Below are 72,089 nucleotides of genomic sequence, written 5' to 3' on the forward strand. Positions count from 1 at the left end.
TTTGTTTGTGTGTCAGTTTATTGGTCACCAATTTTGTGGCCTAATTGATGTATCTCATCTTTGCAACTTTAATTTTATCACAAGTGTAAGTAGGTTAGTTATTGTAAGGTCACACGTTTTGTATTATGCTTGCGTGTCATCAATTAGTGGCCTGTTTGATGTATTTTACAGTTACAGTTTCTCATTAAATGGTCACCCATTTGGTGGCCCATTTCTCCCACAAAGACATGAGTTGGGTATTCCTTAATTTTGCTGGTGTTGTAGCTGGCCGGGGCACGGCATCACTACCAGTGATGTGGGGCCTTGTCCAGCATTGACAGCGTTTGCAGGGGATAAATAGGGTATTAAAATTGTCAATGACTTCAATAAAGTATATAATAATATCAGTGCCAATCATTTTTTTTATTTCGGCACAGTCCCCCATAGATCTATCATCAGACTACAATTTCTGGTTTATGTTCTTTCCCCTCCATACTGTTGCTGCACAACGGTGTGGTATCGTGTGCCATATGATCATTTATTTTATTTTTGAGAGTTCAAATCAGCAATTGTAATTGCTACACCGACAATCAACCATCCCGCTTGCTGAAATTCGAGACAGAGGTAGCTGTCACATTTAGTCGGCATCTTTCCACTACAAAACCGACTAAAGATTTTAGTTAAATTGGGTAAATTAAAATATGTCTTGATCGTTTGAAATCGGCTGTTACGTATATCTAAGCGTTTCACACACAAAATGCAGAAATGTGTCAGGTAGTACCTGGCGAACATATCAGAGTTGTCTTTGCGTGCGCAGTGGACCTAAAGGCGATATGTCTACTTTATCTAAAATTCATATATCTTGTTTTCGTCACTCTTTAATATTCACTCAAATGATCAGAAATACACCTGAAAGTACATGACTACTTACCTGAACCAAGTCTATGCAAGCAACCGCATAGTTTTGTAAGTCCATTTCAATATGTACTTCAAAATATATCACTGTTATATTGTTTTATTACTTAATCAAACTTAATGTAAATACTGAATGCCATAAATCAGTCTCGCGCTGAATAACTACCAGTATACTGCATAGACCCTAAAATTGATGTTTATCGGCGCCAGTCTGGCGGTACTTCTTTTTTCTTGCATGCTTCTAGCTGATTGCAGGTGTTTAAATTCCTCTGTATATCAGTATCCGTACTGATAAGGGTTGAACAGACCCGTGACCCTAAGAAGGTCAATAGGGAAACTACGATTTCTGGCTTTTGTTTTTTCCCTCCATACTGTTGCTGCACAACGGTGTGAAACAGTGGGAAACTGTCTGTTTTTGGGGGTGACTCACAGTCCCTCGGGGTACAGACGTATGCTGTTGCCCTCATGGCCAGTCAATATGTGTGTAATGTTTACTTGCAGGAAATTAAGGAGAACACATTCGTTCTTGAGAAAAATATTGTCGAGGAGACACGTGTGAGTCAAGTTCTATATTTTCCTCTTTGCATTTGCGGCCGACTGTCATGTTTGTATATTATTGATTTTAGAAAATAGAGGCTCACTCGGGTAATTGTTGCCCTAGCGGATGATAAACACATACGTTGCTTTGTTTCGAATTAAATTCTAGGAGTGGGGATCTATTATACGAATAACGTATATTATTAGGTTAAATTCCACACAAACATTTTAAGAAATACACAGACTACCACAAATTGTTCTTAAAAATAGACATGCTCGTGAGGGCGCTATTTCCTATTAATCATGTTGCTTGAAATTTAGTAGCTGTGGAAACGCAGCTATCTGTCGGCGGAGTAGCGGGGATCGCTATGCGGGTCAAAGGTCAACCCCGCCACGGATAGCTGCGGGCCAACTGCCATCGAAAGTGGGTCAATTACGACGACACAACATGTATCGGAACTTTGAACGGCAAAATAAACCAAGGTCAGCGTAATTCAATAAAATGACCTATACCTGCCTGAACTCTGATTATTGCTCATTCCCTAACTCCTTTTGTGAACACAATTTCTGCTTCGTTTACGTAATTTGGCCGATTTTCCAAAGAGTACTCAAGATTTTCACTCCAGCACTCTATTGATATGCTAAAAGCGCTGTTAACGGTTACAGGTTTGTTACTGAATATAGCTGTACAAGCGACATCGGACACGCAGCTTGAAATGCGGACAAATTTTATCAATAATGACCTTTGACCCGCATAGCGATCCCCGCTACTCCGCCAACAGATAGCTGCGTTTCCACAGCTAGAAATTTAGTCGCTCGGCCAATAACGCTTGCAAGACCGCAATGCAATAAAATTAGCCCGAAGTATGAATTGTCGGTAAGCGTCTCTGCGTATGAATTGCCTTCTTTAAATGCTGTATGGGGAAACTGCGCTGTTGACGTTGATGCGAATAGTCAGAGAAGCACATATACATTTTTGTACCAGTATTAACAATCCATGTAGGCACAGAACTTGTTCGTGATATAGGGAACATCATAGTTTTTTACTCCATGGATCCACTATGTAGATATGTGGGACACCATGGAATGAATTTTCTTATTTCGGCCATACCACGTGTGCTGCAAATTTGAATATATTTTTTATAATTACTAAACTGATATGATCGTCAACAATTTGATGGTGATTTGTTGCAGTTCTAGCCCCTCCCAACATCTCCGGCGGCTTCTCTCTATTCTCGTCGCTGAACATCCGGGTTTTAGTATGTCGATTGAGTAATTTGTTGCGTCACATCATGGTGAAAACTTATGACAGAAGTTCGGATTTATCGACTGCTATACTGTACAATATATTCAACGTTTCAATGTAGATGAATGTTCAGTTCTAATGTATGTCACACAATTTCTGTATCGTTTGCTGTCTTGTAGCGTCTGATCTAAATCCACCTCTACGTTAGAACCCACTGAGAAGGAACTCGGCATGGCGTCTCAAACGAAACTTTGTAGTAGTGTAACAGCTTTTGTACTTTAGAACTACTATAGGCAACAGGATGTCTGACCAGTACATAAGCCTAGGGGTAATTACAAATGCTCAGAACAGCCATTTTATCCAATCACATACGCGCTTCGTGAAAGGTGTCAAAACATTGGGCTGATCTAACATTTGTAGATAAACATCGAGAACAGTAGTATTATGCATGTGTTATAATCCCAAGCAGACCAGTTTCTGTGTTGGGAAAAGTTAGAATTGAGGTTGAGGCAGACATCGGCAAGACCCACTTAAAAGTTGTCGTCCCATATGTTGACCTACATTTTCTTCAATTGAACATATTTCACATTGTAGTATTAAGGGTTCACAGCGTCAAAGAAATAATCTTTCGATTGAGAATTCTTATGGATTTTGCAAATGTTGTGCCTATCTGACATTAGTGTACGTTAGATAACATATTTTGAAATTATCATTTCTTTCAATCATTGACAGTAGTGGGGGAATATCTTCCCCAACTACTGTCTGTGTTCAGATAGTAGATATTTCATTGGACATTCAGTCTTTGGTAATGCGCGGCTTTTAATATATAATTTATTAGAACATCGTTTTACAAGATTCAAAATATATCTATTATCTTTCACTTTTCTATACTCATTCGAATTCGTCAGCAATTACTGGGATCGTTTTTGGCCTGCTTATCGTTATCGGCGTTGCTGCTGCTCTCGGATATTACTCGTACAGACGGAGACAAATTTTACCGGTAAGGCTCTACTGCCAAGTCGGCCGCCATTACTATCTGGGCGTTTAACATGTCCACTCTCTTTGCTGTCGGAAGTATCCGGTCCTTGGTCAGAGCTCGCCATGTCTGCTCTGGGTGTGAGAAAATCAAAGTCAAGACAACTGAGGCCTTCTCATATGACGTAACTCTGGTTAATGATAATCTAGGAAGGTCGGTGAGAAACACCCGAACAAAACACACGAAGAAAATCGAACTGCCTCAGAGCTGCAGAGGTCCTGACAGAAGCCTTGGTCAATGATTAACTTCTTTCTTCCAGTATAAAAATAGCGACATGTGTTGTCATGTTTTTATGATAAATTATATCAACAATATGAACGATGAGACGAGCCGAGACGAGGCAGGTGCAACCAGACCCTGTAAGTCAACATGTGTGAGTCTAACCCATCGTCCCCCTCGGCCAATACAAGTTGTAGCGAAGGATGTTCATGTTCACAGCAACATGTCAAATAATTTTTTGCAAAATTGAGGAAAATGTTAATGTTTTTATTGATTGTATTTACAATTGCTATAGTAATTTGCATAATTTGAAAACAATCAAGCTCACCTTGATGTGTTGGTGTACATTGGGTAGGGGTATTCGTCGCTCGTGCTGAAACCGCACCTTCTGCCAGACAAAACTTGCTGAATTTCAATTCCGTGTATACACTAACTAGTATTCTGTGTCGCTTTCCATTTTTATGTTAACAAATGGAAAAACACCCTGTATGAACTACCATTGCCAGCAGGGAAAATTGCCACCAGCCTAAACACTCGTCTGACGTAACACAACTCACTCTCACTTTTCTTTATGGCTTCATATTACAGTTTCTTTCACTTAGTCCTAGGGCTTACCTTGAAATATATGTAATCGTGGTAGCCGAAGGGGCTATAGGGAGTCTATTTTGCCCTGTAATTTAAGTAGTGCTACTTTGAAACAGAAGATCTAAATCAGTTTCTAAGAAACTTTCTTCGAATTCCTCCTACTCAGTGGTACAAATTCACACTACATCGAGATCATTACAGCAATAAAAGAAATGAAAATAAATTGCGATTTCTCCCTACTGTGTGATATTGTTCTCAATACTTTTATCTTGTGCTCCACACATTTCTTCTTCATCTTGACCTAATCCGAATCACAATCATAACCACCGCAGAGGAAGCACCACTATCATCTCATCATCATCATCATCATCATCATCATCATCGTCATCATCATCATCATCATCACCATCATCATCAACAATCATCATCATCATCATCATAATGTTCACAATCTCGGAATAAGTGATCATATGACGTGTAAAGACATTTCCTGTCAATAATCCATCAAGACTCAAGTATTGATATCATATGAGACAAGGTGAGCATGCGCGTTTCAGTATCAAAACATCTGTCCATGGTCCTTCAGCCGTAATCCTTGTGACTCAGTAAGTGAGCAGAAATATGATTAAGTTGGATATCAATTAGACTATATCATTCAGCCTTGAAATGCTGATAGCAGAACAACTCGAAAGCTGTCAAAGATACGTGGATTTATTACAGAGATATAGGTAACCTGAATTAGTGGTTAGATGATAGTTATCACGGGGGGGGGGGGGGCAGGTTGTGCTGAAATCAAAAATGGAGATGGGAGCATAGTGAGTAGGAATGTATTAAACACTTCATAAATATCGACATCAATAAAGTATTTATCGGCGCCCTTTTTTTGATTTCAGCACACTCGCCCTGATAGATCTATCACCAGACTACAATTTCTTGCTTTTGTTCCCCCCCCCCCCACTCCATATTGTTGCTGCACAACGGTCTTTCTGTGGAATGCAGGGAAGAGGATGGAGATTTTGATGTTCGGTTAATATCTGCTAAATATGCTAGTCTCTCTTCAAATTTTCTTCAACTTTAAAACAAATGAGCATCGTGAATGTTACGCATAAAACATGCAATATCACCACAAAACAGAGTTGTCTCGTGCCAGTGTAATAAAACCATACATATGAGCATTTTACTTTTCAGAGTTCAAATAATCTATTGTCAATGTTACACCAACAATCAAATAGCGCACATGCTAAAATTCGAGACTAAGGTATCTGTCACATTCGTCGGCAACTTTCGACTATAATACCGGCGAAAGATTTTACTTAAATTGGGTAAGTTAAAATATATCTTGATCATTGGAAACAGGCTGTTACGTATATCTAAGCGTTTAACACACACACAATACAGAAATACGTAAGGTAGTTTCTCGCGAATATATCAGAGCTGTGTTTGCGTGCGCAGTGGACCTAAATGCAATGTGTCCATTTAATCAAAAATTCATATATCTTGCTTTCGTCACTCATAAATTTTGATGCAAATGATCAGATATACACCAGAAAATCACTCAACTGCATACCTGAACTAAGTCTATCCACCAACCGTATTGTTTTGTATGTCCATTTCATTATGTGCTTTGAAATATATCACTATTATGTTGTTTCATTTTTTTATCAAACTCAATGTAAATATTGAATGCCATTAATCAATCTGGCGCTGAATAACGACCAGTATCCTGCGTAGACCCTAAAATTGATGTTTATCGGCTCCAGTCTGGCGGTACTTTTTTTTTCTTGCATGCTTCCAACTGAATGCAGGTGTTCAAATTTCTCTGTATATCAGTATCCGTGCTGATAAGGGTTGAACAGACCTGTGACCCGAACAAGGTCATTCGGGTCAAACACTACGTGGCCATTCTAGCCATCGCAACAAGAGCATTATCAATTTTAAGTACTAGAAATGCAACGTTAGAAAATAACCTAGAATCTTCAATCAAAGTGAAAGAAGAGAACCAGTAAATTTGTAAATTGTAATTTTCGATTTCTTTTAGTGCAATGTTGCCACTCGGATGATCTATGTCAACAGAAAGGCTTTGCAATGACGATAAATAACTAATTCATGACGCATAACACTGTTGTTAGGTATGGACTAAGTGAGGGGAAACCTAAGTCTCAAACGTAAACTTCGTCATTAGGGCAATGGATGGTTTATGTGATTTTTATTGTTCAAATGGCTCTGTATTTTCGTTACTTGGGTTACCAAGAAAATCTTAACTTAGATGCCTGTGAAATATGCCCTTTAGACACGTGCATGCTACCTATCTATTGAACAGAAGAAACCATGTCGTAAATTCAAAACTATAGTTTGACTGAAAATCGTGAACACGGCTTGCCATACCGAATACGGCTGCGCAAAGTGTGATAAGCAGATTTTTAACGTGCATGCACGCACGTCTTCTCAAAACTCGATGATTCGCTTATGAAGCATTGAGAATGGCAATTCTGGGATAAAGTATTGAAATTCATGCGGTAACAATACAAAATACATACAATGTGAGTCACATTAATTCTGTGGGGCCGTCAAAAAGGAAACATTGGCCATATTTGTCCCATCTGTTTGACATTTCATCAAATCTGCCGTCCAATCGTTACTGTGGGTCTTGGCATCATGTCGCCACAACAAAGACCGACATCTAAGTACTAAAACCATTGGATGACATAATCATGTTATTATTATTGTTTATTGAATTAATTGAATCTGAATCTGACAATGAAACAAAAAAGGACCCATATTTGATTGTAGACTCTGTCAATGCATCTCGTGCAATCGTTGAAATCACCTTCCATTAACCCAGAGCTATTCATATCCCGCTGAATTTTCTGGTCCCTCCTGTATTTTCGCATGCAGCCTAAGTGCTCTTCATGGGAAATGCCAACAATTTGACGTTCTGTAATTGGACAATCTTTCAACAAAGGACAGAACATATTGTTTGTATTTGTTGTTGCTTTGACAGTTTTTAATTTTAGTGTTTGTATTTTCCTAAGATGCCTGTAAAAGGGTTTATTCCTTGATTTACATAAATAAACAAATAAATAAATAAATAAATAAATAAATAGATAGATAGATAAATGAATAAATAAATAGATTTATTAATTCATTCATTCATTAATAAATTAATATAAACGAAACAAATAAGCAGACAGAAAGACAGACAGACAGGCAAATAAGCGCATGACAAAATTGAACTGTCATCTGTAAAATCTTGGTTTCTAACAAATTACCTACAGCGACATGCATATCTATTCTCTCTTCATACAGATGATACCCGTGTTTCTCACCATCAGAGCAGGATTTTTCTCTAAATCCTAAAGGACATTCACATTCGCATGATGGATTTTGTGTAAACCTATCGTTATCTTGTTTACAAGGTCGTGTATGGGACATCTAAACGTCGTCTCCCGCTCTGGCAAAGTTACACAGGGTGAGCATGAATGATAACAGTATTTAATGAACTAATATTCATATATCGATACAAAGATTATATTTTTTGATAAATTCATGCTTGTTGTCAAGTAAATTGACGAGAAAACTTCAAAGGTTCAAGAGAAGTTTAGTGTGTCGAATTCGCTAGGAGATCACCAACTTGTTCTCGGAAAAAATGGCGTGGAGGTGAAGGGGATTGCGCTTTGCAGACGGACAAGCGGGAACTTTTCCATACTTATGCGCCAAACTTGGCAATCGTAAGCTTGTTCACTCGGTGACCTGTTGAGGTTTAAGATGTTCAGTTTTGCGGATCCTTCGGCCGTGGTACGCGAAGGATCGAGGAAGGGATACAATCGCATGCATTGTTCTGCCGCATGCCTTCATGCAAAATAAAAGCGGCACTTCACTTCGCCAGTCGGCCTTCATGTGGCTTGATAAGTCCACAGAAACAATGTTTTTTTCATACCTGTAACTACTTTTTTCATATATTTTATTTTATTTCATGCCTGTAATTGTTTTGCAAGCCTAAAATTTATATTTCATGCCTGTTTTATTTTTATTTTTGTAACCTTTGAATCTACAAGACCGATCGCTGTCAGACAGGATCAAGAGCCTACTTTTCGTCCCAAATTTGGCATTCTTAAACCTAACAAATATCATCAGGCTACACATATTACTCATCTGTCTTCGGGATCGACAGTATTTTATTAACTTAATGCCAAAATTCTTCTTTTCGGCACTTTGCTACATAAATGGATTATTGTTGCCACAGGTCCTATACGGGCTGTCTTCGACACCTTTTTCAGCAAATGTCCGATTTCAGAATAATTTTGACAACTTAATCTCATTTTAATCAAGGTCATTTATAAACGATATTCTTTTGTCTGTTTTTTACCCAACATGTGCAAGGCGACGTCAATATAGCAGGCTCTGAAGTAAACTGACCAAAGAAAACGTGGGCAAATTAAAAGCCCCAGGCTGGTAAAAACAAAACAACACAAAAACAAAACAACTAAAAAAAAAACAAATTAAAGAACGCAAAAAATTCATTATAGGGCAACAAATCATTTATACTGTTGGAGAATTCAGTCGTTCATAAACTTCTCATCCATGGAATACGAACACAACAGCCGATACCGACGATAAGAAGAACAGCCAAGACGATTAACACTATACCATATACTGGCAGTCCTGCATTAATGGTGTTGAAATTTAGCATGAATGCATGCATGCATGCAGCCTAACGTCAATAATCTATTGACGTCAGATACACACATTGATTTAATGAAAAAGACTTCTTTAGAAATATTACAAAATATATCGTTTCTATGCTGATCAGACTACAATTTGCTTATTAATTCATTATTCATGTACAGTGTCTGCCAACGATGTGCACCGAACTCGGTAGACTGCCCAACGATAAATAATCTAGACTTGAGTTACAACATTACAATATGAATAAAATTGCTGTTAAATTCACTATTTTCTTGTCGGTTTGCATGTGACAATCTTTGCAACAATATGACCACTCCTTATGTTGCATGATGCGCTCAAATTGACAAGACCGAGAACTAGAATAATTATCTCCAGTTTCGGCGTGCATATCACTGCAGTTGTAACCTGGCACACTGGCGACGTTTGTTCAACACTCACAAGCAGAGTACAGAAGCAGGCGTCGAAAGCGCACTAGAAAGAAGTCGACAGAGACAGTCTTGACAGATCAGCAGCTCTGATGTAGACCTTTACAAAATCAACTAAGTAGCAACTGAAATCCCTTTTGGATAGTCGTTGGTTTACAGTGTTCATACAGCATCGTTAACAATAACGTCGCTGTTCTTTGAACTCATTTGAAATAAAGTTTAGGTATGCCTATCTGAAAATGGTGCCTTTCACATTGGGCGACTATACTTGTGATATACTATATGCTGTGACCACGTTGTCGACACAGAAGCTTGGACACAGCCGATTTTGTTCGATTTACTAATGCATAACACATGAAAAAGTAAAAACAACTTTTGACGCACAATTTTGAAAAATAAATAACATTTTACCGCTTACGTTGTACCTTGTTTTATTAAGTTTAATAAATAAATATCAGTTGCCTTCTCATCAATCCCTTCCTTGAGTTTATTCATCAAGTATTAACCTTGTTGAAAATTAATTTGAGTTCAACTGTGCTGTATTGTACATATAGTACGGGGGATTTATTTTGGCGTCTCGACCTCTTAGGTCGCGCTTTTTTGTTAGAAAATTACTGGCATCATACAATACATAAATTCGCCAATATTTGAAAATCAGAATAGCCGCCGTATCTGCCTCAACTCAACCGGAAAAAATAATTTTATATTTCATAAATATAAGACGGTAAACACTACATTTCCTTGGTGGGCTCTAAGATGAACCCACTTTTAGAATCTGAAAATTCTACAACGATATGGGTCCCTCACCAGACTAACACACTCAAGACACACGAAGGATTTGTTTCCGTTGTGTGGGTATTCCCTATGTGGGTGAATGGTATCGGAACGGGTTTCAATGTTGTTGACAATTCAAAATCACAAAATTGTAAAACCTCAGCCTACCACAGCTTTTATTGAACATGCGGTCCGGTGGAAGAATCTTGTACCTTTTCCTCCTGTCGTAGGCCTTACAGTCTTCTTTGAGAGGCTTGAGCAATGACATACTGATGAGACGTCGATTTATATATTTTCATATAAATTGTTTGCCTCTGTGTATTGCCAATAAATAATGAAGCATATTTGTTTTTACCTATCCTCAATAGCAACCTCATCATGTCATGTGTCATGAACAAACTTTAATAAAAAAATGAAAGAATGTGTGTATTGTACTTCAGTTATTAGATTGAGACGACTTGATCAAAAAAGTTACTTGCATCTCGTACTGAATGATATCAGTGAGCTTTTATTGTGAGTTTTCATCGCATATAAAACAGATAAACTAATCCATCGCAAACCGTGACGAGAAGTTTTGAAAAAAATGTCATATTCTGTAATGCAGATATTATATAATTACACATCATTATATGTCTTTGAAGCAATTTGACTTTCCAAGATGAGTCATATTAGAAATTGTAGTAAACTTTCCTTTAATACATTAAAATTGATATGAACCCTTGAAATTCATTTAAAAAACAGTGGTAAGAAAGGCTGTCTTTACGATAAACACCTATAAATTATGATTACCAACTTCTAAGAACATCGTCGCCAAGAATGAACCTGTACCTAAACTATTCGATGCCCTTTGCATCGTTCACTAAAATGTGTGAAATGGAAGCAATTGCATTAATATTTCAGATTTTTTATTTTGTTGACAGTTGAATAACAAATGTAAACAGTTAGTTGAAAAGACTGAACTTAAACTAAAAACTTCAAGTACATTATACCGATTAAAAACAAAGGAATAACATCCGCTCTCTGATTATGTCTCAATATTTGTGATGATATAATATGAACAAAACTCGCTTATCTACGACTGTTGTGAAAACGAAATACAAATAAACAAACAACTTTTAAAATTAATAAAAATAGCATCACTCAAAATATCCGTTTGACGTGATTTGATTAAAAGATCAAATTGTAGTAGGTCTTATCTATGATCGTAATATCGTAAGATAGTAATTATACATTTACACAACAGTCACATGAAATATACTTTGAACAGATGATAGCTCAAAAAGCGCTAGATTAGTGTAACAAGTAAACTGTTCTTAACGTGCATTTGAATAGTAATAGTGGTAAAACAAATGCAAATCTTGGATATATAATATGATCTTTTGAAGGAAATCAATTATGGTTGGAATACTTGGTTATAAGAAAGACACCGCCGTTATGTCCCACACAACTAAAACCTGTCTACAAACAGTTATATTATCTGCGTTCATAGATTTTTCAGTATTAAAATTGTCATTGCGTTTGAAGGTAAGCTGTTTTCACCAATGCTAAATTATACACTGCGAAACATCCAAGAGAGTAGTTTTATCCCTACAATGACATATTAGAGAAAATTTGCTATTTTGATTATCTGAAAAGATGAAATACCAAAACTCTCTATTAATTACTAGTAATTCTAGGAAGTTCCATTCGTCGACTTGTGAGATAGACAGACTACAAAGAGACCGTTAGTAATGATGTACAATGCTCCAAAATCTTAAACTACAATACATATTATCGATGCTAGAGCATAGAGTACGTTACATTTCGATGTATCGTAATTTAAGTATTATTTCGTACAAATCGCATTGAATGTATTGCTACATATACGTCACCCTTAAAATATACAAATGGTTGATTTTATTTCTCAGGTTAGGGCTTAACTGTCATTCAGACTTTCTCGTAGCTTGCTAATAAAGTTTTCATGGCTGGTTTGAATCACTGATGAGGATTTCAATTCTTCTTTCAAAGCCTTTGCTTTCTGGAACCTTTCACGTATGTTCCTCTGATCAATCATATGTATGATACGTTTCCGCCATTCCTCAATGTCGCTTTTTCGGTCGGTGTCGTCCACCCCTACCTTAACAACCATCTCCTGTCCAATTAAACCGAAGTGCATTTTCATCAACTCAGCGAGACCAGAGTGTTGAGTAATAAGGACTGGAACTCCTGCTGCGATTGCTTCCATACCAACCATACCAAAGGGTTCACTCCTCGAAGGCATGATGACGAGATGGCTTTCCTGCAATTTGTCCATTATTTTCTGTTGTGTACAATACGGGTGTAGTATGGTTTCAAGGAATTTAGACTTGTTGTATGCCCCAAAGAAAGCCTTGCTGTCCCAATGCTTGTTATCAGGGATTCCTATGATATCCCACAGTGGGGGATTTATTTCCACTTTGTTAAACAATTCGCTGACTTCACTCAGAGCCTCAGTTATGATGTCATATCCTTTAAGGCGATGAACTCCATCAACACGACCCATCGTCAAGATTCGAACAGGATGGTGTGGTTCAGGTGGTGTGATTTCCAAGTCAAAGAATCCGTCATCGGGTAAAGGAATGTACTCAATGTGATCCACTTTCTTTTTAAACCTGCGATCGTAGCGATCGAATATACGGGGGCCGATGGAGAAAAAGACATCTGATTGATTTGCTATTTCGGTAATATTGTTTTCTCTGTCTTCAGTCTTCGTGAGATTTGCTCCCTCTTTGTGAACGTCCGTGAATTCTGGTGTAATGTGGACAAACTGAAATACCCTCTTTCCATGGAGTCTGATTTTTCCTATTTCTTTTGCGCCCTTCGCCGTGACTGGTATGTGACCGATTATGACATTTGGGTTTATTTTATGCAGAATGTTGTCTGGAAAATGGATAGCATGGTGTGTGTTGATACTCTCTAAATTAAGAGGAAGTGTGTCGTTCTCGACAGCAGGAACTATTATATGCCTTTGTTCTCTGCATCCAGTTTTTCTCGTCTGATGGTTTGTATAAAGTTGTCACGTAAACATTGAAACCAGCATCTTTGGCGAGTCTGGCGATTTGTCGATGAACAGTCGAAATGCCACCCTTTGACGTTCCCCATTCATCGTTCAAAATTAGGACACTGCCACTGTTGAAGAAAATTGAAAACATAGATGCATTGAAAAAAGCACTTGTCATATGAGAATGTCTGGATGTTCCAAACATCCACGTCCTCCTTAATTTATAATATCATCTATTTCTATAGTTTTTAAAACTTCCCATTTTCCTTTCTTCCTCTTCTCATTTGAATATTTATAGTCTACAAATAGAACGTGGTCGTTAACATTTTATTCGAATGTTGCAATTTAATATTCACACAAAATATTGAGCCTCACAATCACATATCAATCGAGAAAGACTCAATCGTAGTTTTTAGAATATTATACAACTTTTCGAAGGCAAATATCAGTAATTATATTCTTTATCATTATCTGTTCTGTCTATGATTACACATGAGTCTCCTGACTTCCTCTCTCCACTTTGCAACATGTCTTAAAATAAAAGGACTGCATAAATAATACATTAACAACAACGGCCATCTCTTATCAATGTCACAAAACGCCATATAATAGCAATGACAGTTCAAGTAATGCATTGCCATGGTTTTCATCCTCCCAGGATAGTGACTTTGTCAATGTGAGGTTTCCTTTGCAAAAAAAAAAAATAAAATAAAATAAAATAAAAAGTTTCTACCTGATAATACTGAATTTCCGACTACTGTATTGGTTCACGTTTTCTTGACCTGGTGACAAAGATAAATTCATTTATATCTCCATCCGATGCCTTTGACCTGCCAGAAACTTGTAATTTGGTGTAGCGCTATGACGCTATCCTACCCATTAACATTGCGGCTAGTAGAAACCGTCTTGTCGTAATTGTTGTTTGGCCTTCAGATATCATGTTGACTACAAATTATAAGTCGAATGAGTCGAATCTTTTTACCTGAACGAATTTGTTTTAATTGGAGCAAAATATATTTGTAAATTTCGCGTGGTTTTCGTAGGCTTTTATTATTAGTGTTGGAATTCAATTATTTAAATTTTCCTTACCGAAGTTTAAACAAAACATTCAGTCATTCAATTTCGATTCGTGTACTACACATGTTGTCAAATGATGTGTATATTCAAATAATTCAGCGGTGAGAGGATCTGTTCCAAATTTGTGCATTGAACATTTAAACAGACGGATTCTGTAAATAATGTGGATATCATGGTCATGTTGAAAAAAAAATATTTAAACCGACTGTGTAACTATTGGATAGCCATCAAAGTATTAAGTAGAGCGATTTTTACTAGGCTAACGAAATATACAGTTCACGATATAGTATTTATGTTCATTTTTTGTTCGGGGAATAGCTAATGAAACAAAATGAGTTAACCAATAATCGCAACAAACATCAAAATATTATAATCAATATGATATTCTATACCTTGCCCGACCGGCATAGTTTTCAGATTATTTGTATCTTCTTTCTCGGAATCTTTAGAGCCTTTTTTAGTCTGTTGGGTGTAAAATAATACTCTGCTGATTTACAATAAAAAATGAACTAGTGTCGTCATGCTGTTGTTCGCTAGTAACAACAGCAACATATCTCGGTTCACATTTTCTTGCAATGTTAATCAGACTTTAAAGAGAAAAGGCGACCAGACAGAGATACTCGAATGAATCAATGAGACAAGTCTATATCGAAAGATAGCTTATTTGCTGTGTAGGAATTGCAAGATGTATTTGTACAATTTCCTCAAAAAAGACTCACCAATTTTCCCACAAAGCGAAGGGTAACATTTTTGCTTCCATTGTAACTAAATGTTACTGATCCCGTATGTAAATCTTTTTCCAGTTTGCCAGGAAGAAGTTTTACTTGTAGTTGGCAGTGGTTCTTCTGTTTATGATTGCATGTGATTTTGCCACATTTATACATTCGTGAAACTCAAAGTCATCATTGATATCAACATTGATTGTCTCTTTGTTTTCTATGTCGATATCATGTGTAAACTCCAGTGTATCGTGATCAGACTTCGTGTAATTTTGCGTCTTCCAATATTTTATCCTCTCAGTAGCATTCTCGCTTTCAACACAGTCTATAAGTAAGTTGTCTTCATTCATGACGCTCTGTAATAGTATCAAGTTGGCAAAGTATCTTTCAGTCCATAATCTTTCGACATAGTCGCAAAGGGCGTCAACAGCTATCGATGTGCCTTTGATATTGTTATAAAGATTTATGCTGGCAATTCCAAGGGCAACATAAGTGTATCTATACATGCGAGAGAGAGAGAGAGAGAGAGAGAGGAGAGAGAGGAGAGAGAGAGAGGAGAGAGAGAGAGAGAGAGAGAGAGAGAGAGAGGGAGGGAGGAGAGAGAGAGATTTGTCATTGTCATCTTTTGAAATATGATTTACCTCTCTTTAAGATCTTCCATTCTTATGTTACCAAAAAAGTAAATGGCGACAACAAATGTTGTCCTCGAAAAGAGTAAACGCAACGCTATACGACTTAACACGATGGCTTGAAGAATTCAGATATAAACACCTCGAAATCAACAAGTGATAGTATCAATGATAGTGAAAAGGAAAACAGATTGAAAATATATAAAATAAAAATCACTAACTGCAAATAATACTGACCCTGAGAAGTGATCAGTTTTGAAAGTAACCGACTCTCTGTGAACATATAGTGAACATAATTGGTGATGTCACGCCATTTATTGTCGATTAGATAATCTTCAAAAAGGAGCGTTATGAGTTGTTTGTCATCCTTGTCGAGTTGATTTATCACGGGTAACGTTATTGTTATCTCTTTTCGGAACTGCACTTTTCTTCCATGCTTTTCTCTTAAATATATAGTCGGACTGAGTGCTTGTTCGACATCTTGGCCAAGATGGCGGAACGCTGCTCGGACTACAATGGGGTTAGGGTACACAATCTAAAAATAACGAGACAGATATCCCTGATATTAATAGCAATTTATGTATTGGTATACATCTTTCCAAAAATATCGACAGTCATGTGGCTGTCTTGAATAACTTAAGACAACCAATAATAAACATAATATATGCCTCTAACAAAATATAAAGCCTTAATAAATGAATTCGGAAGATAGTAGCAAAGGAGAAGGATGGACTTTCGGTATGCAAAGACAAACATTTGACTTACCGTTATGTAATACACTAATGGTTCGAGTGTTGCCTTTGGTGGAACACTTATTCTTAAAAGTCTGTTCAGGCGACACGTATATTCACAACCTCTAACATCAACTCTAAATTGATCTTGATATGGCTTTGACTTCACAATGTAGTAACCAGAATTCGAGATACTGGCGATGACAACATCATCTACCTGCGGGCAGAGTGTAGAAACGTCATTGTTGTCGTGAGTTATCTTTTTTAAACCCCATTAAAAATAATTCCTGCTCTGTTGATTTTATGGATGGCATATCTCATCTTATGAGCCTGAAATCATATCTTATCACAACTGACAGTAATCTTAGGCAAACTGTAGTAGATAATGTATTATGACTGTTTTTGAATATAATTCAGCGTACACTGTTAAATGTTTTGTTGCAATTCACGCAATTCATGCTTGTGCAGGACCCGGCCTGATGAAACTTAAACTGAATTAACTGATACATAGTCCGCGTTTTTTTAAACTTACCTCCGCGATTAATTAAAGATAAGACATGCAACCTTCATTATTTCCTGCTTTTTATGACGCATTCAAGTTGAACAGTACATAAATTTTATTGCCGTATGTCTTTATCAACGCAGTCAAGGTGTCTGAGCTTATTTTGGTCACTGGTTATTTTATTCTGCTTTGGTAATGAAGTTGCTCAACCACACCTTAAAGACGTCAAGCATGATTCAACATAAACGTACCTGAGTTGACGGTAGCTCGTTCCATGTAGCTCCATTATCACTTGTCATAATCGAATGCGGTCTTGTTGTCTGGTTGGTGTCCATCTCAAATCCAAGTGCAAGATCCGCTCTGAAGACATCGTTGTTCCAGTAGAATACCTGGATAACATCTGATTCGATGTACTCGAATTTTCCCATTTTTGTGGTGTTTGTATTTCGTCCGTGGAGCGCGTAGCATAGATAACACCAGGGACTTCACGGACTTCCCCATGACAACCAAGCAAAAGCGCGCCGGTAATACGTGAGCCTGCAAAAATAAGTGTATTACATGAATTGTTTCCCTGTGTTAAATCATCGTATACAAGGATTTTAATGCGGAGCCGTTTAACTTCCAGCTGAAGGCGAGAAGTTGTGCGCCTCAGCGAAGACTAGGGTATGCGGACAGTATTCTTAAGGCCTTTCCTTTGATTTTGATGGATATACAATATTGCATCAAATTGCAAAATATTGCCTCGATTTTTGTTTTATTTCCTAGTATTACATTCATTTAATGACTAAAACCGCCCATCAATCAGGAGATTGTAAATGATATACTTTATACTTTCATTCAGGTTGACATTTTGATACACTCAATGGCATATTTACAAATCAGACAAGCGGATTTTGTCACATGAATATGTTAAATAATAGACAGGTTTGGCTACACCTTTTGCGTTGGCGTGATCGCACAATGTCACGACTTTCTGCGATAACGTCATCGAATTGTGCGTGCGTTCTTGGAGTACACGGAGCCGGCGTCGCGTATTTACGAGGAGACAACTGATTTCATGTAAGTTGTAAACCTGTAAATTGTTTCGCATCTTTAAAGAGCAAAACATTATGTAGACCGTGAATTATGCATGCAAATTATTAGTTGGTCATGTGATTGTGAAATGCTCAAAAGGTATTCATCTATTAGCATAGTCGTCCTGATGCGACAGCGTACCGGGTAACCATTGAATCATCCCTTTTGATGCAGAAACAGATACGGGGACCTGAGACGAAGCATCTTTTCCATATCAATTTTTGACAGTATTGTGCTGCATTTATGCTCGTTATACTACTACAGTACTACCAATGATAAAATCTGTAGTGAATATTAACTAAAAAAATATTTCTTTAATTTGGTTACAATTTATAGACAGCTGTGACACTGTCGACTGTGGTACATAATGCGTGGTCAAATTGATATTTGCACGCGAGTGTGTACGCCACTGCCAGCATGGATTTTACTCGTTCACGTTCATGTAAAACGTGAAGCCAAACCTGACTATTGTTTAGCGCTGTCCGCCACAACACTGCCGCCACCGGTCTCCGCTGGTGTCATCGCGTCAATCTCGATCCCGGTCGACAATGTTTATGTCGTAAGATTGATGTTTGCTCTGTCCTTTTACACTTGCCGGAAACTATAGTATGGTTTGTTGTCAACTTTCGACAATACATCCGAAGCTCAAGACAACTGATCTGTAGGTTTTCGCTAGTTCTACTTCGCCCGTTCGATTCCGATCGAGACTTCGCGGATTTTTATGTAATGAAGCAAATATATCATTGTTTCGAATGACTTGATGGCTTATGCTATGTAATGTCTCTTTCTGAATATCATAAAGTACTTATATATTCTGTTGAAATTACCGTAAGTTTAGTTTTCACTGTTCTCGCCAAGTGCATGTAAGAACGAAGTCAATATAGATTACGACCCAGTTGCGACGTACTAAGCTTATCGATGGACATATCACATTGCTTGCGTTGGGTCTGTCGAGCTCTGGCATCCCGATTGGTTATTGGGAATAGCTAAAGCTTCAGCGACTCGTTATTTCGTAGGGCATGCCTTCCATGTCTGTATTTATCGCATCACCCTCTCGTATTTGTTGTGAGAATACGGTATCGATCGCTACAGATCGGTCAGTGCTCGCTCGCGTACATGAAAAAAAATATCCTGTAGAACATGAGTTAATGATGGTTTTTGTTTACCTTACGTTAGTCTACGTCACAAAGGGGGATATCCGGGCCAGGTCATGTGATGTTAAGAGACATATCTTTATACTTTTTTAAAGAAGAAAATTAGATTGACAACAAAGTAAAGATAAAAATGACAAAGTTAATAATAGTCAATTGTTATAAAATTTTGCTGTCCGCTTATTTGAAAGGGCAGCTAAAGGGAGCTCGGTCTTGATAGTTTGTGTTAGAATCTTACCGTATCTCGTACTCCTGGTACAATATTAATGAGGTATGATTTATCCTCTGGTCACTGGTCAACAAACAGGCAGGAATAAAGTAACTGAAGGGCAATTCTTCAGACCAACGACTCCCAACTGATAAAAGAACAGAAATGAAAAGTTTTTTACTCTCATTATTCAGCAAAATCTAAAGTCACACACTTATATACTGGAAAAATGTCAGACTAAAAATTAACTATATTTTAATATTCGTAACCACATGCATTATTCACTGGAAAAATGGCAAGACTAGAAGTGATCAATATTTCAATATTCGTAGCCACATGACCCAAGTTTGAAACAATAAGGCTTTCTGTATGTTGTTGTAGTTAAGTAATATTCACTATCAGGTGTGCAAATGCGATATGTATTTCGAATAAATTCTAACGTCAAAGCTAAAAAATAATTGCATTAGATTTTAGTGACTACAGTCAATAATGAAATGACAATGCAATGTTATTGTTTACATTTGAATTCTAGTGGGAACCATAATTCACTTGTCAACAATAATAACGCAGTATACACATGTACTAGCCCTGCGTACGATGATGTGTGTTCCCAGCGTTATACGGCCTCTAACCAGAGCTCTGCTGACGGCGAATGTGCTATTCGGGTAGGCATAGATCGGATTCAAGTTGATTTCGGTCTAAGGGAGCCGTCATTATTTATGGCCTGGGGGGGGGGTCGGAGGAATCTGAGGGGGGGTCACTCAAAAAATCGAAAGCTACAGGGGGGGGGTTGCTCAAAAATGGAGAACAAGAAAGGGGGGGCTACTCAATTTTGTTGACATGTATTGAAGCATTTAGTGGAGTTACGAATTAATAATAGTAAAGATATGTATATTCATACCCGGTATTTGTGTACACACACACACATACACACATAATATATATATATATATATATATATATATATATATATATATATATATATATATATATAAATCATAATACAGGTGGTTTCAAGTAGAAACTAAAATCTCATTACACTATGTGTTTCACGTTATTGTGATCTTCAGACGAGAATGATCAGCGATTCGACGTGGCAAGCCGTATGTTAGAGGCTAGTACTGAGTACATTTTTCAGTATTTCCTGATTAAAGATTGATATACTTGCCTGATCATTAATGAGAAACGTCTGCTTTCTATATTCTACATTGTATAGGTTACCGATAGGGGAAAATGTGTAAAGCAAGCTTATTCTGATGCTATAAAGTTTAAAACCAGTTGAATGCCTTGACAACAAACCCATCTTTTATTGCAGGAAAATAATAATAAATAATAAATGTGAATAAATGTATATCTGTCGCTATTTTTTCGGTTTCAAAAAATATAGTTGAAATCAGTGAACTGAAATATAAGTTTTGGAATACTGTCTCAGATTTATTTTCCTTTGAGTTTTTTATACGAAAAAAATACTCGCCAAGTGCCACCAAATAACACCATTTTAATCTCTATTTTTCAAAGCTCCAATGGCAGGAGGGGGGACACCCCCTTTTTACCTCCCCCCGCGACCGCTTATGCGGTCTCTTGTGGTGCTTTTGCACCACATCTTCCCCCTCTTGAAAAAAAATCCTACAGAATAACTGCATGTCACCAGAGCACTGGATACAGACCTGTACATCAGCCCCTGCCACAGCAATTGGAACCTCCTTCCGACAAAGACCTATACCACAGGGTTTAATAAGGGTCTGTACAGGGCCTGTCGCAGCAGCAATCCATTTTACTGTATAGATATTTAACTTTCCCAATTTTTTTTTTTTTTTTTTTTGGGGGGGGGGTCGGGGGGTCACTCAAATTTTCTGTGGCAGAGAGGGGGGGTTACTCAAACACGTCATGGTTGGCAGGGGGGTTACTCGAAATTTTGGAGTTTCGAAAGCAATTCCTCCGACCCCCCCCCCCAGGCTGTAAATAATGACGGCTCCCTAAAGTAGTTACAAAAGTATTTCGTGCTCCGTCCAAAGTGGGACTGTATGTTACCGGTTTAATCTATGTCCCGGCGTCAGCAGGGCTGTGGTGGGAGGCCGTATAACGCCGGGAACACACAACGTCGTACGGAGGGCTGAATGTTGTGCACAGTAACATGCTTTGGGGAGTAGAAAATATTATGTTTGATTTCAGAAACAAAATAGTGAATAAATAATCAAAAGTTAGCAGTACTTGCCCTTTAATATAACCTCACCTTTAGGTCTTGTACATTGATTATTTTCCCGGAAAACATTATCAGCCATTGTATGATCGAAAGATCTGACACCATATCCAAGTAGAATGCCTGTGTAATGCGACAATACAGCTACAAACACCATGAAGAATAGCGCCACTCCTTTTCGTTTCCATACCAAGTCTGCAGTAAAGAATTGACATACTCAATCAATTTTTAGAACGTCAATCCACTAATCCACTGTCCGACTATCTGTTCCATTTCAAATGAACATGTACAAATACGGCATGTTGTCACTTGCACACATTTGAGCAGTCAATTGAGAACAAACCATGGAAAATATTATCGTTTGCCCTAATTTAAAAAAAAAAATCGTATTCCGTCTGTAATTATTGGATTGACTGTCCTCTGAATTTCAGTCACTGAATGTTAAGGTAATAAAATAATGTTAGACCTTTAAAGAATCATCACATTCTGTCAAAGATTTTTAGGCTTTTTCTATCGTCCCGGCATAAAATAACATAACGACACTGTAACCTTGTGCGTTGGGAGGTATCTGTCCGTGATTCTTTGTGTAATAACTTAGGGGGCTATTTCTGCAGTACTTCATAACTTGAAAGTTTCCCCCCGGGAAACATCTTTCTGCGAGAACTCCTACTTACCTGTCACTATTACTTTTGGGTTATCTCATTTGCTGCCTTCCAGAACGAGGCAAAATTTAAATACACGTGATCTCATCCCAGGCGGAAACCGCCATGAGATTCCATATTCAAACAGTTCTCAACCTCCAAAATAGACTATCAAAATAGTGGGGAGGAGGGAGGGAGGAGTGACAGGTAAGTAGGAGTTCTCGCAGAAAGATGTTTCCTGGGGGGAAACTTTCATTCTGCTTCATCCTCCTACTTACCTGTCACTATTACTTTTGGGTTACACAGAATCCAAAGCTTAATTGGAGGAGGGTATGTCAAACAAATACTCCCAACCTAGGTAGAACCACACCTCAAAGAACCTAAAGCAAAACTAGCTTCCATAGGCACATCCTTGAGGTAAAAGTTAATAAAGGTATTTGGAGAAGCCCAAAAACCAGCTTTACAAATGTCATCCACTGACACTCCTTTAAACAAAGCCCACGAGGCAGCCATAGCTCGCGTATCATGTGCTCTGATGGGATGCACAAGTCTACAATGGCCATCGGAAGAATCATAGGCAAGTTGGATTGTATCCCTTAACCATCTAGAAATAGTGTCCTTGGAAGCTGGACCATGTTGACCTGGAGACACCTTAATGAACAACTGTTCTGTATTACCACGAAGGTGTGCAGTCATCTTAATGTAGTAACGAAGAGCCCTACAAGGACAAATAAGTTTATCCTGAGGATCACTTGAAATATTTTCAAGACTCGGAATGAATATCTCTGTACCAACACGAGATACAGATTCATTCTTTGCCAGAAAACCTGCCCTAGGCAACAATCTAACACCTGTAGGCTCCCATCTGAGATAAGCACTGTTGATAGACAAAGCATGAATCTCACTACGTCTACGCCCAGACGCCACAGCTATGAGAAAAACAGTCTTCATAGTTAAATACTTCAATTTAACCAGATTCACTAATAGGCTCGTAAGGAGCTGGCCTTAATGAGTCTAACACCAAAGGAAGACTCCAAGAAGGCAAAAGTCTCCTTTGAGGAGGACGCTTAACAAAAAACCTTTAATCAGACTATCCAAAAGAGGATGCTGACCTACACTATGTTCACCATAACTCGGAAGGAAAGAACTCAGCGCTAAACGATATGTTGAAATAGTTTGGGGCTTTAGACCTCTAGCCTCAAAAAGAAAAACCAGAAAATCACCCACAGAACTTAGAGGTGGATGCATGGGATCGACATCATGTTCTTTGCACCAATCACTGAATACTCTGAACCTGTAATTGTATGATTTAATGGTTGATGATCTACGAGAGTTCGCTGCATATTCTGCAGCTCTCGCTGAAAATCCCTCTGAGCAAAAACGTTTCTTGACAGTTTCCAAGCAGTCAACTGGAGGACTGATGGATCTGGGTGAAGAAAACCCGACAACGGTTGGCTCAAAATGTCTGGGGTCTCTGGTAGCTTTATGGAATCTCTATTAGCAACTCCAGCAATCGAGGAAACCACGGTTGTCTTGGCCAATTTGGCGCTATCAGAATGACAACACATCCTCGTGTCTCATCTTGCTTAGTACTCTGGGAATCAGAGACACTGGAGGAAACGCGTATGCGAACATGTTTGTCCAAGGAACTGAAAAGGCATCCACTGCCTCTGCTCTTTGGTCTGGAACTGGAGAACAATACACCTGCAGGTGGGCATTGTGTGCGGTTGCAAACAGATCTATGTGAGGCCTGTCTAACACCTTGAAAAGGGACTCTACCACCTGATGTTTTAACATCCACTCTGTTGGGTAGGTCGTCTCCTGGACAGAGCATCTGCTATTAGATTGCACCTGCCTGGTATGTGAGCTGCCCTGATCCTGATATTTCTGATAATGCACCAATTCATAAGATGCCAAGTGAGGATGCAGAGAGATGGAGACCGTGTTCCCCCTTGCCTGTTCAAATATGATACTACGGTTGAATTGTCTGACCTTACAAGAACCAATCTCCCTAAGATATGACGGACGAAGGCCTTTAAACTTTCCCATACTGCCTGAAGCTCGAGAAAGTTTATGTGCTCTTGTCTCTGGGCTACTGACCAGACTCCTGAAATGGTAAATCTCCCATATGAGCCCCCCAACCTTGCATTGAAGCATCCGTGGTATTGTAACATCTGGGGCTCCAGGGACAGTGAAACTCCCTTGAAAAAATTGACTCTGTTGGTCCACCAATGAAGATGCTGTATTACAGGGCGTCTACCTTTATGGGATGACTCAGAGGATTCTGATGTGGTCTCCATTGAGACAGAAGGAATATTTGCACTGGCCTCATGTTCAACCTTGCCAAAGGTATGAGCTGAACGCAAGATGCCATTAGACCTAGGAGGCGAAGAAAATGCCGCGCCGTCTGAAAACTGCCGGGCAAGAGATGACTTACCATTTCGCAAATAGCTTGAAAGCGCTCTGGCATAGGAGTAGCAATCCCTTCCTCCAAATCTATTTTCGCCCCTATATAATGAATATTCTGACTGGGGCAAAGTTCTGACTTCTTTTCGTTTGGTAGCCAGCCTAGACTGACAGCTGTCCTTAAAATACGTGCTGTATCCCGCTGCAATAACCTGATCTGCGTCTGCCTGGCTAGCCAATCGTCCAGATACATGTGAACATAAATTTGTTGCTTTCGAAGAAAGGCACCCAAAACTGCTGTGACCTTGGTAAACACACGGGGTGCTGACGACAGACCGAAAGGCAGTGTCCGAAACTGAAACACCTTGCCCTGCACTGCAAACCTGAGAAAATGTCTGCAGTCTGGGTGAATAAGGATATGTTGATAAGCGTCTGTTAGATCGATTGAAACTGCATAATCCCCTTTTGACAGATCCGATAATACGGAACGTAGAGTTTCCATCTTGAAGTGTTTCTTTTTGAGAAAATGTTTAACGGCGGAGATTTAAAATTGGTCTCCAACCCCCTGATCTCTTTGGAATTAGAAACATTGAGCTGTAAAAACCTTTTGATCTGTCTGTGACAGGCTCGATAGCCCTCTTTGAGATTAATGAATCTATTTCCTGAAGGATAGCATTTCTCTTTCCTAAACCCGACGGAAGAGGAAAATTTATAACCTTGCTTGTAAGAGGGGGAACTTGAAGAAATTCCAATCGATAACCTTCTGAAACTACCCCTAACACCCACGGGTCGTTGGTTATCTTGGCCCAGTGCTGACTGAAAAGAGATAATCTTCCCCTTACTGGCACCTCTGGAAATGGAATTTGAATATTTAACTGTGCTAGATTTACACACTGAGCCACTGGCAAACCGTCATTGCTTAAAAGAATGGTCTCTGGGCTTATCCGGAAAGGGCGGCACTGGTGGTCTAAAGCCCTTATTATCCCTTTTACCCTTAAAGTAATTACTAGGTGTAGCAGAAAAAGACTTCTTTGCAGAAAGTCTGTTTAGTTTAGCGGAAGGCTGCGACTTTGGCTGAAAAGAAGCAGGTCGCTTAACTCCCTGACGTGGTCTAGAAAGGGAGACTATTTCCCTAACATCTCTAGCTGCTTCAGCTTCCTGGTGAAAAATATCTGAGACTTCTCCATGGAAGAGTTTATCACCCCGAATAGGAAGCTTAGTCAAACGATTTCGAGTTGATCTAGTAGAAAATCCATCTGATCAAGGAATAATTCTCTTCTGGCAGAAACTGACAAAGCAATGGCACGCAAGAGTTGAATCATCTGAAGAAGTTAGAGAAAACTGCAAAAATTCCAAACCCTTAGACAATTGGTCATCAGGAATATTAGAGCCTGGCGAAACTGCCGTATGTACAAAAGCAGTTGCCAACAATGAATGTGAAATGCATCTCAGTAAAACTCTCAGGGCTTTATCTACCATAAGATGTCCAAGATCAGCCTTATTGGTAAAACTTCTCAAATCCTTAGCTGAAAAATGTTTCTTATCAGCCGCCAATTTAGTGTGGACAAAACTTTCTACACTAGGCGCTCTGGCAAACTCCTCAAAGTCTTTCTCAAGGAACCTGAAATTCTTGTCTACAGACTTTGTGTACTTAGACACTCTGGGCAAACTCTTCTCAATAGCTGTCCTCTTTGTGCAATCAGTCCCTCAATGGGCAAACGAGGAGCACCTGTAACTGTACTATCTCCACCAAGTAAAAAGGACTGACGTTGACTATGACTGCTATCATCTTTTGTACAGCCAAGCACATTGCCAATAATGTTAATAATGTCATGCCATTTCCCAGACAAAGCTTCTGACATGTCAGCATCAGTAGTAGAAATTTCTGAATGAGTATCAGAATGAGCAATGTCACTTCGCACAATATCCTGTGACTTAGACATAGAATGACTGTCTCCATCTGCGCTCTCATCAAGATCACTCGGAGCAAACAAAGAAACAGAATCAGGATCTCTATACTTGTAGGACGGCTGTGGAACAACTCCCGACACAGTTGCCGTCTCCTGATACTTATCACCTCTGTAGGGTCCACATGTAAATCCCTATTCAGACTGTGCTTTTGGTGTTGGGGCTCCACATGATTGCCCTCTGCTACACCAGCACTCTGAGATTGAGCAAGAAAACCAGCCAACAAAGAAGAAACCTTCTCCGAAAATTGCTCAAATCTAGTGTCCAGAATACCCTCAATCTCGTCCTTAGAAACATACGACTCATCAGAGGGCAAACTAGCAGCTGCACTACTAGCCGACTTCCTGGACTTGTCCTTCTGAGACTTACCTTGCAGCAATTCAGGATTAGTAAAAATGCGCCATAGTTCATCCGACCAATCCTTGCAAATATCACAAGGCTTAGCCTTTGAACACTTGCGACATGCAAGACACTTGTCATGGCTGTCATCAGCAGGAATAATCTTCCTACATCTAGCTGCAGCGCAAACCTTAGAACCGTCACTCGCAGGAACATCACATAGGTCCATGATACAAGCAGAACCGGTAAACCTACAGTACACAAAAACCAGCGCGATAAATTACCATAAGTACAATACACAATGCACGAGAAATGGCTCGCACAGCTGCAGACTGACCAAACACGTCACTGCATTCAAAAGCGTGGAAAGCAAACAATAGCAACACACACTTGCTACAGAAACTCAAAGCAGAACTTCAAACGGCCTGAAAAACTACCGTCAAGCCAAACTGACTGCTAAAAAAGAGCAAATAAACAGGAAATAATAGACGATACCGTAACTCACGCTCCCAGGAAGGAACAGTAGAGCAAAAACGGACGTCAAAAAACCATATACTGGAAGGCTGAAACACGGTGTGTTTACACACACCGAGGCAAATGAGAACTGTTTGAATATGGAATCTCATGGCGGTTTCCGCCTGGGATGAGATCACGTGTATTTAAATTTTTGCCTCGTTCTGGAAGGCAGCAAATGAGATAACCCAAAAGTAACAGTGACAGGTAAGTAGGAGGATGAAGCAGAATGTATGTTTATCGGCATCTTCATCTAATGTTCAGTAAAACCAATTTGTCGTTTTGCTTATGTTGCTTCTTTGTGAACTTACCTTGTCATTGTTATCTTTAAGGGCCATCAAGGAAACGGCACGCATTCAAAATAAGACTGCATTTAAATTCCACATTCAATGGTTGAATGAGACACACACCTTTTTCCATAAAATAGTATATAAATTCCAAAAGGGGCTATATCGTAATACATACACACTCAGATCAGCTTCGAATGCAATTCAGGAAAAGGGCTACCTGTACATCTGTTTATCAGTTGATAAGACTTCATTAAAAGCAAGGCAATCATACGCAAAATTTATAACATACTTTCTTTAAAATGCTAATTAATACAGAAATAGAGTCTGACAAAATACATCAACTAGGCAAATCTTGAGCCCTCTTGTTTTAGTGTTGTCGCCAATATGCATGGGGGTTCGTATTCGTATAGACCCCGCCGACGCCTGAACTGTCGACGCACTGTGTACGGTTTCCACTACATACAACACAGGGGTCAAGTGCGGTGTCCAGCCTCCAAAAATCATGTAATGAAATCAATATTTTCACAGACTACGACAATAATAATCCGAACAATATAAACACAAGAGTGTACCGCCTGTATATTCCGAAAGAATTACGTGAATATTTTTGCGGAAACAACGAACTCGAAGCTGATCGCGTTACCGAGAGTTCCGTAAGCATTGCAACCAGGGTCACGTGCGGCGTTTACAGTGTTCGCGCTGTCAAGATTCATTCGATGTTTGTTCCAGAAAAATAGCGTCTCTTCGTCTGAGGCAAATTTCTAGGCCTATACTGTCTTTGAAATATTGTATAACTTTGCGGAAGGTACGTGTAGACAGAGAGGTCGTCTGGCATTTGCTCTATACACGGAATGAACGTGAAGGCCACGTTCTTCACTCAAACAACTTGCGCACGGCGTATTGATATTTTTCCTAAAGTAGTTCAAAAATTTAAACGCAGAATCGTCATGAGAAACCTTCTTTTACTTTGCCAAAAATAACGAATTCTTGGCTTGTGCATGTGATAAGTATATTATTCCCTAATATTTTCTTCGTTCAGCTCGGAAAATACTGGTGACGTAATGACCGTGTCACAATTCGTCTTCGACTCGTGGTGACAGGGTCATTACGTCACTCGTATTTTCCGAGCTGAACGAACAAAAATATTAGGGAATAATATCTTATTATACTGTAACTCAATATCGTTAAATATTATACCTTTTGTTAAATCTGTCTGTGACCCCTTATCACAATTAGGACGACGTTGTTTGGCGGCATCTTCCGTAGTTTCTCTCAGTAACTCCTTACTTATCATGTTGGCTATTTGCTGTTCTAAGTCTATACATCTTGCCTGTAACAATTCAATTTGGCGAGACTCTCCTTCAAGTTGACCTGCATATATTGACCAGAAAACAACGTACATGATCGTCAGTAACGACTTTTCATTTTTTTAAATGTTAACGATGTTAAAAGTATAAGATGAAAGTTGTCTGACATGAAGATGCAATTACGATCAATCGAATGTACACAGTAGGTGCAAACGACACGGCACTGGCACACATGTATATGGGTGAGAAAAATCAATCACATGATCTTTTGTAGAGCTGTACTTTATCATATCGATATAATTGTAATTCTGAAACATTGTGATGCTACCAAAGTTTAGGCAAACGCAAAATTTACAATGAATTATCATTATATACGTCAAGTTCTGTCATCGTGTCAACATCGCCCTTCCAACGTGCACTCTATTGAGATGTCATCACTCTTGGTGGTACTTGTCACGTGCACAGCAGAAAACGCCATTGTTTTTTTGTTTTGAAAGTTTATTTACAAAACAGCTTTTCTAGGCGGCCGCAACGTAATGAACGTATTTGTGTGCCGGGATTGGTAAGAGGTTAGCTAAGAAGAGTACTTCAACGTAGTATAGTTTTTTTGTCTTCATCATGATAATATGACTTGGAAAGACATTTCTTACTAATAAACTAACGAGGCGCCAAATGTATAAAAGTCAATTTACACAATCACACTTATTTTAGATATAGAACAGACAGAAAAAGTAAACAAAGAGGGATTTTCAATGAATACATACATACACATATACATCATACGTACGCATATACGCACATACATTCGCACATACATGCATAAACACATAAACACATACATACATACATACATACATACATACATACATACATACATACATACATGTTATATATATATATATATATATATATATATATATATATTATATATATATATATATATATATATATATATATATATATATATGTATATATATACGAAAATGGATGATTGCTTAGCACATGAAACAGACTGTAGAGTAACAACTACAAGTTCCTAGATTCTCAATATATATATATATATATATATATATATATATATATATATATATATATATATATATATATATATATATATATATATATATATATATATATATATATATATATATATATATATATATATATAATATATATATATGATAAGCCCGAGTACGTGGGCTCTTCTGGTATATAAAGTCAAACCCGACGATACAATGTCGAGGCCGCAGCCCGAGACATTTATCGTAGGGTTGGACTTTATATACCAGAAGCCCGAGTACGAGGGTTTTATCCGACTTAAAAACTATCGCCCCTAACTGATATATTTTCGTTTTCAATGTGTTTACGTCAACCGTCCCCTTTGTCAATGTAACATGTTTAGGATATGAATTAAAACTTTTATTTGTGAAATAGCCTTCCAATGTAATGGAACATCCTATAAATGCCCTAGGACATATTATGTTTGTACCACAGCAGATTTTGTGTTGCAGCTGGTTTCCGCTGTGTTACCAAATTTGAATATTAAAACGTACCAGATGTCTACAGAATATGACAAGTTCACTTTTGATTGGACAGTACTTTACTACGGCGCTGTCATTCGTTTCTGGAATTTGGTGACCAAGGCTTTACGAGTAAATAAAACACCCTGAATTGAGCACTCTGATTGGTCAATCAACAGTAGATAGTTTTTAAATATAATTATTGCATATATGTATATTGTTCTTTAAGATCAGCTGAACTTGAAAAAAATGTTAACATTGGATATTTTGGGATTCTCTTCCTCTCTTGGGCATGAAATAAAACAAAGCTTACATTTTTTGAAAGCTCAGATACGGCTTTTTATAAGTAACACCAACTTTAGCAAAATAAATTTGTGTAAATAGAATAGAACGACTTGACAATAATTTTTTTGACAGTTTTGAATTGTTATGAAGCAAAATTTTGACAGCTTTTTTGATTTAAAGTGTTTATTGCTACATATGAAACAAGAAAAAATGTTCACATTAGATATTTAACTATGCAGTACTTTTCTGGTGTCAATTTTGAATTGCGCGTATCAGTATGGAGTGCGCAAAAGCTGGGGATAAGGGATACAACATTCTTTCCTAGATGGAGTTAACTGGCTTTAAATGCCATATACCTTATAGTTTTAGAAAGCTTAGGTACTGGGTTTTCTGAAATGCATTAGTTTTTTGGTAAAAAAATTGGACATCATAGAATTGGATTACTTGAAATCGACTTTTTCTGGCAATTCACTATTTTAACCGGGAGAAAACATGATAACTATGGTTTCCTTCCGATGAAGCAAGTGAGACAGATTTATGGATGTTGTTTAGTAATTGCAATTTGCTGAAGAAGAAAAAAAATATCAAAATTGGGTATTTATCATGCAGTATTGTCTCTAGTTTCTGTTTTCTTATACTGCTATATCGTGAATGAGCATTTTAATGGTATGCAATGAACTAATGCACAGCATTAAAAAGAAGACTTTAAACGTGTCAATATAGTCTTATCGTCATTTTTTGCTCCTTAAAGTAACATAACTGTTGGTGACTGTCTATTTTATAATTTACTTTTTGTATGTTTTTCTATGAAATAATAAATGGACTCAATAGCTGTTACGGTCATGATTTGAAGGGTACCGCAAATCACGAGCCTAAGAATTACTTTGATTTTGTGACTGGCGTCATAATCGGCAACGTAACAGAACTGAATCTAGATAACTATAACTGCCGATCTAATCCCGGCGAAGCATGGACGGGGACTCATATGATCGACCGGTGATACAAACTGCACTCCATCGGCCATGACTCTACTGGAAGCACATTTCTGAATTAAAATCTTTTGGCTGAGATTGAAATATAGGAAACAGGTATGTATACTGTATATGTATAGGTATGTATACTGAGAATGGCACTTGTGACCATTCAAATTTCCCTCTGACATACTCTATTTCCAACAATGCACATTTCCGTTTTTTTTCGATTTCCAATATACCAAATGTCCAATTTTACCATTTCATTTTGGACGGGGCCCAGTATCTTTTCATTACTATGGTGGAAATAACTGTATCGAATTGGAATTAAGGTGTGGCATTTATCTCAATGTGACCAAATATGCTGGGGGAGGGCTTGGTTATGATAATTCGCCCAAGATACTTTTTAAAAATTAGCAGGAATGAGGGACTGGTCAGTTTCTTCGGCCTAGCAGGCCGGTGGTTTCATGGGGTCACCCTGTTTTTTACTTTCATGATGGGGTCACCTATTTTGAAATGCCAATTGGGGGTCAGTGTGTTTTAAATTTCGACGCGGGCTTATACTTGCCTAGAATGCATCAAATGCATCGTGCTATCCATGAATTTCATCATTCAGTTTCATTTTTCAGCGTATCATTAAAGTTACAACGCCCTTCGGGCGCGTAACATTTATGATAATAAGACATATTTTTCAGAGCCCCATCCTGGTGCAAAATTTTAATATATCAGACATACATATATCTGAGATATCTGGATGTTTAAAATTTTCCGTCACGGAACATCCGGCTTTAGCGCGACGATTAAGTCATTTGTGGCCTAACATTACGGTGAAAACATACGACCGAAGTTCGGATTTTTCGACTGCTATACTGTACAATATATTCAACGTTCAATGTAGATGAATATTCAGTTCTAATGTATTTCATACAATTTTTGAGGAATTGACGCATGAACGTTCAAAAAATGCACTGAATGCATTTGATTTGATCATGTTACAGTCACATTTACTACTATGGTTCTCAGGAAGCGATACGTTATCTTAAATTCACTTTACAAGTCCCTTTTCTGTTAACGGTGAACATATTCTTCAGATTCAGGGATTGGGGTCGCGTATAGCGAACAGTTTAAGCGTCCTTATATTTAACATTATTAGGCGACATCAAGTTTCACGAACGAGCACACATTCACCTCTGCAAATACGCACACACTTCCCAATTCTTTCAAAAGACAACAGACCGTGTATTGATACCTTTGTTTCCAACAGTGGGGTCTATTTTTGTATCCTGGTCATTTCTGTATGCAGAGGTTTCTTGCAGATCGGCAGTTATAGATTGAACAAAGCATCCATTGCTATCCTGTGGATCCCCGGCTACCTTTTCCTTATGTGATCTCTTATTATCTTTGCACGCTGAAATGCTCTCGGGTTTTTCGCCATGACTGATAGTATTCGGCTTTTCAAATCCTGTGGGTCTTCATCCATGTCTACTGCACATTCTGTCGCTTCGAGCATATATATGTGCTTCCTGACAATCTCGTCACTATGAGACGCATAAGGGTAGACTACGGGTATCGCTGCGCACATAGCTGCCAGAGTCAGGTTACCATAACTTGTCGTAGATGGCGGAATTAATACAAGATTGGATGACATCAGTTCACTGTTAAGTTTTTCAGTAGTTGTCACGATTTTAGTCTTGATGGTCAACCTTGAGCTACGTGTTAGCTTCTTTTCTATCTCTTTTGCCTTACTTGGTGGTATTCCTATTATTTTCCATACCGAAGGAGTTTTGTTGAACTCATATATGAGTTCAGCAGCATCGTTTACCGCCCTTATAACAGCATCAAGTTTTTGGGGGTCTTCAAACTCGTATTCCTGGACAACGGATATAATTTTGAATTTTTCGCCTTTGCGTATCGGTGGTTTATCTGATCCGGAAGCCGCCAAGTATTCTTTGTTTATCATCGGCGAAAGAAGCTGTTGATTGGTTTTCTGATAACGTCGCTTGTATTCTGCGAAAACTCTCTCTCCGACAGAAAAGGAACCCTTTGCCTTCTTAAATTCATCTGACATAATTCGCTTGCGAATTCCAGTTCCTTTTTACTGCACCCGACAATTAAGGGGGTTAAGTCATCTTCATCAAAGAGATTGATCAGATAGCAAGACGCCTTTGGAAACACCTTACTCAGGATTTTGAAGGTTGGTATTGAGGTGAACGCACTGAAGCCAAACACGAATTTGACATTTGTCAATAATTTTAATTGTGGATAGTATTCATCAGGAAACAGCAACCAGTCACCATTTGGCTCTCTGAAATTTAACAAGCCCTCTGTTACCGGAAGTTCAAGGGTGACATCAAGTTCGTATGCTTCAAGCTCCTCTTCTTTTGTTGCTTTTAAAGCTGTACAATGGACAGATATTCCCATGTCCTGCAGTAGTCTGATCACTACATGAAGAGCATCGGTGATTCCTCCATGAATTGATGGTCCCCATCGGTCAGATACGATTACACCCTTGTTTACCATTTCTCTTCGAAACAAAAAAGTACATGACCATTGATTAATTTTCAAAAACAGTGTTATGTGAAATGTTACTTTACCTCTTCGTGTGTCTTTATCAGAACATATTTGCCTTGCGGTTTAAAAGTATCAGACCTGCTAAAACTATTAATGATAGAGATATTATCAGAATAACGAAAATTCGCATATTTGAATGCGATTTGTCACCCTGAAACAGTTTGATTTTAAGGGCCTTGAACTTCAATATTTTACAGCTACACAATAAAAGGAGTCCTATCACTTTTTCTGTCCTAGTACAGCGAACGATCCTAGAAGCGTGCATGTTCAAATTTTTTTATTCTTAAACGGTACATGTAAAGGTCGACATTTTTCTGGAGTTGGTAGGATATTAAGTATCAAAGCAGAAATAAGTTTATACACATTTTAGAGTCAAGTTGTAGCCTCTGTCATATTTTTTCTGTGTTCAATGCATCGATAAATTTATGAGTCTGTGGATTTATGGTAATATTGGAAACTATTTATGAAATCATATACATAGACGAATTAATCTACATATCTGATCACCCATGCCAAATGAAAAATGGTGTCTTTTCTAAACTTTCAAGTTTACCCTATCATTACAATGATCTTAAGAGTAGTATTTAATTTGACGATTGCACACCGACTGCAATTCGTTCGTCGCCTTTGGGCGTTTGATCATACTGATATTAAGATCATTGGTACTGAAATAATTGAGGAAGTGGATCACATCTCACGCAGCCTCTGCTCTCTGTATATCGAACTGCAGAGGGCGCGAGTTTCACCCCATATGTAGCATTGAGAGTGCTAGGCAAACTTGGTGTAGGGCTGGTTTTACTATATACTTTACAAAGTCATAGTATTGTATGCATTTGTTTGCAAAATCCATACGTCTCTTTTGGGAATTTTCTCCTGCACTTATTAGTAGAGGTTATTTGTCGATCTATAAACGATGTTTTGCCTTGCTAGCTTATTAACGGATGTCTGTAGAGCTTACCGTTTGGTCTTTGTTGCCGTTGTAATCCCACGACGGCCGCCATGACCATCTGGGCGTTCAGCAGGTACACTTCCTCTGCCGTGTGAAGTACTCAGTCTTACGTCCGAGCTAGCCATGTCAACCTTGGGATCTCAGCAAATTAATTTCACGGTCAAAGTAGCTGACGCGCTCCAAAATAATGAAATTCTAATCAACGTTTTCCCTAAAAGGTCGAAGAGAAAAACATCAAAGCAACGCCTAACTGTTCAGAGCTGCAGATCATGTGACAAAGGTTATATGGAAATTATGAACTTTGGTCTATCGACACGACAAAGCTGTCATGCCTGCACGTAAGTGCACAATTCGATACGGTGGACAGGGTCTTTGTTGAACGTAGTTCACTGATCACCGGACTGCAGAATGGACTATACAGATACGTCACTCAGTCGACCTCCTAGCTCATGCACTTTAAATATGTATCATTTAGTTCATGTAAGTTGGAACAATTTCGTGCGTTCTGCAGTCCTGATAACCGAAAGACCCGGGCAGTCCATATTAGTTTGTGACATTTTCGAATCAGAAGGGCTCGACGTAATTGGTTTTGGTTCTTGGACATTAAATTTTGACGATTAAAACTATTAAGGCAATTGTCAATGATTTCTGACTTCATTTTAATGATTCGCTGACGATTTGAAGTCCCAAAATAAAATGAAAATAAAAACGAAGGGTTGTATAACAGCAGAAATAATGTGCTTAATTGTGTCCGACAGTTAATTGTCTGCACATCGTATGATACAGCATGAGTTTACTCTTAAAATGGATTATTTACGTTGACAAGTTTAGAGCAGATAAACACTTAGGATAGAACACAGTCATTGAGACTTTAGTCGTACACGTAGTTAGCAATATTTGGCGTAGGCACATGATATAGGGATAAAATAAGATTATATATTTCAGTCTACCAATATTAAATTGAAGGGAATTTGAGTATTAGTCAAGAAAGACAGTCTTCTCTCTTAGCTCCCAGGATTTTAACAAAGTCTAGGAACTCTGCGTACTAGATGTACACGTTGTAATTCAATTTTCTTTGTTATAACTCTCAAATACAGATATTCGCTTTCGCAAAGTTTTTTTTTTTCACATGCTCACTCTACGCCCGTCTCTATTAAAAGTACTTACTTTTAAGCTGTGATATGTGTATGCTCTCCTTCTCCTAAGTGTCTCCGCTCTACCGTCGTGCGTCCGATGATGAACAGTTTCATTTCCAGTGAAAGTCAGTAGAATTGACGCTAAATGTGACAACACAGCGAAAGTGTTGTAATGCACATCACAAACAATGTAATCATGTACATGTCAGTTAAAGCAAACTTTTGCAAATGAGCATTACATTTGTTGTTGTTGTTGTTGTTGTTTGACAAAATTTTATTTTAACTCATAAAACCGAACAAAACAAAAATAAAAGTAATACAAATCAAAAACACACAGAAAAATGCTGCCTAATTAGGCTTTACAAAATTTTCTATTTTACTCCACTTAACTTCAAATTTACTTTGCTTATCTACACCATCGACTGCTTTATTCACATTACATACTTGTGTTTCATAATGGATAGAAACGCCTCAAAAGTTGGTATTTTGTTATTCTGTTTACATGGATTCAAAAGAACATTCCAACTTTTCCCCACACAGAAACTGGGCAGTTTGGATTATTCATACCTATCTTAATCCTACTGTTCGTAATGTTTATGTTGTAAACACATCTATCGCACACTTTAAACACCTTTCCCGGGTTCTTGAACCCGGTTGGTCAAAATTGGCTGTTCTGGCCTTTTTGATCACCCCTCTTAAAATGCTTGGATAGTTGACTTGGAAAACAATTAACATTAAAAGTTTCATTAGCAATTAAGCCAAACACCGGAGACATCATGAGACACGAACAATCGCAACAACACCAATTCAAAGAAAAGTCAAATTGGACTCCACGAACAGCAAAAAATACAAAAACCTGAAAGCTATCTGAAGCTGCTAAACTCGCACTTCTAGAGATACCCTTTCACGACAAAACATGTCGCGTGCCCAAAGAATCGCGATAAACCAGCTTGCAAACAGTAGACAAATTACCGTAAAAAACCTTTGACAAGGGTCGGGTTTGTCTTTGTCAACACAAAAGATTACGTACACGAATGCGAAAGGCAATTACGCAACACTAAGTATTATACACAACTAGCCAGTGACGACACAGAACAAATAGTAAACAAAGTACACGAACTATTAAACAAAATGTACGAGAACAAACACATCGATCATGATACTTGTAAGTATCTTGATCAAGAAAACATAAAATCCGTACCTCCGCAGTGGTAATTATTGCCTAAAAATTCACAAACCTCGGCAAAATTCTAAAAGACACACTATTCAAAACAAAATTTACTGAAGTAAAGAAACATAGAACAAACAAACTGAACCACCAAACGGACTCACAACGAGACCCAAACATTAATATACTTGCCTCGCTACTCGAAGAGCAAGACCACTAAATTGCATTAAAATAATTTTTCACAAAGGAAAGAATCTACACTGCGACTGATGAGAAACCACACTCGGGTTTCGAAACGCAAGCGTCAAAGGGCCACTCTATCAACTCTGTAACACAATAGGTCCGGTTGCGTCTCGCCATAAGCTTTCCCACACAAACACAAACATTACCGTACACACTGATCCAAACTTCCCTACAAATATCCGAGGCGAAACAAACATTTTTGTTAACACAAACAATCGGATAAGAATGTAGGAACACATTTTTGAAACGAATCAAACACAAACTCGACACAAAACATTTTGGATAGTTAGGTGGGAGCGTCTTTCACACTTTTTACATTCATTGCTCTCGTGTGGGGGGTTGTCAACCTGATGTAATCGCAAATCCTCAGATTTCCATCTGATATAGGTATGTACGTAAACAAGAAAAGTAAACTCATGAATTTTAATAGACGGGGTGGCTGAGACCAATTTCAATAGAGATTGGTCTCAGCCACCCCGTCTAAGTCTGTGTGGGGAAAAGTTGTCATGACTTAACTTGCAAAATAATGTAGTTTACAATAACAAATGTGTCATGGTTGAGGATACCCAGATAAATTACAGGTCTGGTTAAATTGATATTTACATTTCTGAAAAAATAATTTTTTACATGCAATCAGAAATCTTGTGAATATCTACAATCAATAAAGATATGGTCTTTTGTTTGAATTGATGCTTGGCAAAAATTACACAGATTACTTTCTACAACATTCATTTAAACACACTATCATTTGTAAAAATAAAATTATTTAACAGCTTTTGTTGAAAACATCTAACTGACGATTCAGATATCATGTGTTTTTTGATATGACAGTGTTTGACCCAATCATCATTGCTAAGAGTAAAAATGTCACAAAAGTATTTTCTTGCTTCAGTTTTCTTAAGATGTTTTAGTATATTATCTCATAATACTGTTTAGAAGTGATTTTTATACAATTATAACATATATCCCCATGATATATGTATGGTTTTAAAGTACATTTAAGGATTTATTTTCCGAAGATGTCACTCTGAGCTAAATAGGAGTAGCCTTCGCTAAACACCAAAGCTTAAAAATCAAATTTCTGTAAAATTTGCGTAACGTAAAATGTTAACATTTTCTTGTATAATGAGCAAGTTATCGACAGTAAAAATATCGTGAACATACATGAAACCATTTGTGAACAAGTCATTAAAATACTCTTTATCTCATCCAATACGTATATTCTTATTATTTTAAATTATTTTACCACTCTCAATCACATTCTGAAGATCCCATTTTTTTCACATCAACCCACATACGAAATATATATATATGTAAATGTTGGCGAATTTGATTGAATATGATATATATCATAATTACAACAAAACAAAAGTTTCCCTCCTGTCTTCCAAGGATAATACAATGGCATCAATCCACTGTCCCTTTGAAAGATAAAAGCGTTTGATACAAGTTAATTTGTTGGCCTGAGACCAGGACAGCAGGTGAGTGAGACCAAAGCCCCCATCTTTCCACAAGGAACACATTGTATTGTTGTTCCGCTTAGGCTTCTTGCCATTCCAGAGAAACTCATTTAAAATGCTGTGAAGTTTTGAGAGAAAATACTCTGGAAGATGCAGAAGGGAAACTTGATACAGAAACTTTTGAATGATAAGAGTATTTAAAATTGTAATTTTTCCAATAAGAGTAGGGTTTCTACTTCTCCACACGGTAAGTATCTGTTTGACGTTTCTGAATTTGTCGTAAAAATTTAGCTTATTAGCTTCAGAAATATTGTAGGAAAAAATATACACCATGTGCTTTGAAAACTTTGGTAACTTTTAAACCAATTGGACTATCTGTTCTATGCCTATCACTGCCCAACCAGAATACAAATGTCCTGTCTCTGTTCCCACAGAGACCGGAACATAGTGCAAATTTATCCATGACAGCCATACAAGTGGCATTTTGTAAAATAGCTGTTGAATTGTCTGCATATTGTACAATCTTAATTTCATCAGTAAAAAGATTAAAACCTCGTATGTTTTTGTCTCGTTTTACCATTAAACTCAATAGTTCCACTGTTATGATAAAAAGATATGATGAAAAAGGGTCACCTTGACGTAATCTTCCTTTTAAGTCAAAATATCCTGAAGTGAAACCATTGTTAATAACACAACTCTTAAAGGGAAACCTAAGTCCGCGACTTTGACCGTTTGTCCCTTCCAAAATCACCCTTGAATAAAATGCAGCTCAAATTTGCAACATAATTGCACGCGCTGACGACTACGGCGCGACGAAAAGAGAGGTTGAAGTAGACGACATTTATGGAAATGAGCCAGGAATTACATGGGCGCGAAAGGGCTCATGGGAGAAGCGTGCGTGACGTCATCGGCGATACCGACGATTGTAGCTTGCAGCTGGAGGAGTACTGTGTTCAGCGCGTTCGTAAGACGAATTCTGGAGAGTTCGGACAGCGATATTTCTGTCATCGTGTATTACTTTTCCCTGACTGAAATCAAACCATACTAATTTGAACCAAGATATGTAATAATTGGAAAGCATCTCAAAACATCGTTCATACTTGGTTGTGTGCGTTATTTGTATGATTCAGCGGAGGGAGTCACTGTGCTTGTACAGCCCCCGAACTGGATTGAAGAGACTGAGCGACCCTGCGACCCTTCAACGCTACATTTCTAAAAACAGAGTTTTCTGTATCAGTCGCTTAAAATTAATTTTTGGTTCGTGAATGATACGGAATGATTGACTGATTGTATATGTTACCGTGTAAAGCGACCTTAGCCAGATCTTTAAGGTTGCGAAATCTTCAATATGCATCGGAAAATATTTATTCGCGTTTTGAAAAATCTACTATAGTGTCGTCTATCTTTCGAAGCTGGTGTCGAACTTAGGAAGTCTGGCTTACTCAGATCTACAAAGTGATGAAATCTCCGATATAATAGATATTTGCCCGCTATTAAAATAAAATAAGTATTGTCTTAAAGCTTGTTGTAAGGAATGTAATGCATACAAGACCAGCCCAAACTCCCGATGATTTACGATATGTCCTCTCTTCAAGTCGCGATCGCCAAGTAAAAATGTTTACATGTAAAGAGTGTATTTGTGCAAGGGCCTCCCGAGTCCCGATGATATCCGATCGGCCCTCTCGACGAAGTCCTGTGTGGACATTTAATGAAAAAAATGCTTACATGTAAAAAATGTATTTTGTGCGGTAATAAATCTAATGATAAGAAAAACATACAGTATTCTTGACTATCGGCCATGGATGCTATTTTGAACTAAGAGTCGGACAGAGGTAGTCGGGTGGTCAGATCTGTTAGGTGGTGAAATCTCCGATATACTATTTGTAACCCACAATTTGACAAAGTATCGTCCAGTATCAGAGGTAAAGTCCTAAGTCGCCGATATTTATCGGATAAATATCCGTGATTTCGTAGACCGGCGTGTCGACACCACACAGTGCAAGTAAATCTAGAGTCGTCGGGTATCGATATTAGCCTAGGAGTCCCGGCGCAATTGGTATTTATCTGGTAAATATAATATCGACGATTTCAGACCCGGCGTGCCGAGACACAGTAGGCAAGAAAATCCGTGGCACAACTGGCAATTCGGCGAATTGTGCCACGGATTCAAGAAGTCATTCCAGTATCTTGTAATATCAATATTACAGGCATAGTCCCGAAATTGCCTATATTTAACGGAGATTTGGCAGACCCAGGATGTCAAGACAAGAGACGTTTTGTGTAGTTTCATCTTCAGATTTTAGAGTCCCGAAATCGCCAATATTAATATTTATCTGGTTAAAACCGACGATATAGTAGGCTGACTCAGAATGTCAAGATACGAACCGCATTGTGTAGTATCGTCTTGTATCGGTATCAGAATCCCAAACTCCCCTATAAAACAATCATCCTGAAAGAATTAGAACCTAACGTTGTGTCTTTTACAGATTTTAAAACTCGCCCGACCTTCCTTAGCCACTGACTGTCTTTGAAAAAGCTGTTCTGTGGGAAGACAGTAAAAGCTGACTCCGTTTGTTCTTCCTTGAGTGATTTTTGCACTCAACTGAACAACAGTTAATTATTTTTTATGCTACTGAGCATTAAAGAGTCGTAACGTGCAGAACTGCACTCCTGCAGTCATAGACTCCAATGCTTTGGTAGGCTGTCACACACGTTCGTGTATCGCCGATGACGTCACGCACGTTCCTCCCATGAGCCCTTTCGCGCTCATGGGATTCCGAACTCATTTCCATAAATGTCGTCTACGTCAACGTCTCTTTTCACTCGCCCAGATCGCCAAATATGGCAGATTTTCATTAGCATAAATTAATATTAATGATGGAACGTTTCTATGGACACACGAAAAATGAGCCAATCGTATCATCATCAAATTCGTGGATTCCATGTAAAACACGTGCTCTACACTTCTGCATTACCATAATTTTCTCTATCCTAATGATCGATCTGTGAAAATTACAGTTTTCTTCAGAAAATTCTGAAACTTTAGAAGTATTATGTACTTCACAGGAGCTATCACGGGTTTAACGATCAATGGTACATTTTGCCGATTGACGTCATAAATCACCCTTACAACTCACTGATGAGTGAGCAGAATATAGATTTTTAACTCCCGGGAGGCTTTGACTCAGACATGCAAACCAGGGAACTCCCTTCCATTGTTTTGGCGTTGGCGATCACTTTAGTTACAATCACAGTCGTTATTTTAGTTTTACACAATCGAATCATACAACTCGATCGTGTTGAGGTCAAGTTTACGACCCGAGATTGCAAAGTATATAGGAAAGAGTATCGCAACATTTTTGCGAGACGCGGCGTGCACCGTACAGCAACGATTTGCCAGAAATGTGTCGACTTACTGGACTTAGCACCATCAACGAGAGAATTTACCCGTCATGGGAATGCGGAAACTCTTGGACGAACCATAACTCTCGAGAGTCTATGGACGAACTTGCAGGTACGTAAAATAACAACAAAAGTGTATGATTTTTCCTGCCGTGAGGGCGATAAGTTGACCTTAGCTTACGAGCTAGCCTTTGACCGATGACCTACAAAAATGGCTTCCAGTGTATGTATGTAAACAAACCTTAGCGCATGCGAAACCGTGTGATTTCTCATTTAACGTCAGACAATTAGAAAACAGAATCATCCTTATCATAAGCGACTATTGCACGGTAATTACAGTTCTCAGATTGCTTTTTAAAATAATTATGTGTTGTTAGGCGCTGATAGGACGGGTCGATGTAGCTCTGCATGACAGGGCTGTGTGTTACCTAGCCCTGCGTACGATGCTGTGTGTTCCGCTACAGCTAATACCCCGCTCACCACAGCCCTGCAAAGACCCGTACGTAGAGTTGGTGACTTCAAATCCATTTTTGGACTTGACGTAAAAAGCCAAATTACTGCCGAAATTCAGCGTTCTTGGGCCCAAGTCGTATCCCTGCCTACCTCAGCTACTCGATCGCTTCCAAAAATGCCAGTCTTTTATTCTTTTTTCGTAAATAACCGTCGATGTCGGCAACTCTCTCGCTAGCCCTGCGTACGTACGCAGTGTACGCTGTGCATTCCCTGTGTGCGTTCCTAACACACAGCGTACACTGCGTACGTACGCAGGGCTAGCGAGAGAGTTGCCGACATCGACGGTTATTTACGAAAAAAGAATAAAAGACTGGCATTTTTGGAAGCGATCGAGTAGCTGAGGTAGGCAGGGATACGACTTGGGCCCAAGAACGCTGAATTTCGGCAGTAATTTGGCTTTTTACGTCAAGTCCAAAAATGGATTTGAAGTCACCAACTCTACGTACGGGTCTTTGCAGGGCTGTGGTGAGCGGGGCTATTAGCTGTAGCGGAACACACAGCATCGTACGCAGGGCTATGTGTTACCGGCGTGGCCTCCTACCACAGTGCCCTATACAAAACGAAGACCGAAGATCGAAGACCGAAGACCGAAGATCGAAGACCGAAGACCGAAGACCCCTGAATTTGGATTAAAGGCACGATGCACTCTAACCGGCAAGGACGGATCGAACGTTATAGTATTTAGTACGCAGTAATTACGCTGTTTCAGACATGATACACGCCAAATTACCATCACATCGGAGTCAAACTGAAACACTCGCCTGCGCGACTTGATAACGATGGCGGCTAACATTTCAAACACAATACACGAAGTTCAACCGAAATTAAGCCAATACGGCGAAATATGGCCCTTAAATACCGGAGATATCACAGTTCTTTGATTTGTACTTTTGACTTTGACAGATACGGCAAGCCGCTAGTATTGGTTTCGGATTGTAATTCTCAAATAGGCGCAACTATTTTAAGTTTTAATGTTTCATATAGCCATTTTTGATATAGTTGTGGATGAATAACTCTCACCTTGACCAATTGAAACAATCCCGACGAATATGGACGATTATTACGAAAGATATGCCAGGTCTTCGTTTTGTACATTTGCACTTGAAAACCGCCCAAAATTAGTAGGCTTTTCTTAAATTAGTCCAAAAATATACGTCCAAATGTTGTTTTTGGCACGGAATTGACTTCCTCCCACTATTCGTCACAAAATAAACCAATACCGACAATGAATGATCCTTAAATACCGGAGATATCAAGGGTCTTCGTTTTGTACTTTTGACCTTACAGATACGGTAAGCCGATGGCATTCGTTTCTGATTCCGATTCTCAAATAAACGTAACTATTTTAGGTTTTAATGTTTCATATGGCCATTTTTGATATAGTTGTGGATGAATAACTCTCTCCTTGACCAATTGAAATAATCCCGACGAAAAATGGACGATTTTTACGAGAGATATGCCAGGGTCTTCGTTTTGTACATTTGGACTTGAAAAACGCCCAAAATTAGTAGGTTTTTCTTAAATTACTCCAAAAATATACGTCCAAATTTTGTTTTTTGGACGGAATTGACTTCCTCCCACTATTCGTCACAAAATAAACCAATACCGACAATGAAGTGCCCTTAAATACCGGAGATATCAAGGGTCTTCGTTTTGTACTTTTGACTTTGACAGACTCGGATACGGTACTTGCCGCTGGCATTAGTTTCGGATTCCGATTTTCAAATAAATGCAACTATTTTAGGTTTTAATGTTTCATATGGCCATTTTTGCTATAGTTGTGGATGAATAACTCTCTCCTTGACCAAATGAAATAATCCCGACGAAAAATGGACGATTTTTACGAGAAATATGCTAGGGTCTTCGTTTTGTACATTTGGACTTGAAAACTGCCCAAAATTAGTAGGTTTTTTTTGACATTACTCCAAAAATATACGTCCAAATTTTGTTTTTGGTACGGAATTGACTTCCTCCCACTATTCTTCACAAAATAAACCAATACCGACAATGAATTGTCCTTAAATACCGGAGATATCTAAGGGTCTTCGTTTTGTACTTTTGACTTTGACAGATACGGCTAATCGCTAGTATTCGTTTTCGGATTCCGATTCTCAAATAACGCAATTTTTTTAGGATTTAATCTTCAATATTTCGATTTTTGATATAGTTGTGGATGAATAAATCTCACCTTGACCAATTGAAATAATCCCGACGAAATATGGACGATTTTTACGAGAGATATGCCAGGGTCTTCGTTTTGTACATTTGGACTTGAAAACCGCCCAAAATTAGTAGGTTTTTCTTAAATTACTCCAAAAATATACGTCCAAATTTTTGTTTTTGGCACGGAATTGACTTCCTCCCACTATTCGTCACAAAATAAACCAATACCGACAATGAAGGGTCCTTAAATACCGGAGATATCAAGGGTCTTCGTTTTGTACTTTTGACTTTGACAGATACGGTAAACCGCTGGCGTTCGTTCGGATTCCGATTCTTAAATAAACGCAACGATTTTAGGTTTTAATGTTTCATATGGCCATTTTTGATATAGTTGTGGATGAATAACTCTCTCTTTGACCAATTGAAATAATCCCGACGAAAAATGGACGATTTTTACGAGAGATATGCCAGGGTCTTCGTTTTGTACATTTGGACTTGAAAACCGCCCAAAATTAGTAGGTTTTTCTTAAATTACTCCAAAAATATACGTCCAAATTTTGTTTTTGGCATGGAATTTACTTCCTCCCACTATTCGTCACAAATTAAACCAATACCGACGAAATATGGCCCATAAATACCGGAGATATCAAGGGTCTTCGTTTTGTACTTTTGACTTTGACAGATACGGCAAGCCGCTAGTATTCGTTCGGATTCCGATTCTCAAATAAACGCCAATTTTTTTTAGGATTTAATCTTCAATATTTCGATTTTTGATATAGTTGTGGATGAATAAATCTCACCTTGACCAATTGAAACAATCCCGACGAAAGATGGACGATTATACGAAAGATATGCCAGGGTCTTCGTTTTGTACATTTGCACTTGATAACCGCCCAAAATTAGTAGGTTTTTCTTAAATAACTCCAAAAATATACGTCAAAATTTTGTTTTTGGCACGGATTGACTTCCTTCTACTATTCTTCACAAAATAAACCAATACCGACAATGAATGGTCCTTAAATACCGGAGATATCAAGGGTCTTCGTTTTGTACTTTTGACGTTGACAGGTACGAAAGCATGATCTAGCGTTGATTACAGATTACGAATCTAAAATTCACTGAATTATATTTGTTTTATTTGTTGTGAGGCATTTTTACTACATTTATAATAATAAATGCATAAATGAATATCGAAGAGTTAAATAAATTATTTATTTATATTAATTAACATACATACATACATACATACATACATACATACATACATACATACATACATACATACATACATACATACATACATACATACATACATACATACATACATACATACATACATACATACATACATACATACATACATACATACATACATACATACAGACATACAGACAGACATACAGACATGCAGACAGATAGGTAGATAGAGAGGTAGATAGATAGATAGATTTTATATATATATATATATATATATATATATATATATATATATATATATATATATATATATAAAACAAGCTTAATGCACTTTGAAAGGTTTTTTTTATTAAAACAAAATGAACTGTCAACTTTACGCTGACCTTACATAGTCCTTTGTAATGGTAAAACATCAATTTGTAGCAATTCGAACTTCAAGATCACTACTGTATTGTGATCGGTATTATCTAACGAAGGAAAACAATTGCTTAGAACAATTACAGCGAGGGTCATCGGTTTATGATACTGTTGAAACATTTTTACACAAGGTACATGTGAACATGTTGCTTAATAAGTAATAGCATGGGTAGTACGACAGACCCTAACTTGGTGATGTGCATTTTAATAGCCATCCTGACATCGCCGTATAAGTAACCGTGATTCTCCTTATCGCTTACAACAAATGCCAATTTGATGCGTGTTGAGACTGAGTAAAATAGTACGTTTTACATTGAAGTGCGAAACAATATACCTTATCTGTGAGATGATTATCTAGTTCAATATTGAAGCTTACAAACACTTGCTTAGTCACTGAACTTCTCATTTGTAGCACTACAACCGTTATGAACGATCGTCCGGGTCTTGCACAGCGCCTGAAACATTTAGCACCAAAACAAGTGTCTGGATATCAAATTTTGGGTAACCCAACTGTCCCAAAAAAATCGTCAGCCCAAAAATTTGTCACTTTCAAATTTCAGAGCAAATTTTACTAAATTTTATGTAATTTCAGCGTTGTATATCTTGTATGGGGTTTTACACACAAAATAAAATCAAACACGATTGGAACTAATTTGTAATAATTGGATGGTGAAGTAATGTCTATTTGATCTGTAAATGTAAGCTCATCTACTTTTTAGCTACGCTGTCACCGACGCGGAGTTTATCAAATTGGTTGATTTTCCGTCGTCGTCCGTCATCCGTCAACAATTGCCTTCTCCACGGAAACCGCAAGTCCGATTGCTTTGAAATTTTATATGCAACTCACTTGGGGTTACTTCACTTAAGTTTGTTCAAATCGTAGTGAAATTGCGTATTTGTATTTTAGGGCATTTTTTCCTGTTTTTGGTAAACAATCTTCTTCTCTGAAACCACTTGTCCGATTGCTTTGCAATTTGATATGCAGTTTACTTAGGGTGACTTCAGTCAGATTTGTTCAAATCGTGGTGAAATTTGCATATTTGTATTTTAAGGCAATTTTTGTCGTTTTTGGTAAAAAATATTTAAAAATCTTCTTCTCCAAAACTACCTGTCAGATAGCTTTGCTATTTCCCTACGGATGATCTACTTCAGATTTGTTCAAATTGTGCAAAAATATTCAAATTTGCATTTTAAGGCAATTTTGCCATTTTAGGTAAAAAATTGTGTTTCTCAAAAAGTACTGGTTTGATAGCTTTGAAATTTGGTATAGAGGTTCCTACAGATCAACTAATTTCTGATGAAATCTGTAATTTTGTATTTTTCATGCCAATTTTGCCATTTTTGGTCCAAAGATTTGTTTCTCAAAAACTGCAAAGATTTGTTTCTCAAAAACTGCAAGTCGATATCTTTGATATTTGGTATACAGTTTCCAAGGGGCTATTGTAATATATGATATATTGAAATTATGGTGAAATCTGCAATGTTTATTTTTGGGGCAATCTTTACCATTTTTGGTCAGAAAATTTTATTCTCAAAAAACTACTCGTCAGATAGCTTTGGTTGACATGTTCTTAGGGATGATCTGATGAGATATATTCAAATTATGATGAAATTGTGTATTTTTGCAGCTATTTTAGCCACTTTTTTCCGGCTCCTGAATTGAGCTATCAAAGATTTCCACCTTCTTCATCAACATGTGTCAAAAATAGTTATTCTCTACATAAACACAGCGTAGCTATATCTTCCGTTAGGTTGCTTGTCTTTTTAAGTGACAAATGCATTTGTTTTTATGAGTAATTTGTAATATTGCATCATTCCGCTATAGGGCACGTACAATTTTTGAGAAATTTGAAAAATATGAAAATCCATTATCTCAAATTAGTTCCAATCGTGTTATCAACAAAAACAATCGTCGTCCTACCTAACCAAATTTTCGGAGACATGTTACAAGAAACACATAGTTGTTTAGGTCACGTACTTGGCAATAACAATACAAAAAACGAATTTGTGTAACCACTCAAGCCATTTCAATATATCCACAATACCATGTGAAAGTAAACATTAGTCAATTTTGATGCATGAAACAAATTCCAGTACGACCATTCGATTTATCCACTATGTGCTACTTAAAGAGGCACTCCCACTTGGTAACATTTTTAAAACGTATTTTTAATGCCAACGGTCGATATTTGACGTGGCGCTGCGCGCGGATCGCAAGATATCGATTAAAACATGTCCTCAAAAAAGTAAAAGTTTGAATTCCGGTGGCCCACCTCAATTCAGCTTCCGAACATCGAACGTTCGGCACTGGGGCCATTGTCAACTAAGCTATGGAGTACGAGTCTACGCTGACGCTGCTGTATGCCACAGTACCACTCGCGTCGGTGATCGGTCATGCCCCATGGGGGAAAGCCGAGTCTTACTGACTCGGAGAAAAGACGGAAAACAAAAGTTTGCTGATTCCGCCAGAATTCGCATAGGTGACTAGCACATACGTGCGGTTGATACATAGCGGCCGCCGCGTGGTATGCACGCATACCGCGCGCGGCGGCCGCTATGTATCGAACCACGCGTAACTGTGTGGCAGACGACAAAATGTAGTCATCAGAGGCGGCTAACTAATATTTTACAGGTAAAAACTGATATCTATGTGGTATTGGGTAAAAATATAATAGAACTGACCGAGAATAATGAAAAAGACAAAAACTAAGGAGAAGTTTAAAAAAAAACTGGCGTATCTCTCGTAAAAATCGTCCATATTTCGTCGGGATTATTTCAATTGGTCAAGGAGAGAGTTATTCATCCACAACTATATCAAAAATGGCCATATGAAACATTAAAACCTAAAATAGTTACGTTTATTTGAGAATCGGAATCAGAAACGAATGCCATCGGCTTACCGTATCTGTAAGGTCAAAAGTACAAAACGAAGACCCTTGATATCTTCGGTATTTAAGGATCATTCATTGTCGGTATTGGTTTATTTTGTGACGAATAGTGGGAGGAAGTCAATTCCGTGAAAGAAACAAAATTTGGACGTATATTTTTGGAGTAATTTAAGAGAAACCTACTAATTTTGGGCGTTTTTCAAGTCCAAATGTACAAAACGAAGACCCTGGCATATCTTTCGTCATAATCGTCCATATTTCGTCGGGATTGTTTCAATTGGTCAAGGTGAGAGTTATTCATCTACAATTATATCAAAAATGGCTATATGAAACATTAAAACTTAAATAGTTGCCCCTATTTGAGAATTACAATCCGAAACCAATACTAGCGGCTTGCCCTACACTGCAAATTCTTCAGGCTTGAAATATAACCACTTGGTTGTATGTGGCTTGCGGGTGAACCAGTTTGAAATATTTCGGTTTGCCCGCAATCCACTAAGATTTTTTGGTTTGCAGTCACGCCACCACAAGAGTATGAATGGCATGTATTCATACCAATACATGGGTGGCTTATTATCAAGCCCGTCATGGCATAATTTAAGCCAAATGGCTTCTTTTTAAGCCTTTCATAGTCTATTCTCATTGGTTTAAATTTGAGCCACTGGCATCGTTGGTTTGCTTATATACCGACAAATTCATTGGCTCATCTTTAAACCAACCACAAGTGGCAACTTTGTGAGCATGGTTTAAGCTTAAACCATCCATGCACTTGAATTAATCAGCCTGTTTTCAAGCCATTGTCATGACAGTCACTGGTTAATATCTAAACCAGAATCGAACATCACGTCACTACATTGATAACAGCGAGGACGGTGCGCATCAATGCCTGCATTCAGTGCGACAGATTGATTAGCTTTAAATTTTGTCGTACTGTACAATTTTGGGATGTTTTCAATTGAACATAAGATATGAACTTGCTTCAAGTATGCGGGTACATAAATATCAAAACAATAATTTGAAGGAATTAATTGACAATACTGAAATAGTGTTGATCGCAAATGACGTCATTTTTCTTTCATTAACATGAAAAATAAATGTTGGGCCTATAGGTCGGATTGTCTGCATTTCCGCGAGAACAACGGAAGTAAAAACCACAATAATGGTTTCTACTCCGAATAAAAAGGACGCGATGCATACGCCGTTCTACATACTCAGTAACGCCCAAATAATCACGTGATGCCGGTACAAACAAACCCACATGTGTACTGAACGCGTATGGAAATACACGTACGTACTGTGCGCGTTTGCGCACATGGCCTTGTTTGTACCGTGGTCGATTCGAATTCCGGGTTTGGCCTATTTATGGCTCATGACGTGCCAAAAATATGCAAGCCAGATCACCGGTGATGATAATTTAGAGCATTACGTATACGTGTGTCCACGCGTGACGTGTTCAATAAAGTCAACGGTCGCGGTCATTACGTAACCTTTGACCCACGGTTCACCCTTTGTAACATTACGCTTTAACATAGTTCAATTTTACACAATGCAATTCCCCGAGTCAATGTGAACTTTGTTATAGATATTATATTGCCGTGACATATGTAAGAATTATTGTACTTGCTGATTGATCGTACTCTTAAAGTGACCGCTGGCTAGTGGAATCCTCACCCCTTCACTTCAAAGGGAGTGGCGTATGAATTCCTCTGTCTGCGCGCCAAGCCACAGCCGAGATGCAGTGCAGCCGAGACAGTACTCTACGCAGTCTACGATCGTCCAACCTTTCCGAAGTCCTTTCCGAACTACGGCAGTCCCCGTCAGTTTACTTCCAAAATTTCCCATATAACAGTCGACAGCAATGGCTTCCATCACCGACGAAATATGACTTTGGAAGAACATGTTATGTACAGCGAAACTACATGTATTTGTGTTCATTCGTTCAACCATGCATCGAGTCACTCGATGGAGCACAGTCCCGCTAGATCTGTGCATGGAGGTAGAAAGAAAGAACCGACGTCTTTGGAATTTGAGGCAAGTAAGCTTTATTCCGTGTTATATTCCGTGTAAGATGTGCAAAGTCATTAATTTAAACCGGGCTTGAATTTGTTCAAACACTTCGATCGCGTTCCGAAAACATTTCTGGGAGCCGCCATTCAACTTCCGGTACAGGCGGCTCAGTGAAACACGGATGCCCTACTAGTACTACGCTCAGTCAATGTTTATGCATGGATGTAAAAAAAATTTACATCCATGGTTTATGGAACGCGATCGACATGTTTGAACAAATTCCAAACCCCATAAACGACAAGGTTAGTGTTGTGTAGTGTTTGTCTTCAGTAGTGATAAATCGGTACGACCAAATTCAGCAAATATGTAGCATTTCACATCAACACGCCTCGTCCAGTGGGATGTGCTTATTTCATGTATGTGGTGGAACTCTACACGGCCGTCGGCATTGTAGTGCTACTGGTGAGTGAGGTCGCAAAAACCAAAACTCCCCAACCGCCTCACCGTAGCGCTTCAAATTTTGCAGCTAGTGCATATATTCATATCAATGATGATTGCCAAGGATGTAACAAATGGGCCTGATGTGTGTGTGTCCCTTTTATACGGTGTTTGTATGGCTTTCATGACGGCAAACTGACTTGCCATGGTGTAGATGCAGGTATCCTCATACCATTCTTTCAATAACAAAACTAGACTGTTTCATGAATGATATTTCTTGGTTATGTTGATAATAACCTCGACCTGGCAACTTAGATGATTTAATACAGACAAACATACCTCACAAATCATTTGTCCGAAATGACGTAATGGTTGATTCTGTTATTCAAGGCAACTTTATGTTTCCACAGCTTGATTTTAACTTGGGTCCTTCAACGTCATTGTTTACACAAATCCTGTGAGCCATCTTGTCATTCAAGACAGGTACATACTAAAGTGATTCATTTCCAGCAAATAACTTCACGTACAAATGTTGACCATTGACTTCCACTTACTGGTAATAGATACTTATTTGTTTCTTTTTCAACAGATGGTCCAGGGCATGATATACTTGATACAGAAAATGCCTTCAGCTCCACAAATTAACAATGGATTCTCTGAGCACAATGTGGAAACAGAATGAAGACTCTGCCCTCAGATATGGTGGAACTCAGAAGTAAATATAAAAGGTGATCAAATATCGTTGTGTGCAGCGATAATAATCATGTTAGGCGTGAATGTTCCTCATATTTCCACATATTACTCTAACAATGTGGGTTTTGTTCAAATTTCAGCTGTTATTACATATCTGTGACATATCTTTGTCGTAGTCACACAACATACATGATAAGCATTACACTTATTATTGTAATTTAAGGTTGTTCACAAAATTCTGGGATTTATGTCCGAGTACATAGTGCAGCGGAGGTATTGTCCTCGATGCTACGCCTCTCGGACAATGCTAAAGCGTACGATGTACAAGGACATAAATCTCGGTATTTTGTGAATAGCATTATTATTATACACCTTTTTTGGTCCAATTTTTCCGCAAAAAGTCAAAGTGTTTTTGGGATGCCCGTCACATACTTCACCAGGCGATTGCAAGCAAACTGAGAACACATTCAGCGTGTCAACTAAACTCAAACCTGCGCAGCACAGTGTACATGATAGAAATTGTAGGTCAGCAGCATAATTTAACTCTAATTCACAGGGTTTTGATTCACCACTAGTAACGTTGTGAAGTACTGAATGTTTAGAAGTATACTTTTTGTTAAAAATTTAAAATCATCTCTCCTTTTTCCCTGCACTGACGTAAAGGTTTTTTGAGGGCAAATGTCAAATAGCGTCCAATGACACCAAATGTTATTGTACTGCGCCGCAAAGTTATTTGACTCTGCATCCTCTGATACTGAAACTTACTGTACAACGAAACTCAATAGGTTACAGAAGCAGGTGTATAATAATCAATCACATGAGGGGAGGCACTTGCATGCACCTAGTTTATGATATTGAATCTTAGTCTGATGTATAGAAGTAGCATACAATTGACATAATTTACCATTTTCCTGATTGTTAAACAGGCATCAAACTTCTCGGTTCTCAAGAGTGTCTTTTGTGGAAAAACTGCAGTTGGACAAATGGTTATGGTTTTGACGTAAGTATTGCTTGTTGAAAAAATTTGTTACCATAATTCTGTGCAAATTAGTAAAGGCACATTGGCTGTAAATTTTAGCAATTTTGAATCTTCATTGTTGTGTGTACAAACTGCAGTTTTGATAGCTATATAACAGTCTCATGAATACCAATATTCTGCTTGACAGTGTACTGTGTACATGTTTAACAACCATTGTTGTTGTTGACAAATGAGTTCTATATAGCCTTTGCGCCTGTCGCCAGGGGGCATGGAACTATGGGAAAATACTAAACGGAAGTGTGGTAAAACATATGACGACTTCTATACTTTAACACAGAACGGTGCAATTTTCGAGCGGAAAAAGTGAGTGAAATATGAAATGCATATTTATGCTACAACAAGAAAACACCTAATGGTGCATGGGACTAGCTCTGGTAAGTGTTCATGTGCATTGTTTAGCTCCGTATTATTTTATAACTGTAGATATCGGCGATTTTCAGCCTGCGATGCGGCCAAGTTGTAGACTCGATACGAGAGTGGGTGACGCAAACTGTGTCACATGGCCCTGCTGACAGTAGCGCCGGTATGATGACTGTGCGCTTCCCGAACCTAAGGGACCCGTAGTAGCTCAGCGGAAACAAATTTACGTGAATGTTCAATTTTTTTCAAATATTTCAAAAATAAAAACACAGCAATGAAAACATAAGTCAACAAAGTATGAATTCGTTAAAATTTTGAATTTTTACCCATAATTCTGAAGATTTTGACATACTGACCATGTTACGCCGTCATACATTGTACATAGTGAAATGAAAGTCTACAACTCGCCCGCTTCGCGTGCCAAAAATCACCGATATCTACAGTTATAAAATATTACCTTGCTAAACAATGCACACAAACACTTACCTAAGCTACATGTAGTCCAATGCACCACTAGGTGTTTTTCTTGTTGTAGCATAAATATTCACTTCGTATTTCACTTTTTTTCACTCGAAAATTGCACCTTTCCATGTTAAAGTATAGGTCGTATGTTTTACGCCACGTCCGGTTAGTATTTTCCCATAGTTCCATGTCCCCTCAGGACAGGCACAAAGGGTGTATTCCAGACTGAAATTTGATTTTCAACAGTAACAATGCTAAATATGCACATATGAACTGGGTTGATAATGTATGTTTGACACTCATCATGCCTTAAGAAGTAGAACAAGAAACTGCAGTTTTTTTGCACAAAATAAAATTACTTGGAAATTGCTAAAAGTTACAGCTGATTGAGCTTTCAACATGCTGGATTTGATTACTGTCAGATTCAGTGCATGGACATTGTGTAACACTACACTTGAAAATTCATACAACCCTGTTACCTTCAGAGGGCTGGTTCAGGGATGTACACACAGCTGTACCAGCCCTGAGAAGCAACAGAGACTACCAGCTATTAAAATAATATCCCCAGTATAGCATAGTCAGAAAAATAACTAGCACAGCTGCATTTACATCCATGTACCTAGTGTGTGAACAGTCCAGTACAATTGTTCTGCTTATCAACTGCAGTTTCCCATTCAAGTCATTGAAGCATGATGAAATCCCCAATGTTTAGCTACTCAATATAGTATGTACATGTAGCATTGTTATTGTTGAAAATTTCATTTAGGGCCGTACAAGACTTCATTAGTCAATTATAAAAATGATCAAATATACAGGCTATAAAACTTGACATTTTAGTATGCCGTGGAAAGTATACCAAGAAATTGTAGTTGATAAACAGTACTGAAATACTGAAGAAGTAGACAAAAGTTACAGTTAATGGAGCCTCATTTACTTATTTCAAACTATATACATGTGAAGTATATCATCAATGATGAGGGTTGCATAGCCAGAGTGATAAAATGCTTTCTCAAAGGTCTACTAACTTCTTTGCAAGTCTCAAAAGGACATTGCACTGTGACTCTGATATATCTTGTCTTGTAATAATCATTTTGATATTCTTGAATTGAAATTCATTATCGTGAAATTCACTCCGTAGTTTCACACACTTTTTGCCAGTGCACTGTTGCAGCAAGCCTATGACATTGACAGTAACTAGTAAGAGCTGTCTTTGTCATACTGAGAGACTTGCCCTGAGCAGTCATGTCAGATTATTGATGCACCAAGAAAGACTTGAAAATTGTGTTCCTGCAGTCAAATATGTGTTTAAGAACATGACTGTTATATACTTGTACAAATTCCCTAAACATACCAGTTTCTAGGCCTTGCCCTCATTGTACAAGTAGCTGGGCACTGAGTGTTTTACCAGGAGCTCATCTTGGACCGCAGAGTTTGAATGTTTGCATCTTTTATATTGCAGGATGCTGGAAACTCACATTCTGTGGACGAGATGCAAAGCAGCAGCCCTGTTTAGGTGTGCTCGTCTATAAAGGAGGAAACAGTTTGTGTTGTTTCTTGAAGGTGTTATATTCTGCAGCATGGAAAGAGACAATGTTGTGCTAGGTTTTGCTTGGTTATGTAGGGTTTCAAACTTTGATTACATCAGATGTGTGAAAGGAACATTTCAATTTGTAGAGTACTTCTGGCTTGACAAAGCTGGGATGAGAAGTAATGGGCTGACAATTATAAGTGGTCTGCAGTGTACAGGGGATTTCCCAGTGAAACAGCTAGCAATTTTGCATCAGATGCATTAAATTATGTTATCAGTATGATTTTACAAGTAGCATTCATAAGAATGTCATTTTTAGTATTCCCTTGTAAGTATTAGATTCAATTATGTTGCAACAAAGACTGTTTCATTTCTTGTAAATTGCAATAAATGTTAGTCTGAAATTCATTTTGATGATTTTGTTGTTTTTTTTAATGTAGCTTGCAGGATTCTAACTATTTCAGCTGTTGTTTGTGTTTCAGATATTTTACAGTCCTGCTTTGTGTAGCTCCATCACATAGAGGACCCAATAGGCCATTCCATGGGATGATAATCCTCCTCTGTGTCTACAAAATTTGAAGACATCCAATTTAAATTTGAAGGATGGTCAGAAATAATTATCCCTCCCCCCCCCTCCCCTCCCCCCCCCGAAATATGGCTAATATTGAACTGGTTTGTCAGCAAGCCCTACAAAAAGCCATAGATTGGCATGCCTGCAAGCCAGCTTGTAATGGCTTGTTGGTAAACCAGAGGAATCCTTACAGTGGTTTGCCTGTAAACCAGAATTAGTCAGAATTGGTTTGGTTTGTAAGCCACATTGCAGTAATATTGGCTTATCTTCAAACCAGATGGAACCAGAATTGGCTTACTATTGATCCATGGAAGTGTGGTATTGGTTTAAAATAAGCTACTGTTCAGCATTATCTTGTATATGGGCAAGCCACAGTATCTTAAATATGGCTTGCTAGCAAGCCTAGTTAATATAATAGTGGATTGCCTGTAAACCATTCTTTAGTACTAACTGGCTTACTGGCAAGCTGAAGTGATCTGTACTTGGCATGTATATATGCCGCATCAAAACCCAAACTGGCATGCACAGAAACCAGACTTGGCATGCCAGAAAGCCAAATATAAGCCAAAATTCACAACTCGAAACAATCCGTTTACTGACAAACAAGCCGGTTTATTTTTGGCTTGAATTTAGCTGGCCGGCAAACCAGAAAAATTTGCAGTGTATCTGTCATAGTCAAAAGTACAAAACGAAGACCCTTTTTATCTCCGGTATTTATTGACCATATTTCGTCGGTATTGGCTTAATTTGTGAAGAATAGTGGGAGGAAGTCAATCCCGTGCCAAAAACAAAATTTGGACCTATATTTTTGGAGTAATGTCAAAAAAAAACCTACTAATTTTGGGCGGTTTTCAAGTCCAAATGTACAAAACGAAGACCCTGGCATATCTCTCGTAATAATCGTCCATTTTTCGTCGGGATTGTTTCAATTGGTCAAGGTGAGAGTTATTCATCCACAACTATATCAAAAATGGCTATATGAAACATTAAAACTTAAAATAGTTGCGCCTATTTGAGAATTACAATCCGAAACCAATACTAGCGGCTTGCCGTAACTGTCAAAGTCAAAAGTACAAAACGAAGACCCTTTATATCTCCGGTATTTATTGACCATATTTCGTCGGTATTGGCTTAATTTGTGAAGAATAGTGGGAGGAAGTCAATCCCGTGCCAAAAACAAAATTTGGACCTATATTTTTGGAGTAATGTCAAAAAAACCTACTAATTTTGGGCGGTTTTCAAGTCCAAATGTACAAAACGAAGACCCTGGCATATCTCTCGTAATAATCGTCCATATTTCGTCGGGATTATTTCAATTGGTCAAGGAGAGAGTTATTCATCCACAACTATATCAAAAATGGCTATATGAAACATTAAAACTTAAAATAGTTGCGCCTATTTGAGAATTACAATCCGAAACCAATACTAGCGGCTTGCCGTAACTGTCAAAGTCAAAAGTACAAATCAAAAAACGTGATATCTCCGGTATTTAAGGGCCATATTTCGCCGTTTTGGCTTAATTTCGGTTGAACTTCGTGTATTGTGTTTGAAATGTTAGCCGTCATCGTTCGTCGCGCAGGCGAGTGTTTCAGTTTGACTCTGATGTGATGGTAATTTGGCGTGTATCATGTCTGAAACAGCGTAATTACTGCGTACTAAATACTATAACGTTCGATCCGTCCTTGCCGGTTAGAGTGCATCGTGCCTTCAATCCAAATTCAGGGGTCTTCGGTCTTCGGTCTTCGATCTTCGGTCTTCGGTCTTCGTCTTCGATCTTCGTCTTCGTTTGTATACCCCGCCGTATAGTGCCGGTAACACACAGCCCTGCTATGCAGAGCTAGGGTCGATGATATGGTTGACTGTATGTACCATTACACCATGGAGCATAAGAGTCCTGTATCTTTTGCACGCTCCATGGAGGTAGCTCCCTACTACCTCCATGGTAGCTCCATGGTTACACTTACAGCTGCATGATGAGATATGGCAGACGGTTGGAAAAAGAAAGAAATTGAAATCAATTTGTGTGTGTATGTGTGTGTGTGTTACACGTATACCAGTAACAGAAATCTCTTGTTTGCTGCAGCTGCTAAAATATCACAACACTATGATTTGCCCCAAAAATTTGAATGGATAGTGAGAAATAGAACCATATCAATGCCTCTACCATAGTACAGTACATATCTACTTTCATGAAATTGAGAATGCAATATTCTGTCAGGAATGTAGTCTTCAGGAGTGTAATTGTCTTTGGCATGATATTTCACGGTTTGTTAGTCTGTTTTGGTTTCTTTTGATTTAATTTCTCAATTTTTTTTGTAACATATTTTTAAACCAAGTAAAAATCTATGTATACTCACTGTCATACATAATACATATATATAAAATATATATGTCACATTTTTAATATAAATATTAAAATATATATATATAACTTGATGAGTTCAGAAATGTTGTGACAATCTTTCTTATGCGGTGATTGGAAAACTGATGTACTTTATTTTGATATAATTAGGAATATCAAGAGTCTGCTGTTGTCACTTGCTGTGGATGTGAATCTTCTGTGCACGAGCTACAGGTATGATAATTCAAGTAGTCACATGTATATGTAACATGCTACTGTTCTGATGTTAGACTCTCTCATCAATTCCTTCAGTGGATAATTTTTTTATATCTTGATATAGGTTGTACTTTATCAATGGAAAAATCAGCTTGGTGAAAGCATATGTAAAATTTAACTGTGTTCTTGTCTGCTTGTGACTGTGTGTCTAATTATATGACATAACTGTGTGTTCACAGAAATCAGAATAGTCACAGTGTAAGTAAAACAAATTTTGAAAAGCAAAACATTATATTTGGTATCTTGCTGAATGCATTTAAGATAATAGTTGGTAGCTAATGAAAATTAAGCACATAAGTTTCAGCAAATGTAAAGGTCCTATTGGAACAGTAACTATGATATGTTGGTATTTTGAAGTGTTTTGTCTGTTTCCGTTTGTATTTGACTGTCTCTCTCTGTAGATGGATTTAGATAGATATAGACAAATAGAAAGATAGAGAGATGGATAGATAGATAGATAGACAAATGATTTTTATAATAATTTTATGCTGGTTTTATTTGGTAATTAAAACTTCAAGCAACTTTATTAAGATGATCAACCTGTTTAGTTCTAAAATTGAAGGTCACTTTTTTATGTTCTTGTTCAGGATGTGTCTCAGCATATATGCAGTGGAATGGTGGAACTGCTTCAGCAAATAGAAGATCAAGGTCAAGAAATAAAGAGGTTGAAAAGAGACTTAGAAATCTGTAATAAAGAAAGACTTGAACTCAAAACATATATAGAGAATGAGTACAGTACTCAAGGAAGAACAATTGATGCAATTAAATAGATAACAGACATTGAGAGTGAGACTATTTTCCAGCATTCCTTGGAAATGCAACAAAATAAGCAATTAAGAAGTCTTGAAAATCAAGTATATATGTTAATGTAGATGAGAGAAATCCTGTAGTTATAGCAGCTGTGAATGGTTTCAGTTGTCATAAATCAACATCAAAACATCAAACAAAAAACAAAAGGCAAAGAAATTTCTTGCTGTGGAGTCTATCTATAATGCTAGAAATTTAAATTATATTAGTGATTTTGTGTGTGCATACCCCTCTGTCGCAATAATCATTGTAAGCCAACTCCTGGGAGAAAACTAATGTCTGTGTGTGGTAAAGCATTGGATTTTGAGTTGTTGAGTTTGTCAACCATAGCAAAACAGCGTCAACACAATTTGATCACAGAGTATTTCATGAAAGGAATACATCCATCAAACAGACTATTAATATTAATTTCCAGATTGTAAATAGTATACATTGTAACTGTAAACATTGTAAATGACAAAACGGTTCCATATGTATTGAAACTTGTAAAGCTCACCCTAACAGCTAATTTGACCATATGACACACAGTATGTGTAATATGAGGACACAAAATAATGTCATGGGGTAATTTTTCTATGATGTCAGATACTCATTGTATAATTTATTGTTGGAGTTCTTAGCACATCACTTGGGCTTGGCTTGTTGATTTGATAAATATCCAATCCAGTTTAGAGTCTTTGAACACATTTAAGTGTTAGAATTGACTAGTTTGAGTGATGACTGTCAGACATTTTTTGAGGTCAGCATATACATTACACCCTCTAGGTGTATTGCAAACTGGTCTGATTATGTACTAAGTATATTGAACTTTTGCTGTGAAAGTATTGCATTGAATTCTGTGCGACATATTGACACTACAATCAGTCCTTTTTTTTGATAATCTCTGTAAAGATAAAAACAGACTCAGTGATGTGCATAATGATTCACGGTTAATGTGGAATACAAAAGAATAAGTTCAGACCCATGACCATAATGACTATTCAAGAATCATTTTGAATTTGAAATTTGTAAGTGTTAAAAAATGCATAGAGGAATTGACTGACAAATATCTGTACACATATAGCATATTAGGTAGAAGGTCAAATTCCAAAACTCCAGCAATTCAAAGGTTCTGTATTATAAATCTTCAGTTGATGGTGATTATCACTTGATTGTCTGTGTCCAACAAACAGCAGTCACTATGATTGGCATTCTGATTTCTTCCATAAATTTGTAAAATTTATATATAAATTTTATTTTTGATGATTTGCAAGAAAAAAACAAGAAGTTCATTCTCAACTTTAGGCAAAGATATGAAACTGTCATTTGTGAAATATATTTCTGGTACCCCTCCCCATCCAGCAGCTTATGCAAGCAATTAACTAACTAATAAAGTTGTGCATGCAATACACTAACTCAAGACATGTGAGAACATGGTAAATTTAATAATAATATGTGGATTGTGCTGTTCTTTGAAAATGACAAATTGTTGACATTGGAAATCAACGCTAAATTACATGTGAACGAGGAAATGACAATGATTTTGATTGTGCAGACAAAGTGATAATAGCCACCTAGACATAACAGATAAATGAGTGGTATGACATGAGTTTTGTGAACCTGACTAAATATGTGTGTATGACAGTGTGTGTGGTTCACATACAGACAATTTTAATTGACACTGATAATAAGTATCTGACAGTCTGAACATGAATGGCAACATAAAGAACTGTGTGTAAAGTTAAAGGCATTTCTGGCGATCCCTGGGATCGCCTTTGTTCTGGTCTGTAAGAGAATCATGGAGGTGTGATAGCCTTTTGTTTTCCATTGAAATTATAATCTTGTTAGTAAATTTTCTGATGAGACAATCTGGTGCTAATGAATGCCTTTAAGTGCATAAATCTATATAATCAAAAACATGGTTAACAAATTATTGAAAGACACAAATAACAGTGACATAACAAAGACTGCAATTGTAACACATTAAGTAAATAGCATAAGCAACATTACAGCAGTGATACTGGTTATGTTTTGGCAATGATTCAGGCTGAACTACACATAATATGTCATTGATGTGAATAGTATATGTATTAGTATGAGTGTACGCTTGCGCCATTGTTCATGTCCCCTTCGAAGTCAAGTTCGGAGTTGGGGTGATAATGACTTGAAATACGAGACATGACATGCTTGTAAACGTGTCTACATTCTTGTATTAAACGATAATATCTCAAATGTCTGGACCGATGATGGCTGTGCAACGATCGATCGATATTTATAGGCGCGGCCACCATTGACACTAATGACAGGCACTTGCCAAGCACTTGGCACAAGTAAACTATGTCCAAACACAAACGCTATGTAAAACTAGAAAAAAAAGAAAACGTCAGACAACATTAATACTTTCTCTTTTAAACGGTAGTTCTCTTTTTTGAGTTGTTGGTTTGCCCTCAAGGGATCAAATTTTATTTCAACTTTTACAAGGTACAGTGGTAAACAAATGAAGATACGAACGCGGAAGTAAGCTTCGTGATGTCCGCCTAGCACCTGCGCCTACGATCACATACAGAATTACCTTGTGGTGTTTCTATTTCCGTCGATACTGTTCGTTGGTCTGTAATCACTGTAATCAGATGAAGGGCATGGCAGAAATATCGAACGGTAGACCAGTAGGTGTTGAGCTGGTATATGAACTATGCCATATATCTAGTCATTTACAATACTTCAGCTGGGCTACGCTGACGATGCATGTTCTGCAAAGCCGATCCATGCCAGGGATGCATGTTGTCATCCTCAAAGTACATGTACACACTCGATCCGATCGGAGACAGCTAAAGCAGTTCCTGAGATGTTTTTCTTTAAATCATCATAATTTGTGCGACAAATATCCAAAGACACTGTAGGTAAAGGTACATTACTGTATGACGTCGAGAATATGCATGAATCGAAGGTTTTGGGACCCTTTTCTAATCTGCTAATCGAAACACTCGTCGATCATACCATGCATCAGGTCACCAACCTTACTGCAGTATTGTTGTAATGTGACCTCTGACCTAAAATCTAGGCAATGTGATTGGCTAATAACAAGAAACTGGATATTAATATTCATTACCTCATTATTCCATATTTGGCGATCGGGGCGTGTGCTTTTCGTCGCTTCGTAGTCGTCGGCGCGTGCAATTATGTTGCAAATTTGAGCTGCATTTTATTCAAGAGTGATTTTGGAAGGGACAAACGGTCAAAGTCGCTGGACTTAGGTTTCCCTTTAATATTCGCATAAAGTACAGCAAATCAACGTCTTAGTGAAGGACCAAAACCAAACTTCTCTAAACATTTCAAAACAAAATCTTTATTCAGAGAGTCGAATGCTTTCTGAAAATCAAGCAATAAGAGAATACCAGGTATATTTCTTTCTTTTGTATAGTGCATTATGTCAGCAATCAGGCGAATAGCTTCCCCGATATAACTGTTTTTTACGTAACCAGTTTGTGAAGGACTTATAATAGAAGGCAAACAATTTTTGACTCGAAAGCAATGACTTTTGAAACAAGTCTGCTGTCAATATTTATCAGAGAAATCGGGCGCCAGATCTTAAGTATGGATCGATCTGAGTTACTTTTCTCAATCAATGAATAATACTCTGTTTCTGAGTCTCGCCCATGCTGCCTTTTTCATGTGCAAAATTTGCGACATCGACAAGAGTGGGCCCGATGATATTCCAAAATTTACGGTAAAACTCCACCGTTAAACCATCATTTCCTGGGGATTTCCCTGCCTTAAAAGTAGACTGAACCTTCCCACACTCTTGCAAAGTGATCTGTCCTTCACAAGAAGCTCTTTCCAAATCAGAAATACAAAAAAATACACTTGAAAGACAAAATTTAGCACGCTGATCATCAATTTTTTCTTTCTGAGTACAGCGTCTCATAAAAATCTTTACAGACACTTAAAATTTCTTTACTGTTAACGTTTGTGACAATATCACCACTTTCTATGTCAAGTTTTCTGATGTGCTTTTTCTTGTGATTTCTTTTTTCTAAATTAAGGAAATATTTTGAACCTTTACCTCCATTTTTATGCCACCTGATTTTAGAACTGATAATCACACTTTGGTTTTATATTCAATCATCTTATGTACTTTTGTTTAATTTCTTTATATTTGGCATGATTTTCATCAGTAGGACTTTCACTCAACAATGTATATATCCCAGGTAATGTTTTCTCAAGCTTTAATAATTCCTCTTTACGTTATCGAGATTTCATTTTCGAATATGATATTGTAAACTTGCGTTATTTCCATTTAACAAGATCCCATATTACACAAAAATCTTCAGAATAATCAGTATAATCATGAAGCCACTTAACAGTGTTATTTTTCATTTTCTGACAATAAACCTGATCATCCAATAAGCTAGAATTAAAAATCCAGTAGCAAGGACCTCTCCTTTTGTCAAAGTTATCTTTATCTAAACACAGGACAATAGCTGAGTGGTCAGAACAAACACTTATTCACTGCTTTCACATCATCACGGAGGTGGTGTGAAATTACCAAAAATCAATACGTGACTGCTGAAAGGATTTCTTTGCCTAAAGGTGAACCTGGTTTTTTCATCATGTTTGGCACGAAAAATATCTTGAAGATCAAGATCTGTGATGAGCTGCTCATTTGTGAAATTACAGAATGTTTCTCAGTAACATACTCAGCCCATCTTCTACTACAACATCGATCAACAGCTGACACGCTACAATTGAAATCTCAACCAATTACAGCATTTACCATCTGTTGAGGATTACAATTGGTTAGTAAATTAAGAATACGCTGAAAGAAATCGACTTGACAGTGAATATTTGTAGCAGGTGCATAAAGATTACATAACAGGAAAGTATCACCTTCAATCATTACATCCAGAATAATATAACGACCATCGTCGTCACAAATCACGTTTCTTTCACTGATATCAATATTTTATGAAAACAGAATTGCTGATCCCTTGCTGTGTACTAAACCGTGAGAAAAGAAAATTCTCCCCTCACCCCACTGTTGCTGCCAAAACAATTCATCCGATTTTTTACTGTACGTTTCCTGTAGAAAATAAAACTTTGAATTTTTTAACCAATTAAATCTTTTTTCCGTTTGAGAAAATCCTCGATTCCACGTGTATTTAAAGAAATAAATTTTACTGTCATAGAATGTTTCATATACCGTTCATATGTTGCTCTACTCGTTTCTTCTTTCCATCGTTGTCCAGTAACTTCTCCTTGCTTCTGGGCCTGTATACAATCTGTTCTCTATGTACAGTCTATCAACTACCATCCTCACGCGTTTATTGTCTTTTTTTCGCTGCTTTCATGACGGGGTAGAGTCTTTTCAGCACCTGACGGATCTCATCTGGAAAATCTTCTGATACCCCGAAATGGGTTCCCCGCAGATTCCGCGCCGACGTTCTCACTACATCTCGATCTTTATAGAAGTAGAACTTCGCAATGATCGGATGAGGCGTAGGTCGTGAATTATATTTGTTATTAGTTACCGTGGTCGGCATCATTCTTATGCAAAGAAAGGTGGAGACCTAAGAAATCGTTCGGAATCGGCTGTAATGTCTGCTTATTTCAGTAGAGAACTGATTTGTTTTGTGAGCAAAGGGGCTTGTTGTATACGAGGTATCTTTAACCATAAATTTACATAATCCTCTAGCAGTCATGATCAGTCAGGCTTGTAAAACGAGTTGCATCAGGCATTTGCTCATATATTTATTGCTTTACGATGTTGAACGGCTCAAGACTGGTGGTATTTATCTACGTACACACTACTAAATTCCTCTGTATCTTAGTATCCGTACTAATAAAAGGTGCACAGACCGTTGACTGAAAGGTCAATCACCACAAAGCCATTCTAGCTCTGACATCAAGGACAAAATTATCGCCAACAAATGATTGCACTAACACTTATCGTTCACGTTGCCCCCGAGTCTTCCATCAAATTGGAGGTTAACGAATTCATGAAGCATTCTGAATCTTGTTGCTGACCGAGTTAGGGGAACGCCCGTAGCCCAATATGTGCATTTCGTCATTTTGAGCAGGGAGCTGGTGTTTACCGCCGTCGATTTTCGTTTCATGAGCTATCCAGCAAATTTAAAATTACTTGCCTTCAAAATTTGCTCTCTTTGACTTTTTACATAACATATATTTTATACTCCAATGGTGCATGCGCCAAACAAATCACTCTGTAATTTAGCACATTGACTTTGTCATACAATAATAGGTGAAAAGCTGACGAGTTTTGTGACCATGTTGTAAATTCGAAAAGATAAATATAGTTCTTGCACGCTTAGCTGTAGCAAAACTTAACGACACGTACAGTTATGAAGCACAGTACACTACAGATAATCATAGTTTGTAGTTTTATTGACTGATGGTAGATCGCAGTAACGAAATACAGCATACAGCATACAATACAAAGGTTATGTCAACTGTCAAGCTTCTAAGTAACAATAGTGACACTCGGAATAAGCTGATCTACACGTACTCCACCCCGTTAACTAACCATGCAATGGTGATTATGCATAGAAGATGGGTCAGATAAAAGTTAGGCCAAAAATAAGCACAGATAAATTGCTAGAAACTATCGTTTACCAAATGCAAATAATACAAACTTTGTTACACAGCTTTGTTATGATTTAAGGAACGTGAGTAACTAATGATGGGAGGGATCAAATCACGTAAAATTACGACGTTTCTGTAGTTCATATATGTGGGTACTTGATCAATGCTTAAAGAAGAATCGGTGCCGAAAGAGTAATTCTATACTGCAAGAGAAATACCGACAGGCTCGGCTGCAGTTACGAAAGTTATCAATTGAATGAAGACTTGTTATACTATATGCATAGCACATTTTCACGTTCCCCTTTTGCAATATCGCAAACACTTAGGAATTTGCATTTAACTGATACAGGTGCTGAAATCTTTATTGTTTAATATATAGTTTAAGATAAAAATCGATGAAGCATGGAACATCTATTCCAAATCAGATGTGTATTTTTGCTTGTACAGACAGTAGTATAAACCCTAGCTGGATCGTCCTAGAGATATCTGTTACAAATTACTTATCAAGGATGGAGTTAATCCGTGGCATTTTTAGGCCAACCATATATTGATGTGGCAATTACAGAAAGGTATGATAAATTATGTCTCAATTGCATTTTGTTCAAGTTACGGATTTCAGACCTAAGGAAATGACGTTTTCAAGCAATTTTTACATATATCACTGCGAATTTGTGAACGACTTTGAAAATTTAAATTGCGCGAGGTGCGCAATACATTTTGCGGCCAGGCATTATTTGTAGTTTGGAAAGAGAAAAAGGTTTGTGTAGAATCGGCTTTGAATTGAATCAGATGTTTACGAGTGTTGAATAGCAATATTGCGCATGAAGTAGTTGCTCTTTTTCGACGTGTTCTATATTATGCGGGCAACAAAATCGAATATTTAGGGGTTATTACATGAAGTTTGGCTACACCGCGTTGTATTCGAGTGAAGTGTCCGTATTTTGACGAGTTGCGCAGCAACGAGTCAAAAAAGGACACATCACGAGAATACGACTCGGTATCGCCCTAACTTCGTGTAATAACCCCTTTATCATACATGCATGCTTTGTTTATGACTGTTTTTTCTACGGACGTTCCGAAATTAGCGACAAAATCAACTGAAATCGACCTTGCGTCCTCCTGGCTGTACTTATAAAAATTTGGTTGCTAAGGAGTGATGACCACTGTATCACTTCATGATATTAGTTCGCTATTCCACTTCAAAGGAAGGTATATGGAGCACTTTTAAAGCGATCATTTAAATATTACGATGTCGACACAGGTTTTCACAATTTGAAGAAGATTTATTTTTAGTTTAAAATGACGGTGGATGTAAAACATAGGCTGGAGTGTTTAAAATAAGTGTACTTTCGTGTTTTGATAAATGACTTTATCCCTGCGTGAAAGTTATGAGGACGCCAAAATCGGGTCAAAATACTCGCGCCACGCCAGCGTTCGATTTCAAACTTGATCGAGTATGAACAGCTGAGAGCATAGAGTTAGAGCAAGCAGCTCTGCGACATCTATGAATGCACAGTGGATATAATACCCGTACCAGTCAGTTTATCTCGAAGAATTATACATGTCCCAAGACGTCAAATATGCCGAATTTACCATCTTAGTAAGCGGATTAGGGAAAACATGAAGTGAGTACACTGTAAGCTGTAGTGTCGTAACTCGTTCGTGATTTTGTTGCTGTACGAATAAAACATTTCAAAGGTATTTCCGTCGTCTGCTCGTATATTTTCGTTCCTGGCTTGCCTAAATAGAACTAAACTTCCTTTAACAACCTAAACGAAAGTTTGACTTTCCCTAGATCTTACATTGTATCTGAAACCCGCACCAAATCGGTGCTACCAGACACGATCATGTCCTGTGAATCGCATCGACAGGTACAAATCGGAAATATTATGTGCACCTTCAACCTTGTCTATTGCGAGTAGTTTCAGTGCAGTTGGATTTTTGTAGCTCATTTACGGCTGTAAACGATGTAATTCACCACCCAGCATCAACATGGAACTTGTCGTAAAGCCATTCTATCATGATGCACTGTCAACAGTAGCAGCGCAGACGACATGAAAACACTGCACTGTATGGCACCTGCCGTTAACGATAACAGGTGTCGGCAAATGGTACAACTTTTCAATGCGTTTGATTGTATGTTTTTGGTACAACTTTACTTGTGCCTAAGTGCAATACCAATGAAGTGTCTGCAAACAACAAAATTTTGACCATCCAAATCATAATGACGTTTCGGATTGTCATTTGTCTTATTCGATCAGCTGTTTTATTTGTACATATACCAACGAAGGTCACGCATTCGGGCGAAGGTCACGCGTACGCGTCGCTGTAAGTAGTTCGGTAACAGTGAAAATATAATTCGTATTTTCACAAGTTAAAATATGGGTTCATATCAGTACCGTGTGAACAATAGGAGAATGGCAATACAGGCATAGCATGTATGATAATACAATTTCATAAACAGCCCCTTATTTTGGATATGCGACTTTCGATATTGGTTTGGACCCGAAAATCTTCATCATTTCCAATCTATTGTCACATGGCGTAATGATGCCTGTTCGAAAAAGAAGAAATGTTATTCGCAGATTTTCCTCGTATATTATCAAGTTTTGGATTGGTGCTGTACTAATACTATAATATTTGTAAAGCTGAGAAAATCGCGATTCATGTCCCTTTACCACGACTTCACACAAAGGTTGCAGTACACCAGGTGTTGTGTTGTTTAAATATTGTAATATTACTCAAATCAATTGTACCTTAATCTTACGTACACTTCACTCTATGGCGAGCAAACATATCCTTTAAACGCCTCAGAAAAAGAGTCCCTCTAACTTCATGTGTATATGTCCTTATATAACTTATATCATCTAAAGCTGCCTGACGACATACAGGATGATGAATACTTCTCGGCTCTAATGTATCAACTTGTACATTACCTGAGTGGACGTCCGGTGAATACGTTGGCCAGGGCATGGCTTCCTTCAACCAGCAGTTCTTACTTTTGGTGTCAAAGCCGTAAGACAATCATCCATCACTTTCATTACAAAGCTGGCAGCATTATTCCACTTCATTGACCTTATAAGCAAATCCATCGTTTATGTCTGAGCCATGTCTTCCTGTGTAAGATTCGATGTTGCAATCTGGATCTGGAGATATTAGTCGACAAACGCTGTATAATTCCATCCGTACGCAGCAACATATATAGTACAAACACAACAATATGCTTCAACGTAAAACGCAAGAAAAGACTCACAGACGTGTTAAGTTTATCTAGAAGGAACCATTCTAACTGCAACTACACAAGCGGTCGATAGCACATAGAAGACCGCCAAACTGTAAGAGTGCACGTTGCAAAATAAAACAGGCCACAGCAGTTGGAAGCTCAAACTTAAATAAAGCCTTTTAAACTACTTATTATTTTCCTTCTTACGGGAGACAGCTACTGTTAGATTATACAAGGTAAATTGAATATCCATCGTGTATTATTATGATAACACGCGGTATACTCTGTACACTCATGTAAAATCTGTTATCGTGAGAAGGCATCTTGTGAGATGCCGATTTTTTGTTTTGTCACGAGTTTGTACGGTTTTAGATTCTAATTACAGCCCCATTTTGATCTTACTTACAGCCATAACAACATCAACAACAAAATGAACGGACAACACAAACAATCAAACACACTGACATAAATTATGCACAAAATTGCGCGCATATCTACTTACCTACCTACACGCACACTGTACAACATACGTACGTACATAAGCGACATCATACTTTGATCATCTCCTCAGATAAAGTAATACCTGTAAATTTGACGTATGTTTGGACGTAACTTCATCGTTCCTAATATCGAGCTCGTATTTTTCTTTCACAAGTTCGGAATCGTTTGGGTAGGCTCGTTGAGAAGACAGTTTACCACCTCTTGCTTTTGTTTCGTCATCTTCCTGGACTGCAGGGCACAAATGTAAAGTAAGTTAGAAATGGAATTGTGTAATATACCAAATTATTTCATGGAAAAGAAAAGATAGCATAACAATACTGATGTCAAGTCAAGGTTCTGGTGGGTGCACACAGGCAAAGGAGATCAGCATTTTTGTGTGACTTTTTCAAACTGTTGTGATGCTGTCCATGCTTTTGCAATGGTTTTGAATAGCGTTCTATGATTTCCGAGGGAAAATGCATGCAATATTATGAAATTAAACCATTACTGTGCACTGTATTGTACTGTACTACACTGCACTGCACTGTACAGTACTGCACTTCGTTTACTGTACTGTACTGTACTGTACTGTACTGTACTGTACTGTACTGTACTGTACTGTACTGTACTGTACTGTACTGCACTGTACTGTACTGTACTTTAAAGTACTGTACTGTACTGTACTGTACTGTACTGTACTGTACTGTACTGTGCTGTACTGTACTGTACTGTACTGTACTGTACTGTACTGTACTGTACTGCACTGCACTGCACTGTACTGTACTGTACTGTACTGTACTGTACTGTACTGTACTGTACTGTACTGTACTGTACCGTACCGTACCGTACTGTACTGTACCGTACTGTACTGTACTGTACTGTACTGTACTGTACTGTACTGTACTGTACTGTACTGTACTGTACTGTACTGTACTGTACTGTACTGTACCGTACTGTACTGTACTGTACCGTACTGCACTGTACTGTACTGTACTGCACTGTACTGTACTGTACTGTACTGTACTGTACTGTACTGTACTGTACTGTACTGTACTGTACTGTACTGTACTGTACTGTACTTTTCGGTACTGAACGGTACTTTACTGTGATGTTGCGTTGTGTAGTGTGGTGTACTGTATTGTATTGTAATGTTTTGTATTGTACAGTACTCTACATGCCCTACAATGACATAGTGCACTGCACTGTACTGCCCTATACAGCACTGT

General features: G+C 37.9%; 1 protein-coding gene and 3 long non-coding RNA genes across 4 annotated transcripts; 1 reads left to right on the top strand and 3 right to left on the bottom strand.

The window, feature by feature from the left end:
- Window positions 1-10,913: 10,913 nt before the first annotated feature.
- LOC139128462 (uncharacterized) lies at window positions 10,914-15,704 on the bottom strand. Its single transcript, XM_070694234.1, has 4 exons — window positions 15,218-15,704; window positions 14,891-14,960; window positions 14,155-14,203; window positions 10,914-13,549 (listed from the first exon to the last, which is right to left on the bottom strand). Exons 1-4 carry the CDS (start codon window positions 15,380-15,382, stop codon window positions 13,342-13,344), a joined length of 492 nt encoding a protein of 163 aa, XP_070550335.1. The 5' UTR covers window positions 15,383-15,704; the 3' UTR covers window positions 10,914-13,341.
- A 502-nt stretch (window positions 15,705-16,206) lies between these two features.
- On the bottom strand, window positions 16,207-17,439 carry LOC139128452 (uncharacterized). The gene is made up of 3 exons (XR_011551304.1): window positions 17,331-17,439; window positions 16,612-16,794; window positions 16,207-16,381 (listed from the first exon to the last, which is right to left on the bottom strand). It is a non-coding gene; the product is annotated as an uncharacterized lncRNA (long non-coding RNA).
- Window positions 17,440-17,499: 60 nt separating this feature from the next.
- Window positions 17,500-21,904, bottom strand: LOC139128441 (uncharacterized). The gene is made up of 3 exons (XR_011551302.1): window positions 21,746-21,904; window positions 19,543-19,660; window positions 17,500-17,616 (listed from the first exon to the last, which is right to left on the bottom strand). It is a non-coding gene; the product is annotated as an uncharacterized lncRNA (long non-coding RNA).
- Window positions 21,905-51,664: 29,760 nt separating this feature from the next.
- Window positions 51,665-56,994, top strand: LOC139128438 (uncharacterized). Its single transcript, XR_011551301.1, has 3 exons — window positions 51,665-52,090; window positions 54,124-54,197; window positions 56,518-56,994. It is a non-coding gene; the product is annotated as an uncharacterized lncRNA (long non-coding RNA).
- The last annotated feature ends 15,095 nt before the right edge of the window (window positions 56,995-72,089 follow it).

Source organism: Ptychodera flava, unplaced genomic scaffold (genome assembly GCF_041260155.1).
Source record: "Ptychodera flava strain L36383 unplaced genomic scaffold, AS_Pfla_20210202 Scaffold_54__1_contigs__length_889265_pilon, whole genome shotgun sequence".
In the NCBI taxonomy this organism is placed as follows: Eukaryota; Metazoa; Hemichordata; class Enteropneusta; family Ptychoderidae; genus Ptychodera; species Ptychodera flava.

Bases quoted from the DNA above. Each gene is read 5' to 3' on its own strand.
- LOC139128462 (XM_070694234.1), bottom strand. From the start codon at position 15,382: ATGTATAAATGTGGCAAAATCACATGCAATCATAAACAGAAGAACCAC. The intron at 14,204-14,890 runs GTATAGAATATC...CTTTGTCACCAG, and splicing joins AACTATGCCGGTCGGGCAAG to GTCAAGAAAACGTGAACCAA. The intron at 13,550-14,154 runs GTAGAAACTTTT...TTTCTTCAACAG, and splicing joins CGGAAATTCAGTATTATCAG to TGGCAGTGTCCTAATTTTGA.